The sequence below is a fragment of the Castor canadensis genome, chromosome 6, assembly GCF_047511655.1.
Source record: "Castor canadensis chromosome 6, mCasCan1.hap1v2, whole genome shotgun sequence".
NCBI lineage: Eukaryota > Metazoa > Chordata > Mammalia > Rodentia > Castoridae > Castor > Castor canadensis.
The window spans coordinates 32553200-32625288 of record NC_133391.1 but is presented as its reverse complement, the minus strand read 5'-3'; the positions used below and the strand labels follow the sequence as shown (position 1 = coordinate 32625288).

The following is a 72089-nucleotide window of genomic DNA, read 5'->3' as shown; positions in this document are numbered from 1 at the left end:
CCATAGTAGTTCAAGGAAAAAAATCACTATAGTTCATACATCCCATACATCCCATTTATTTAGTCATAAAAAACATATATAAGTAGGTTTTCTTTCTCCTTTACAAGAGGTCCTAATAAAATTTATAGTGGTGTTTCCCCACATCTGTGTTCTTCAGTTGGTTTGAGCATTATTGTTCTGTTTCTGATGGATATAAAATAGTTTTCTTTGGATGGGAGAAGACTGACTATAAGATGTTATCATTACAAAGAAGCTCTCCTTTAATTAATTCAATATAACTAATTAAAATAGCAGGTCAAAGTACAGAGAACAGCTCTCAGAAGAGGACGGGCTAAAAAGCTGCAGCCTGAGATTTAAGACCCTGTTGATTTCTAAACCACAAATCACAAAGGCTTCCTATTTTATGTGTTGATGTCAATTTTAAACCATCTTCTTTTGCAGCATCAAACATTCTTTGTTTAGTGCAATGCCAGATGTGAGTAAAGACTTCATAGTTATAGTAATAATAAATTCTATTCACCCCATTGTGCTCCTTGTATAAGTCATTTCTACTTATCAGAAATCTGCTTGAATTTTCAGTACAGTGAATCATCTTTTCTGTGTGACGAGTGGCCCATTGAAAGTGCTAACTACTAGTGGTAGATGTTAGACATATATTTGTATATATATACTAAAAAGTGAAGAGAGTCAGAGGTCAAGAGACCAAGTACTCTTTCATTTACTCAACATCATCAATACCATTGGCTGTAATCTTTCTAATCTTTTGTCCTTCTGCCTGTTGATAACCTTGTGGCCACAACACATCTATCATAGCCCAGGCCAATATTCAAGGCAACAAAAATATCCATTGAGACAACACAAGGCATTAGAAAGTTTCTAACCAACTCTCGCTTAAGTTTCCATGAGAGGAGGTGCATTAAGTGGTCACTACAACTGCAGAGAACTAGGAAATTGAGTAGCTTGTGGGACTGCCAGGAGAAAAGATCATTTGGATGACTCATGGACTAGTCAATAGGTTCTATCAACTTAGGGTGAGGGGGAGATAAGATTTAACCAGACATTAACAAACTTTTGAGGTCTTACTAGTTTACCTCAGAAAGTTAGGGATCCAAGATGATTTTTTCTTTCCATGGGCAATGGTCTGTGGATGTGATGACATTTTTGTTGCCTTGGGTCACCTAGCCACAATCTCTGTAACTAGAGCACTGTCCCTCAAGTGGGAAAAATAAATTAGCATGCAAAGAGGAACACAGTAGAGGAAGAGGGTCTTATTAAATGATCATGGTTTTCCTCTGTAGAGCACAGAAGGACTGTTGTAAGAGTGATACAGACTAGACCTGAGGGAAAGTTCAGGATTTTAAAAACTGTACAGCCTGTTTTACACTCCTCAGTCCCTCCTTTCTTAACTATTTATTTTGAGTGCTGAGAGTGCTTTTCCAATTGTAAATTCTTTGTTGGGTTAGAGAGAGTGGAAATTTCATCCCTCATGAATTTAGAGTAACTGAGAATTAGCCTAAGTGTATGCATGAGTCTGCCCATATCTTCCCATTCATCCAGGGCCATTGGCGATGGGGATTGATGCAGGTTTTCTCTCCTCTTCCAAGTTAAGAATTATGTAAAAATGACCTAAAATAAAGGTTCTCTCCTCTCTACCCTTCTTCCTGCACCACCTGGCAGAGATCACACATATAATCCTCTTCTAGTTTTCCTATAATAAAACTCTGTTATTTCCCTTACTACATATACATGTCCTGCCTGAATGCTTCCATGTGGGACACAAAGAATTTGGGAATTTACTAATCAGAGACTGTACGAGTCTACAACAAGAGGATACCACTGTCCTAAGATGCCACACTGGGGGTCTTTTTCTTAAGTAAATGTGAAGTATGTTCATTTCTTTCTTTCTTTCTTTCTTTTTGGCAGTACTGGGTTTTGAACTCAAGGCCTCAAGCTTTCTAGGAAGATGCTCTACCACTTAAGCCAGTCGGTCAGCTTAAGTAGGGGTGAGTAACAGGAAAATGTGCTAGTGTGAAGTTTTAGGTCCACCCTTACTCCACGAACATGGGCCAGAGCATGTGCAAAAGTCATGTGGAAGGAAGGCAGATGCCTGGGCAGCAGCAAATATTGAGACTGGGCAGATTCATGGTGGATCCTTTTTACCCTTCTAGGTTGGGTGTTACTTGTAGAAGGTAATATACTGGGCACTTGTGGCTTTAAATGGTAGGTACATAAATTAAGACACTCATTAATTGCAAGTCCTGCATGTTAGTGACATTTAAAATATCCCTGATGTGGGGATCGTTTGTAGGTCTGACCACTTTGCTGCTCACTTTGGCTATCTCCTAACTTTAACATTTTGACTTATTGGACAGGAAAATATATAAACACTACATTGCATAGTACATAATTGATAAAGAAAAACTTAAACTGTGTTACTTCTGCAGCATTCTTATCCCTGATAGTTTATCTTCAGCAACTCTCTGTTTAAAAAAATCAAACAAAGAAACCACAAATTTGCCTTTGAGTATAAACAAACAATAGAAGTAGGTAAGTTCCACTGGAGGAGTCTCAGAGTTAGCAATGATTCTAAGAAATTCCATAGGAAATAGCAATTTCAAGTAGAGTGAAAGAGGCATGAGCTTCATGGATATGTGTCAAGGAAGAAAAACATAATCTGGACATAAGCAGGAATCTTTGGATACTTTTTATCTCTCTATGTGTTCATTCTTACATAGACTGTTTATGTGCTCCCCTACTCAAGCTGAATACAATGCTGGTTGTTCCTACTAAGGAAAAGGTTTCTGATTTACTTACCTACATACTTTCAGTACCAAGTATAATATCTTGTATATAGTAATAGTTAAATAGCATTTGTTGAACAAAGAAAGAAATAAATGGATTTTTTTTAAAGGAGACAGGTATGGATAAGGGAAGCCAAAATAAAAGAGTAATTCTCTCTGTCTATCTGAGAAATAATAATTTGATTTCAATGAATACTTTCTTCCCAGATGAAAATATAAAGTGTCTTTTAAAAGTTTTTAACTTGTAAACAAAAAACTCATATAAAGAATTTTTTAAAACTCATGGTTTATGTTATTATAGTTTATGAACTAAGATTATTGCTGGAGCAATAAGACAAGAACAAGGAATAAAAGGATTTGAACTGGAAACAAAGAAGTTAGACTATCCCTATTTGCAGATGACATGATTCTATACTAATAGGACCCAAAAGATTCCACCAAAAAGCTCTTACAAATCATAAAATCTTTTGGCAAAGTAGCAGTGTACAAAATTAATTACAGAAATTAGTAGCTTTCCTATATTCCAACAAAGAACAGACTAAGAAAGAAAGCACAGAAGAATCTTATTTCTGATAGCCCTGAAAACAATAAAGTATCTTAGAACAAATTTAATGAAGGAAACCAAAGACATTTTTTATTGTTTTATTATTCATATGTGCATAGAAGGTTTGGGCCATTTCTCCCCCCTGCTCCCATCCCCTCCCTTACCACCCACTCCACCCCCTCCCTCTCCCCCACCCCCTCAATACCCAGCAGAAACTATTTTGCCCTTATCTCTAATTTTGTTGAAGAGAGAGTATAAACAATGATAGGAAGGAACAAGTGTTTTTTGCTGGTTGAGATAAGGATAGCTATACAAAGAGTTGACTTTTTCAATGACAACTGTAAACAACTGAAGAGGGAAATTGAAAAAGAGGTCAGAAGATGGGAAGATCTCCCATGCTCATGGATTGTCAGAATCAACATTATGAAAATGGCCATACTACCAAAAGCAATCTACATGTTCAATGCAATCCCTATCACTATCCCAATGACAATCTTCCTGAAATATAAAAAAAATCCTAAAATATGTATGGAAACACAAAAGACCTAGAACAGTCAAAGCAATTCCAAGCAAATTATATGACAGAGCCATATATTAAAAACATAGTATTGCTACAAAAACAGACATGAAGACCAATGGACTAGAATAGAAGACCCAGAAATAAACCCACACAGATACAGCCAACTGATCTTCAACAAAGGAGCCCAAAACACAGGATGGACTTAAGAAGCCTCTTCAACAAATGCTGCTGGGAAAACTGAATATCCACATATAGAAGACTGAAACTAGATCCTTGTCTCTCACCCTGTACCATAATCACCACAAAGTAGATCAAAGACTGTAATATAAGAACTAAAACTTTCAAACTACAGGAAGTATAAGGAATACACTGGAGCTCATAGCATTAGGGAATGACTTCCTAAGTAGAAAACAAAAAGCTAAGCATCTAAGAGAAAGAATGAACAAATGGGAACACATCAAACTGAAAAGCTTCTGCACAGTGAAAGAAATAGTCACTAGACTCGAGACTTCCAAAAGAACAAGAGAAAACCTTTGCTAACTATTCATCTAATAAGGGATTAATACCCAGAATCTTCACTGAACTATAATAACTCAACCCCTAAAGAATCAACATCGCAATGAAGAAATGGGCACATAAATTGAACAGGGAATTCTCAAAGGAAGAGGTACTAATGACCACTAAATACATGAAGAAGTGTTCAACTTCTCTGGCTGTAAATGAAATGCAAATCAAAATTATACTAAGATTTCATCTTGCTCCAACTAGAATGATCATATTGAAGGGCATGCAGCAAAACAGGAGCCCATATACACTATTGGTGAGAATGCAAATTACTATAGCCATTATGGAAAGCTGTATGGAGATACCTCAGAAACTAAAGATAAAACCACCATATGATCCAGTGATACCACTCCTGGACATATATCCAAAGGAATGTAAGTCAAGGTACAACAGAGACATCTGTACACTGATGCTCATCGCACCACTATTTACAATAGTCAAGCTGTGGAAACAACCCCGATGCTCTACAACTAATGAATGAATCAAGAACATGTGGTATATATACATAATGGAATTTTATTCAACCATAGAAATAATGACATGTGACTTGAAAGTAAATGGTTACAATTGGAGGGTATGATGTTAGGTGAAGTAAGCCAGGCTCAGAAAGACAAAGATCGCATGTCTTCTCTCATACATGGAAAGTAGGTCCAAAAGAGAAACATATACACAAAAACAAGCATGTTCATATACAAACTGATATGTAGAACATGGTTGTAATAGTGGAAATATCTTATGGAACTTGGAGAAGGAGGTAAAAGAAAAGAGAATGATAGAGCATCAACAATGTCATAAAACATAGTAACTGTGAAGGTAAAGAATATAAGGATATGTGTTGAAAACTGTTTAAAACTGGAAGAACAATGGAAGAAGATGAAGGGAACAAAATAAAGTACACTCACAGCAGGGATACATTGAGAAATCCCTGTGAATTTCGGCTTAACTATTAATAGCAGAAGACTGGACTGTAAAATAGGGACAGTGTGTGTGGGGGGGGGAGGTTCTTGTGTTAGGAAGGAGGTAAATGAAGGAAATTAAGATGAGGGTATATGGTTGATGGACTCCAAATACTTATCTGAAATAGAACAAGGAAACCTCTTACAATTGCTTTAAGTGGAGCGGGAGGGGGTTGAGGGGGAGAGAAGATGGGGTGATCTAACCAATGTACAATATAAGCTTATTTGGAATTAGATCATCCCTGTGCAACAAAGATATCCTATAAAAATTTATTAAAAAGAAAAGAATACAAGCAAGATTACAATGGGGCATCTAAACAACTAAAAGAAAACAACTGTCAATCTAGAGTGCTGTCACCTAGAAACCTGTATCTTCAAAAATAAATGAGAAGCACACTTTCAGAAAAATGAAATCTGAGAGAAATAAAAGAAATTATTAGGGTAAGAGGAAAACATGACAACAAATAGAAATATGAGTCAACTCCCTCCCAAAAAGGAATAAATAAAAAATCATTGTGAATGTTATTATGGTTTATGATCTAAGATTGAAGGCTGACTTAAAAGAACAATACAAAACATTCAGCAAAATACTATTATTTTAAGAGAATGGGAAATGTAAAACCACATCTCTGCTTTTCTCTTCTCATTATACATAATTCACCTTATTCATTTCTAAAAAAAGAAAGAAATATTGGAGAACCATGCAGTGTAAGCAGAGGAGCAATTCTTCCAGTAATGACCTGCTTTTAATTTAATTCACTTCAACTCAAAAATATTATAAACCAGGAGATTTGCTACCCTTCCCAAAAGTTTTAATATTCTGAGTTTACTCTACTTTCCTTGAATTTCAAATCAATACCATCAGATATAATTAAGGGAGGGGGTGGGGGCAGGGGGGAGAAATGACCCAAGCCTTGTATGCACATATGAATAATAAAATAAAGTAAAATAAAAAAGATCTGAAACCTGCAAGCAGGAAAAAAAAGGATGCTGACTGAGTCTCTACAGTGGCAGAGAACACATTTGTCCTTACTTGAAAATTCCAGTGATGATTTAGTCAGAAACAGAGATGAGAGTGGTTCATGTTCCCTGATACATACTATGCAGAAAGAACATATCTGATGTCCACAACAGCAGCAAATATTCTCAGCAGTAGAATGGATCTTGACATTTCTGAGGCATTCTGACAGCTGCTTTTCCAGTCAGAATTTCTATAGCTGGTTACTTTTTTTTTCATGGACTTTGATACTCTTTACCTAGAGAATGGAACCACAAAATGAGTGCTTCTGAAAGAATTACCTTTGATGAACAGAGTTTAAAATAATACTATAAATGACTAGAAGGTGAAAGGAAGGAGAAATAGAAAAGGAAGAGAAGAAGGAAGAAGAGGAAAAGGGAGGGAAATGAGATACAATCTAGTCAAAACTGCAAATGAGTTAGCTAAGAATCTCTGTAATCACCTTATATGTGGTTACCAATAAAGATCTCACCTTTCCTTCATGTTTCCATTATGATAGGAAACCAAGCGAGAACTGGGACAAGTGTCCTGGGACCACCTCCCATGGAATAGCAGAGGTAAAGGAAAAATGTAGAGAAAGCTCTTGTTAGAAACCATTACAAATTCAAACAGTGGACAGAAGAAAATTCATCTCCCAACCAGTCAGAGGAAAGGTTATAAATACTGACAACTGTGATTTTGTAGGAGCCGTTGCTATTGGTCTTTCTTTTGCTCAATTTTTGGGAAGAAAGCAATGAAAGAACAAAAAGAAAATGGTTCAAGTTATTTATATGATGTTACAGAGTGTATATGATATTATATATACAGCATAACCACCAAGTTTGGAAACATGACAAATTTATATAATAACAGTTTCTTGCTATCATTTTCCATACTATAATATTGCATGGTTTGTTCAGTGTGTTATTCTTCATTATGAAGATAACAAGATCAGCAACAGTAAGTGCAGTATATTAATGCTGCTTTTCCATCCATCCCTGCACATCCTTTTGTACTAAGTTGCCTTTCACGATTTTTTTGTCTCTAAATTGCACTAGCACATTCCAGAAGAAAGAAACAAGGACATTAATCTGTTAAAGAAAATGAAAATGTTATCTATATTTTCCAATTTTATAACTATTCTGTATTTAATATATAATGGGTAATCTAAACATTTTCCTAATTAGAATATTCATTCTTCATTGATAACTTATTTGTTCTGGTGGATATTTGTTTTTTGTTCGATGATCTATTTGCCTAATAACTAGCATATTAGGCAGTGATTTTTTTCTATACTCAAATTAAGTGTCTAGTCCTTACCACAGCTCACAATACACACCAAATCCTTAACATATATTTCTTAAATAAAAATAAACACTGAGTGTTTGTGTTTTTATCTTTGAAATGTGTTTTGAATATTTAACAATTAAAGCACATTCTACCCAGAACTTTGTTTCCTGAGTTTTATACTAATCACTCTGAGACATTTTTCAAAGGAAGCCTTAATACGTCTAAATCCCCTTTTTATATATTTTTTTTACCAGTGCAAGATAGTTTTCTCCATATCCTACCAAAGAAATATTTTGTTCTTTTTATTTTAAATGTTCACTTCTCTTCTAATTTATCTTTGGTACAATTTTGGTTTGCATTGCTTTATTTACTTTTTAGGAAGGAAGTAAACTTCTTTAAAATGTATACAAATAATGAAAGCATTTCAAAAATATTTTTCAGTACAGTTCAAATAAGGAACATTTACTTAGTGCATTGTAATGCATTACAATATAAGATGAAGAATTCTACACAATAAAATCCTGAGCATGGACGGTTGAACATGGTGCAAATACTATGTATACATGTATGTAAATGGAAAGATAATTACCGGTGGAAACTGTTCCAGGAATGGGAAAGGGGTTTATAAAGGAGAATAAGGAGGGGATGATTTCAGGTACGATAAATTTGACATTTTGCAAGAACTTTTGTAAATGCCACAATGTTTCCCCAGGACAAAAATAAAATTTTTTGAAAACATAAAATAAGATAAAATCCTGAGCAGTTAATTCCAATAAGGCTGAAATGTGTCCATATGCACAGTGATGTGGCAATTGAACTGACTGTTGAAAGAAAAATAATTTGAGCTGTAGAAATATAAGTTGGAAAGCCACATTACTGGCAGCTAGGCAGGAAATTTTAGGGGCACCTAACTTATTATTTATTGGGGGAAAGAAAGCAGTTGTCCCATTAAAAGAGTCTCAGTGCTCCATGAAGGTTTTTTTTTTTTTTTTGTATTTCAGATAAGAAGCTCAATAGAAACCTACAAGGAACCAGCTAAAATCTGAATCCCTCAAACTGACTCTTTTAAGTGACCTAGAATAACTTTGCTCACTAATACTAAATTCTCTGCCATTAGGCACTCATGTACAACATTTTTCAATATATGGTGTATGAAGATGCATGACCTCCAACTGAGCTTGGTCAAGAATGTGCCTCCCTCTACCTCTGGTGAAGCATCTTTCCAGTTTGAATATGTGTGAGTTTACCCAATAAGAGAACCTTTACTGTCTTTGCTTGGAGAGAGACACACTAATTTGGGAGTTATAGCCAGTGCCCTCCTTACATGAATAAGTGATAGACCTCTCTCTACTCCTTTAGCTCCTGGTTGTACTTACTGGCTTTGTACTCATCAGGGGGGTGCACCCATTGTGTGCAGTTACATTAGACCAAAGGAAACTCATGTTAGAGAAATTAACAGGTGAAACCAAAAGCATTTAAATTATAGAATTCAAAATATGCAATATTTGTGTGGCTGTGAGAAAATACCCGACATAAACAACTTAAGAGGAGATAGATTTATTTTAACTTATGCTTTCAGAGGTTAGTTCCATTAAACTTGGCTTCTTTGATTCTTGGACTGTGGTGAAGCAGAACATTATAGCAGCAAGAGTTACTCAACTAATTGTGGAAAGAAAGCAGAGAGAGACAGAAAAACAGAAGGGACCAGAGATTAGATACAATCTGCAAAGTCATGCCCCACTGACTCAAGTTCTCCAGTGAGGCCCTACCATCTAAAATCTTCATTGTCTCCCAAAAATAGCATCACCAGCTGGAGATCAAGTGCTAAACCCATGATCCTACAAAGGACATCTCATTTTCAATCCTTAAAATCACTTCTAAAATTGAAAATTTTCAATGATAGTTCATTGTGTCATTGTGTAAAATATCAGGATTCTGTCTACCTATTCTAAGAAGGAAATTATATGTTAAATCAAAGGAGGAAAACCTAAAAACAAGTCTATTTCACATTATTGATGCCACATATTCTTCTGTTGATACTAAAGTCAGAACTTACTCCCTTAGGATAAATTCAGGATCAGGAATTTTTCTTGTTTGCTATGTTGTCTGCCCCATCAGGTCTAGTTTGGTAATCTGCAGTGATATGATAAATTCCATTAGTGAAATCACAATGGAAAATGAAGAAGAAAAAAACCCACAGAATTACTTTTCCTACAGGTACTATAAAAATATTCTCATCTACCAATATTCTTACTTCTGTACTAACTCATGTAGCAGTAATGGATATTAATTACTTCCCATTCCCACCACCCATTCCTTTTCCTCAGCTCAACTGACATATGAATGGAAACAACAAATTTCTCACTATTAAAAGCTTAAGTGTAAAAAAAAAGATATCTGAACTAGATTATTTTGATAACACCTCACGTTTCAGTTAGTTCACTTTTAACACTACTTCATTTATGAATAAAAAGGAAAGTGCAAATCAGTCAGTCCACACTTATGAATATGAAAATTTGAATTCAGAAACATGAAAATATGTCAATCATTATTATTGGAGAAGGTGAAATAACAAAGACAGTATTGTCCAGATATAATTTTATATGAATGCAGCATATAAGGGGTTATCTGAAGGTGTGAAGGAATTCAAATAAAAGGTAAAGCTTAATGTAAGATCAAGTAACATTCATGTACAAATCAGCCTTTTTCAGATCCATTCTTTAGTAAATGTTTTGTCATTACATACAAAGTAAAAAAGGTAAAGATCCATAATTTCTTTAGAAATGCTATTTCTCCAAATTTTTATATAAATTAACATTGACTTTCAGTCAGATGGCAGAATTTGACTAAGACCTCTGTTATCTGAAAGAATATGGCATCTCTTTGACAGAGCAAAACAGCTAAACACAGTCCTAGAATAATGTAAATGGTAAATAAAAGAAATTCATACTGTCTTATGTCCAAAGGAAAAATAACTTTCAAACAAATCTAGAGCCACCTGGCTCATCCCCTGATTACAGACAGGATAACAGATGGAGCACATGAATATCTGTACAATTAATGTGCAATGCTTTAATCAGACAAGAATGCTTTACTTCAATTGCTTACCTTTTATCAACAACAGTACAATTATTACCAACAACAGTAAACATCGAAGCCAAAGAGTCACTATAATGAGATGCAATGGAAATGAAAAGTCTTAAAAAGAAAAGGAAGAAAACAATCATCAGAGAAAGAGTCCAGCCCATTACCAGCCTTAACCAGGACACCATCTGAAATGATGGGACAATTGTCTGTAAACACTTGAAAAAAATATATCATAAATGAGGATTTATATTCATAGTTTAGAATTATTGTTTTCAAAATTTTAAATTTCTGGCTGACAATTGCCCATTGTAAAAATCCTTCACATAGGAACAGTTCTATAGAATTTGAAACTCTTTCTCTCTATTTCCTTCCTTCCTTTCTTCTTTCCTTCCTTCCTTCCTTCCTGCTTTCTTTCTTAAAAGAGAAAGAAGAAAAAAGTACAAGGTCTCACTATGTATTCCAGGCCTGCCTCAAATTCTTCATCCTCATGTGTCAGCCTCACAGGTAACTGGGGTTACAGGGTGAACCAGCTCATTCAGTTTTATAGGAGCTGAAAAGTATGCATTTCAAGAATGAAATTATGTTATTTACAGGTAAATTGATGGAACTGTAGCACTTCATGTTAAGCAAAGTAAGTCAACCACAAAAAGTCAAGGATTGAATGTTTTCTCTCATACATGGAAGCAAGACCTCTTAGTTGAACATATAAATGCATACATGTATAATTATATATATACATGTATACACACATACATATGTATAATGAAAGAGAGGACAACATTCTGTTGGGTTCTATCAGAGGGAATTGCAGAAGACAGGAGAAGGAAATAAAATGTTAGACTGAAAAATGATGAAACAGCCCATCTATATATGAATATAATATAATGCATTGTACAATCAGCTGATGAATATTTGGAGAACATGGTGAAAAAGAAAGAATAATAATGGGGATGATTAATATGATTGAAGCACTATACATATTATAATATAATGTATATACATGCCTGAAGTAGCAAGGCAAAATCCCCTTGATCTTTCATTAAAAAATGAAGGACAGCAAGGTAAAATAAGTCTGTTATGGGGATGGATACCAATGGTAGGGTGGTGAGTATAAGGAAAGGGTGAATGATGTTGAGCATAGTGAATATATTTTGTCTTCATACCTAACGATAGAAGAATGAAACCTGTTGAAATTGTTCTAAAAGGGGGGAGAGGAAAGAGTAACAATGATGGAGAGAGTAAACCTAACTAGGATATATTATAAACACATATGTAAATATCAGAATGTATCACCCAGTACAGCTATTATATGCTAATAAAATAAAATTTAAGAAGCTAAATCTTTTACAAAAGCACTAAAGGCAAAAGATGCAAAACATGCAGGAGTCTCCAAGCTGGCATGTGTACCTTCCATGATCAAAAAACTAATCATGAAGAAGAAGGAAAGATGAGCCAATATTCTTGAGAAACTGGCAGCGAATAGTAGATATCCTAAAGCTGCCTATGTCATAGTGGTCCATCCTTAAGTGAGTTTCTAGAAATCAACTTTCTTCTCTTTATCATCGGCTCTACTCTTCTATGGAGAATACTACGTGTATCTTTGGGAGATGTGGTACTTGGGAGCTGAAAGTCATATCTTGATTATCTCTACATCAAAGAAGAAATGTCTTCAATTTACAGTTTAATTATAAAGATAGTTGAAGGATGAACAGATATAAATAGCACAAAGTTAGAAATCCCTTTTTTATCTTTGTTGACTTTCAGTTTTGTCCATAAGGAAAAATCATGTTCACATTTATCATGGAAAAAAATGTAAAAAGGCATAATTAAAAGGATATGAATCCTTCACCAAGAATTCCCCTTGTGAATTAAACATTTTTGCTGTTTCATTGCCATTACATTTGGCAAACATTTGAGACACCTAATTTATCTTTTGCATGAATGAAAGCATTGCTTTTAGCATATAATTTTCATTTCTCTAAGACTCATTTCTCTAGCAAATTCAAAGTTTCATCCCACTCTATCTTGTTGTCTACTTTTATAGGTCTCACAAGTCCTTCCTGGACAGATTTCAATAAAAGTATCTTACTATTTTCTCAAATTAAAAAAAATTGATTCATTTCTCCATTATCAAAAACATTTTAAAAGACTTCCATTCCACTACTTTACCCTGTTGTGATTTTGGTATTACCAGCTGAAAATCACAAGTACATAGAAGATATTGTTTCATATTTCAAAAGTTTAGGAATTCATAAAAACAGGAGACTTTAGATGCTTAAAACACATACTTTTTCCATCAGCTTTTCTAGACTTTTGAGTAGCATCCACCCTTAATGTATTCTGGGACTCTGGAGAAGACTGAAGAATTCTCTGGGGAGAAAAAGTCACCTCCTCCTCGCTCATATTTAGAGAAAGAAGAGAAGTGTGTTTTGCATTAAAATCTTACTTTGGGATGATTTCTGTGTAATGGAAAAATTAAAGTGTTCACCTATAAGAACATACCAGGACTTAAAAAGTATGTGTGTGTGTATGTGTGTCTGGGAGTGTGTGTCTTTTAATTCCTTAAATCGAAACCTCAACATTTCTGTTCAAGTTGTTTATACTTCTAGAGATCTTTGCCACTGTTATTAGGAAATATAAAACAAAATTTAAAACTAACAGTACATTATTGACATATTCACAGCACCAATGTGATCAAAATGTTCAACATGCATTTATATATAAAAATGAATATATATATGGTTAGGTGAAACTAGTACCAGCTCAAATAAATGAAACACATTTAAACTATCAATTCAAATAGAAAAATTCAAAACTTCTGAAAAATGTAAATATCTTTGTTTTATAAAAATCTTACACATGTACTGAGGTATGGATGGGTATTCGTGCATTCTTTTCACTTATACATAACTCTACCAGTGTTTTCAAAGCGTATGCCAGACATCATTTACAAAAACTTATTTGGAGGTTTATTGCAGATTGCCTGACCTTTCAGATTCTATTGCCCCGTGCAAAGTGTGAAAAATAAAAGTATGTTTTGTTGTAGTCCAAACAGTTATAGTTTTAATGCCACGTGATTCCATGTACATAAAAATATGGTAAATAATCTTGTACATTAAGATTTGGTCACATGCTGGGCTCCAGTGGCTCACCCCTGTAATCCTAGCTACTCAGGAGGCAAAGATCAGGAGGATCAGGCAAATAGTTCATGAGGCCATGTCTTGAAAAGCCCTTTACAAAAAAAATAAAGACTAATGGAGTAGCTCAAGATGTTGAGCCTGAACTCAAGTTCCAGTACTAAAAAAAAAAAACCAATGTAGCCACAGATAAAAATAAAATTTGTCACTATGTATACTTAGTTAATGTCTATAAAGGATTCAACCTACTTATGCATATCAAATAAAAGAAATTATTAATTTGTAAATATTTATAATTTGCATTGCTTCTTACATTAATCACTGTGAGAAAATGAGAGAAACAGAAAATATGAGAACAAGTGCACATGGAACTGTATGCTTTCCTAATTTTTTAACTTACATATTTAATTTTCTACATTCTCACTAATTTCTCAGGAAAAGAACTTTTTCCTATTATACAGTCCTTCAAATTGGATAGATAATATATAAGCCATTTGACACAGGTAAAATTAATTAACTCTCTAACACCTTGCTCTTGCTTCTGATTATACAAAAGCCAAAGCACACTAAGAAAGAATAATAATTTTCATGGTGCTGTACTACACTTTTCACATATTTCAGAACTAATGCAAGAAGTAATAATGCTGTCATATCAAAATCATTCACAGGACAAGTTATTTGTCATTAAATACCACATATCTAGATTAAGTAGGATAATGAAGTACAAAGGTCTCAGAGAATAAAAGATATTATCTGAATCTGAGCCATGCAGTGACACAGGAGAAGGAACTGATGCACAAATGAGGGGTAAGTTGGCTTTTCCAGTCCTGGATCCCTTAGAGGCTGTAAGGAAGAAGGCAGAATTGAATTGTCTATGAAGGATACTCCAACTCAAAATTTTCTCTCTTTTCTTGACCAAAGTGAAGAGAAGAAGCTGTAAGACAAAAGCTGATGTTGATGAGAAAGGAAAAATTGTCATGATGATATATTTCCTCAATTGAGCTAAAAGATTAACTGTTAGTCTTTTAAAAATATTGTCCAATATCAATATTCAAATATCAGTCCTCTCATTCTAAAGGAGAGTTCTCTTGTGCTAAAATTCCTGTAGGAGAATGTGGATAAGGAAATATTAAAAAGGAAATAGGTTTTAAAGGATCAAATCTTGTTAGAATCTTGTAACAAGATTCTAAATCTTGTTACAAATCTTGTAACCATGACTCAAAAAATTGTAATTCATTTTCAGCAGCAGGTGTTAAAGTCCAAGGGCTGTCCAGGGCAGTGTCACCTTCTAAGATAGAAAACACATTAGTAAGTTTATAATTTGGTATACCTAAAGAAAGACAAAGCCAATTAATGTCTCCTAGTAACTTTTGAAAGTCATTTAGAGTTGTTAATGAGTCTCTTTGTATGGAAGATTTTTGAGGACAAACGGTGAATCGCTCAACTGCATGTGGTGAATCGCTCAACTGCATGACCTAAATATTGAAAAGGAGTAGTAGTTTGTATTTTTTCAGGAGCTATTACCAATCCTCCTATTTGTAAAATTTTTTGTGTAGTTTCAAAAATTTTTTGTGATTGCTTAGAACATGCATGAGAAATTAAAATGTCATCCAAATAGTGGATGATATATGCATCCGGAAATATTACTCTAATAGGTTGTAATATTTTTCCTACAAAATACTGAGACATAGTAGGAGAATTAGCCATACCTATGGCAGCACTGTCCATTGATATCTTTGTAAAGGTTCTTGCTGATTTAAGCTAGAAACAGAAAATGCAAACCTTTCCCTATCTTTGGGATGTATCAATATAGTATAAAAGCAATCTTGTAAATCTAAAACAATTAAAAGCCATTCTTTAGGAATACATACAGGAGTAGGCAATCCAGGTTGTAAAGCCTCCATAGTTACCACAGATGCATTTATATTTCTTAAATCTATAAGAAGTCTCCATTTTCCAGATTTTCTCTTAATAACAAACACTGGGGAATTCTAAGGAGAAAAGGAAGGTTCTGTATGTTTGTGCTCTAATTGTTTTTGAACTAATTATTTTAAAGTCTGTAATTTTTCATTATTCAGGGGCACAGTATGAAAATCATAGGGCATCTATCCAGCATCATTGCTACATCCTGCTAAATATTCTCTACAAAAAGGAGAAGCAAGACCATAAGTTGCAAAAGCCTTTTAAAGTCTTTTATAAGATTCATATCCAATCCATTATAAGTGTTATTGCTATTCCTATTAAACATAACAGGAAACAGCAGTCGCAATTCATGCGGCCATGGCGGGATAGGAATGCAAGCTGCTAATGAAGGGTCATTCTTCCTTCCCAGGCCCTTGTTGGGGTGAATATGTAAGTAATGCATTTCCTCTTCAATGTTTCCCCTTTTAGAATGTTCATTCCAATCCTCCTTTTCTGGGGGAGGAGGAAAAAGACCAATAGTTTCTCCTGGAGGAGACTTTGCAATTGCCAGCACTGCAAGCAGTGGTGTACTTTCAGTTTTCTCTGGCACAATAAACACTAAAGCAAATTTTACTTTCCTTAGTAATTTTTTTTCTCGTAACTCCTGTATCTAATTCATACTCATGAAGGGAGGCCACAATATCTTTTTCTAAATTTTCTTCCCTTCTCTCTCCTCAGATTTCTGTTGCAATAATTAAATACCTGAGGTGGGCAGTGTATAAATAAAAAGAGCTTTCTTTAGGTCATAGGATATGATTGGGTCACCCCATCTGCACAACAACTAGTGATGCACCCTAGCTGCATCACACCTTCAGGGCAGGTGGCAAAATGTTGGAAAGATGTAGCAAAGGTTGAGATCACATGGTGAGACAGGAAGCTAGAAAATGAAGAAGGGCAGTCTTGCTCTTTTATTACAATCCACTCTCTGGACAACTAAATCACCCCTCAGGAACAAAATTAATCCCTGCCAAGGGCAGCATATCCTAGTAACCCAGCACTAGGCCTTATCTCTTAAAAATTTCAACACCTCAAACAATGCTGCCCTCACAACGAAGCCTCCAGCTTTGAGGAACAAACCACATACAAACCATAGCAGAAAGCAATTGCAATGAATTTCAATTCCTATTCCTAGGAAAACTCAAAATGAACTAAGAATAGGTGAGAACTTCCTCAACTTGGTCAGCAGCATCTGTGAGAAAAAAATAAAACTACAGCTGACTTCAGGACAAAGACTTAATGATTATCTTTGTCACATTTAGAACTAGGAAAGAAAGTGTACTACATTCAAATTCATTTAACATTATACTGGAAGTCTCAGCCACTATAATAAAACAAACAAAAAGAAAAAAAACAGAAAAATGTGAAAGTGTCTATACTTTAGAGGACAAAATTGCAAAAACAGAAAAGAAAATCATTAGGAATTCACCAAAAAATGAAAAATACACTACTGGAAATAATGAATAAATTTTGCAAGGTGTTAGGAGATGAGGTAAATTTACAATAATTTTTTTCTATAACCTAACAACAGATAGAGAAAATTGTAAATGTCATTCAAAGGTGAATCAAAAATCATAGGTTGAACAAAATATTATAAATTAAAGACAGACAATTAGAGTAACATTTAAATGTCATTCAAGGTAGCATCAAATTATCATAAATTCAGCAAAATATGTATAATATGTATATCCTGAAATGTAGCATACTGCAGAAATTAATACTTAATTAAATGGAAAGATATATCATGGTCATGAATTCTAACAATTAATATTAGTGGGATAGCAGTTCTTCCAGGTTAAACTACAGATTTAATGCAATCCCACCAGGCACCATTGAAGACACATTGAGAAAGTGCAGGAATATGGAATAAATGATATTTGGGAGAATTACTGCATTTCATTCAAAGGGTTAAGTATAGAGCCAAAGTAACAGATATAACATGTTACGCCAAGAATGAATATACAGATCACTGAGGTAGATTATAATCTACAAATTGAACCACACACATATCATCAATTAATTTTTTACAAAGAGACACAAGTAATTAAATGGAGGCAAAGAAATTCTTTAAACAAATAGTACAAAAAGACACCTTGATGTCCACATGGAATAATTGTGAACCTCAAAGCTACCTTAGAACATAAAACTCGTGGAAAACATAATGAATTAGATTTCATTCAAAATTTAAAACTTCTGCTTCATAAAAGAAGAAAATAAAGATACAAGACAGACTAGGAGAAAATACCCACAGTACATACATCTAACAAGTGATTTGCATCCAAATCATACAAAGAACACATAATTCCATAATTAGAAGACAGACAAATCCAAATTAAAATAAAGTGAACAAATATGTAAAGAGACTTGCAAAAGTAAATAAAAATGTCAGTAATATTATCAGGCTTTAAGGAAAATATAAATTAAAAATCACAATGAGGTACCACTACACACTCATTGTGAACGAAATTTAAAAACTGACAAAAGCCAGTGCTGGGAAAGATGAGGAGAAACTGGAACCCTCATATGTTGCTGCAGGGAAAGTAAATGATGCAATTCCACTGGAAAATAGACCGGAAGATTCTTAAAAAGTTAAACATGCACGCACCATAAGACCCACTAACCAGGGTGTAGGTCTAGGTATTTATTAAACAGAAATAATAACACATGTCCACACAGAATTTTATTCACAGATTTACGTGGAAAGTTTATGCATAATAGTGAAAATTTGGAAATACTTCAAATGCTCACTTGTGAATGAATAAAAACTTGTAGTATATTTGTGTAATATACTACAACAAAATATACTATAACAAAAGAATGAACTTTTGGTACATGAAAAAAGTGTTAATTTTTAAAACATGCTCAGTAAAAGAAAGCTAGATACAAAATTATACACACTGCATGAAATTTTAGAATAGGCAAAACTAATTTGTAGTGAATGAAAGTTTATCACTACTTTCCTGTAGACAGGGGGTGTTGAGGGGCAGAAAGAAACATTTAGAGGAGATGAAAATGTCCACTGTCTAGAATAAAAAGTGTGTAATAAGTGTCTTCATGTAACATATACATGCATGCATACATGTGCATGTACATTACATGTTCTTTACACTTTAAGTAAATGATTTTGTTACTTATACAGTTAACAAAACAGTACACTTTTAAAATATCAAGGCTGAGAAAAACAAAGAAAACCTCAAGAACTATTCCAGTCGAAAAGACATCAAAACCAAATACATTGCACATAAGAGGAAAATATCATTAAATGACATGGCCATAGGGCTTAGGCAGGGAGTTAGGGAACCTGATGCCTAAGAACAATGGATTGGATGGTAACTTTTAAAAAATCACATCCCGGTATTCTGATGTTAACAGAACACTTCCTGACACACAGCAGGGTCTTACTGCCCTATGGCCCCTGTAGCCCATGGGAAAGGACAGTCCCAATCTGACCATCCAGGCCATAAACTCCCTCACTTGATGCATGAGAGGAGTTAATGATGCATAGCCCAGCCTCCAGGAGTTAATGATACAAAATACAGTTTTCCATAAATAACTTTCCTTGTCCATAAACACCAAAAAACTTAGGGTTAAAGCACTTTAGGGATGGCCACTCATTCATCATTGAGAGTGTACTTACTTTGCTTTATATTAATAAACTTAAAATTGTTTAAGTCATCTCTGTGTCCATCCTTCAATTCTTCCTCAACAAAACCAAGAACCTCCTGGCTCATGAATTAATAAACCAGATCTGGTGACAAATTTTTGGGTTATTGATAAAATATGAACAAAAATTGTACATTAAATCATAGTGCTGTATCAAGATGAAATTTCCTTATTTTGATTATGTAGCATGTTTTTTTTTTGAGACAACGTGCTTCTACTTGGAAAATATCTAAATACAGTTTTGGCTTGTATTATTATCATCATATCTGTTTGGTAACAATTTTTAATCAAACAGATCAGGAAGGAGATGAGGAAGAGAGTGAAGAAAAGAGAGAGAAAGAGAAAAGGAGAGAAGAAGAAGAAAAAAGGGGAGAAAGGGAAGGGGAGGGTAAAAGTGGGCAGGAGGGAAGAACAGAAAAGGAACAGACAGAGTAGTGAGAACCACAAAGCAGACAGGTCAAAATATAAGTAACTGATGACTATGGTTAAGGGTTATATGGATGTTCTTTGTATTACCTTCACAATTTTTCAATAAGCTTGTAATTACATTTTATGCAAAATAAATGTTTTTAAAGATGAGGTTAGCTTCTAGATAGTCCCTGGAGAAAGCACTATGTAACATCTAAGTTTTTAACTATGGTATCAAAGTCAAAATATATTGAAATGATTTATCCTACTGAAAAGGAAACACTAGGATATTTATCACAATTTCTTGACTGGTTCTTTGCGTAGTTCAGAAAATGGTAAGAGAGAGTAATTCCTCAGGACCATTAAAGGAAAATCACTCTCCAATAACAAACTCTTCCTCTCTTCGTAAGGAAGAATGATGCCATCTGATGTACTTAGTCGAATTCCATAAGAACATCTTCATCTTTCAGTCCATCTCTCAATATTTCCACAGTAGACTAAGTCCTGTAGTCAAAAATATTTATTTGTAAGTAATCACAAAATACTACAGGATACACTCAAAAATGACAACATTCTGTTTTTACCTTTTCTTAATCTCTCACAGTTGAGTAGACTATCCTGTCAATACTCATTTCACAGATACAATAGTTGGTTTTATGGCAATTACTATTTGTTAGTCTTGAAGTAGCTAAATATGCACATTCTCCATGGGCAGAAACCATATTCATGACTTTACCATCACTGCAGACCAGAAAACAATGGGCAACTGTTTAATTTTGAAACTTAAAATTATATCTATCATTATTTAAAAAAATTATTGACTAAATATCACAATGTACCCCAGTACAAAATTAATACATTAATAAAAATTAAAATAAAATAATTTAAAATAAAAATTTATTGCCTAAAATATATCACATAACAAGATATTAGCCATAAATTCATCACTAAAATATTTACTTTTTTTTTTAACTCATTGACAAGAATCATGGCCTCTCAATTTCCCATTTTATTCCACACTAGCAATTTGGGATCATAGGAGAAATTAATTTGCAGTATTACCATGGGATTATGATATGAAAATCTTTATTATTTATGTAAATTTTTCAGTCAAACTAAGGGATTAAAAAGAAGAAATAAATATCTGTGACACAGATAACAAGGTCTCATATGCCTATATTTTTACGGCAAAAAAGAGAATTGAAGTGTAATCCAAGATGAAGTTTCTTGACTGACATATTGGTTTGTTTTCTTTCCTCCCCACCCATAGGTGATAGTAATTTGCTAAAACATGATAATTCATTGAATTTCCACTGAAAGTAGGACTTCCTAATGGAAATAATTTAGCATGCTGAAGGAAAATATAAAACTGTCACATGTTGTGGAACACACTTAGGTCAATAAGGAAGACCCTATCTCATAAATATGCATATATACACAGATAAATTATATAAGTAAACAAATAACAAAACCTTCTTGAGAAACTTCACAAACTTGCCAGAACATAATTCCAATTAAGGGCAAGGGTTAAGTAAATGTGGGAACCCCAATGATATGTAAATCAATACTATAGGATGAATAATGAATCCATCAGAAGGGTATTCTAAATAGAGAATGCCATACAAGCTACATAAGGCTAAGGCATCAAAGTGACACATCTTTAGTAAAAATCACCCTGAAACTCAATTGAACCTTGGATTTAGGCAGGAGAGAAAAAGAATAATCTCAACTAAGAATTCAAAAATCAAAAGCATCACTTATGTAATTTTCATTTGCTATATTATTTAAAATATTCAAAATGGCAATGTGGGAGAGGAAGAAATGAAGAAGATAAATGAAATCAAGGGGTTGTGAAGGAAGCACAGGGTACACAAGATATGTTTATTTAGATCAGTAGGTCAGTAACCTATGAGACTTGTTAGGTGCAGGTACACTAAGGAAAGCCCATGTACATAAAGCATGCACAAAAAATAAGAAAGGGCCAAGTTGACACTAACTTCACACAAAATACACAAGAGCACATACTTCACATTCATGAAGTTTTAAGTTCACCTCCCATTGGTGAGACCCCTGTGGCCTCTGCCTACAACACAAATTGAACACATTGTTGCTCATCAGGTTAATTGGAAAGCTGAAGTTGTAGCAGGCATACCAACTTCTGCATTCCCAAGTACAGAAAATATGTGACCTGACTAAAAAACCTTCAGTTACTGGGCTTTTTCACTCAAACCTCAATTCTGGCACACAAACCACACCGTCATCAGGGAAGTGTTATGCAGTTGGTTGAGTCAAGGTGCAGGAAGATTGATTAACCTGGGATTCCCATGATCCTTTCACTCTCATGCACCTTACCATAAGTGCAACAACATGTCACACCTCTTTCATTTTGCATTGCACTTTGGGTTTTAGATGGATTCAATTAACTGTCTGATATGAGCATCTTAATTTGGCCTATAAGCCCTTTTATTCTCTGACCTCTGGGACAGTTTGCCTGTGAGTGTATCTGGAGAATAAAATTACAAAAAAATATTTTTTTACAGGACTACTACCATGGATTTGCAACCCAGAACATCAACATTTACAGGGCCCAAGTTTAGAATTAAAAGTTATCAGAGGCTACTCTGACAGCTACTCAGGATGCAGAGGTAGAATTGTGGTCAGAGGTCAGCTCTTCCTTGCAAAACCCTATCTGTTAAACAAACTAAAAGCAAAAGTGCTGGCAGACTGACTCAATTCCTAAAGTGCTTGAGCAAAGACCCTGAATTCAAAACCCATTATTGAGGAAAAAAAATAAAAAGACAGAAAAGAAGGTGCCAAGACCCATAGTGTCCCAAGGCATCAAACAAAAAGTCTTTCTTGAGGAAGCCATGACCTTCAATCAGACCTTAAATTTCCACAGCAGCTCAAACTGAAAAAAAAAAAAATCCCTACACACCACAAAGAAAATGACATCAGGAACAAACATGAGCAAAACAATAGATTCAATACACTAAATTTCAAATACTAAGATTATCAGTTACCAAGCATAAAATAAGTATTTTTATAACTTTCAAGGTATAAAAGATAGCTTGAACATATAAGTAACTAGCAAGGTTATTTGAGACCACAAAACAGAATTCCTAAAAATAAAAACAGAGTAGTTGATATTACCAAAGAATAGTTTTACAATAGATTACAATTAAATGCAAGGCTGGAGGAGTGGCTTGAGCAATAGAGCACCTGTCTAGCAAGTGTGATGCCCAGAGTTCAAACCCAAGTATGATGAAAAAAAATTGAGTTAAATAGAAACCTAAGTATTTATATAACACTGCACTTGATGTGGAAGGTATAAATGTATATAGGTATGAATAATATTCCATTTATAGTAATAAAAAATACATAAATAAAGGAAAAAATACATTACAGAGGAGTTTCAAATGTATCAGGATATCTGCCAATTGTTGATAAGTCAGGCTGAACTATTCACTTCACATTACCTAAAAGTTTATGATTTTAGGCTGGAGGCCTGGCTCAGACAGCAGTGTCAATGCCTAGCAGTTGAGAAATCATGAGTTCAAACACCAATACCATGACAATATAGAATTATGATTTTTTTTCATTTTATGCACCTTATAAAACATGCATCATGCTTTTATTAGTACTAGTAACTTTGTATGACACATGTTTTTTATGCATTATTCTTCAAACAATTCCTTATTTATTCATCTTGTTCTTACCAATGACCTCCATTTGAAAATGAGCAAAGCTGGGTGAAATGAGGCCTTCTTTCTACACACAATATTTCCAACTCTCACACCAATGTCAATGAGTGAATTCCAGAAACTCACATTTCAGATGTGCCACCATCAGTCCATTTCCATTTTCCTTCCCCACTGTCATATGATAATCCAATCCAGTAATAATCTGGATAGATCTGGGATTGAAGGAAATTCTATGAAAAGAACAAAATATATATTGTGAGAAAATTCTCACCTGATAGACAAAGATAATTACAGGTAAAAGGGCTTAGCTGCTCTATGATCAGTACATTCATTGTGAAAAAACTGAGATTGGTTTAATAAATTATTGAAGGCAAGGAAAAATATAAAGATTAAGTATCTACCAATAGACTCATTAAAATATTTTTCACAGTTTATGAAACTATTAAAGTTCATTCTCCAGAAGAATTTTGAAGGATGTGGGAAAATGATGATCACATAATCTTTAGTAAAGGAGGAATCATCAAAAGAAATATACTAAAAAAAAGTGAGTGTGAAGAGGTGTACTATGAAGATTTATGCTGCATAGAGGAAGTCTTCCTGTGTTCAGTCCTTGAAGTAGTGAAGAAGAGGGGAAGATATTTGGAAGTATTACTGTGTGTAAAAGATAACATCAGATTAAGCACACAATGACTGCTTAATGACTGTATATATTTTAGAATATAGTTTTCAATTTAACTTTGTTTACTGCATCAAACAGAAAATTATTTCATGTATTGATGCAAAGAACTCATATATATTGTAAATTTGAATAAGAGGTGTCTCTAAACACCATGCTGTGTATATTTGGAAAACTTTTCTTAGTAAAAAATTAAAAAAACAATTTTCAATTTCAATTTGCTACTGTTTTGTTTTTAACATTCACTTTCAAAGAGATATCTTCATATAATGTGCAAAAATGTTGATCAAGTAAATGTTATTTACAGATGAAATTAATATCACCATAAAATTAATTAATAAAAGTGTTAGCATCTTTACAGCGCTTTTATCTGTTTTGCAGATAAACCCTGAGAGGCTAAGTAATTTAGCTAATGTCACCAAGTTAATGGGCACTGTCAGAGGATTTGATCCAGAAAGTCTGGCTTTGGGCTCCTTCTAACAGGCAGGAGTCTCCCAGGAGACTCATACACACATCGTGCACATAGCTGACAAAAACACACACACAAAAAACTTGATAGTTTCTTTCTGGAACTGTGTCCAAGAGTGAAAGACAGAATCCAAGAATAAAAATGAATGTAAGATCCCATGATACCAGTTCATTGTAGTCATCTATCTTCAAAAGGGATAGTCTATGACTTTGGCACATCTGCTTACATTCCTTCCAGTCTTTAAATTCCATGACAAAATAGTAACATTTTACTCCATGACAAGACCAGTGGCCACAGAGTTTGCCTGCAACATATGAGGAGAATCATTAGACTTATTGTTTTCTTGTATTATGTTAGTCAAACAATATATATGTCAATACTCCATAGCTAAAGAAACTCTCACAGCTCTCAATAATGGTAATAGATTGAGACTCTAGCATGCTTAGGCACCTGCATCCCTATGTTCAATGGAGCATTACTCACAATAGCCAAGATATGGAAACAACCATAGTGTCCATTGATGGATGAGTGGATACAGAAAATGAGGCAACTATGTAAGAAGTAATATTATTCAACCTTGAAAAAAAAACAGACAGCCTCTTCAAGGAATGTTGCTGTGAAAAGTGGTTATCCAACTGCAAAAAACTGAAACTAGATCTATGCTTATCCCCCTGTACTAGCATCAACTCAAAATGGATTAAGGACCTTAAAATCAGACCCAAAACTCTACAGTTAGTACAGGAAAGAGCAGGGAATATTGTGGAAGCTTGGGTGTAGGCAAGGACTTCCTCAACAGAACACCAGCAGCTCAGCAACTAAGAGAAAGTATGAACAAATGGGACTTCATAAAATTAAAAAGTCTCTGCACAACAAAACAAATGGTCTTTAAATTGAAGAGACCATCCACTGAGCTGGATAAAATATTTGCCAGCTATATATCAGAAAAAGGACTGATAACTAGAATATACAAGGAGCTCAAAAAACTAAACCCTCCCAAAATCAATGAACCAAAAAAGAATTGGGCAACTGAACTAAATAGAAAAAAGAAGATATCCAAATGGCCAAAAAACACATGAAAAAATGCTCACCATCTCTACTCATAAAGGAAATGCAAATTAAAACCACACTTATATTCCACCACCACCAACATGTGCCGGCTACAATGTGGGGAAAAAGGAACCCTTGTACACTTTTGGCAGGAATGCAATCTGGTGCAACCACTCTGGAAAACAATATGGAGGCTTTTTAAAAATATAAACATACATCTGCCATATGATCCAGCAATCCCATTTGTAGGGATATACCCAAAGGAATGCAACACAGGTTACTCCAGAGGCACCTGCACACCCATGTTTATTGCAGTGCTATTCACAATAGTCAAGTTTTATGGAAATAGCCAAGATGCCTCACTACTGACAAATGGATGAAGAAAATGTGGTGTTTATACACAATGGAATTTTACTCAACTATGAAGAAGAATGAAATCTTGTCATTTGCAAGTAAATAGATGGAACTGGAGAACATCATCCTGAGCGATGTTGGCCATGCTCAGAAGACCAAAAATCCTATGTTCTCCCTCATATGGAAACTTTAGATCTATAGCAAATGTAGTAATGTTGTTGGACTTGGGTCACATGCTAGGGGAAGAGCACATACGGGGGGAATGGGGGTAAATAGGAAACCCAAAACTTGAAAGTGTTCATATCCCCACAGCAGAGGAGTGAATACAGTAACCTTAAAATGACAGAGGTCAATATGGGAATAGACCAGGAAATAGTGAAGAGGTCAGGTAGAGGTGAATCAATTTGGGTTGTAATACACATTTGCATGGAAGCAATGCTAGGAATCTCTCTGTATAGCTATCCTCATCTCAACTAGCAAAAATTTATGTCTTTCCTATTATTGCCTATGTCTTCTCTTCAACAAAACTGGAGGAAAGGACAGAACAGGTTCTACCTAGAAGCGAGGGGTGGTGGAGAGGATAGTGAGAGGGTGGGGGACAGGGGGGAGAAATGGCCCAAACAATGTATGAACATATGAATAAATGAATAAAGAAAACAAAGAACTGAATGAGCTGAGTGCTGATAGCTCACACCTGTAATTGAAGTCATCCCAGAAAAAAAGTTTGCAAGACTATCAAAAAAACACACAACACAAAGAACTGATAGAGTAAGTTGTAGATGGCCTGCCTGGAGAGCATGATGCCCTGAGTTCAAACATGAGCACTGCCAAAAAAACCTAAATGCTTACATATGCAGCAGCATGGATGAACACTGAGAATGTTAACACTAAATGACATAAATTTGTCATATATTTTATGATTCCATTTAGATGTGGTATCTAACAGAACGAAACTTATAGAAGCATAGATGAGAATGGTAGCTGTTGGGGGCTTAAGTATGTGGAATAAGCAATTATTGCTATAAAGAAATAACAATCTTTTAGTCAAGATACCATACCTATTGCATTTTCCAGAGATTTTGAAGCAGCATTATTTTTGTCACAACTCTTCTTTTTTATAGAGAATGAGCCCAGCTCCTTTTTAGGCTGAAATGTTGTAATTTTGGAGTTATCACATTCTAAAGACTTATTTGTTAAAAGTTGTTCCAATAAGCTGTTGTTCTTTTTCAGAATGTGGTACCTTTGATGGACATTTTCTAGACTTTCCTGCTCATGTTTATCTTGAAAATAATGAAAAGTTAAAATCAGTAGCATACTTGTAAAAGTGCTCATAATGAATAAATGTAGGAATTTAAGATAATAGAAAAGGCCTTCCTTTGACAAACAACTAACATCATTACTCTAATTAGTAATTTGACATTTAGAAAGTAACACATCAATGAACTGAACATAGAAATGGAAACAACAAATTTCTCACTATTAAAAGCTTAAGTGTATACTGAAGAATGGATTAAGAAAATGTGGTATCTATACGCAATGGAATTTTATGCAGCCATGAAGAAGAATGAAATGTTATCATTTGCTGGTAAATGGATGGAATTGGAGAACATCATTCTGAGTGAGGTTAGCCTGGCCCAGAAGACCAAAAATCATATGTTCTCCCTCATATGCAGACATTAGATCAAGGGCAAACACAACAAGGGGATTGAACTTTGATCACAAGATAAAAGCTAGAGCACACAAAGGAGATATGAGGATAGGTAAGACACCTAAAAAATTAGCTAGCATTTGTTGCCCTCAATACAGATAAACTAAAGCAGATACCTTAAAAGCAACTGAGGCCAATAGGAGAAGGGGACCAGGAACTAGAGAAAAGGTTAGATCAAAAAGAATTAACATAGAAGGTAACACTCATGCACAGGAAATTAATGTGAGTCAATGCCCTGTATAGCTATCCTTATGTCATCTAGCAAAAACCCTTGTTCCTTCCTATTATTGCTTATACTCTCTCTTCAACAAAATTAGAGATAAGGGCAAAACAGTTTCTGCCAGGCATTGAGGGGGTGGGGGCAGAGAGGGAGGGAGTGGAGTGGGTGGTAAGGGAGGGGGTGGGGGCAGGGGGGAGAAATCACCCAAGCATTGTATGCACATATGAATAATAAAAAAAATTAACAAAAAATAAAAATTGCATATATTAGAACAAAAAAAATCTTAAGTATAAAAAAAAGATATCTGAAGTAGATTATTTTGATAACACCTCACCTTTCAGTTAGTTCACTTTTAACACTACTTCATTTATGAATAAAAAGCAAAGTGTAAATCAGTCAGTCAACACTTCTGAATATGAAAATTTGAATTCAGAAACATAAGATATGGCAATCATTATTATTGGAGAAAGTGATAACAAAGACAGTATTATCCAGGTATAATTTTATATAAGTGTAGCATATAAGGGGGTTATCAGAAAATGTGAAGGAATTCAAATAAAAGGTAAAGGTTAATGTAAGGTCAGTTAACATTCATGTACAAAATGAGCTCTTTTCAGATCCATTCTTTAGCAAATGTTTTGTTGTTATATACAAAGTAAAACAACTAAAGATCCATAATTTCTTTACAACTGCTATTTCTCCAAATTTTTAAATAAATTCACGTTGACTTTCAGTCAGATGGCAGAATATGACTAAGACCTTTGTTATCTGAAAGAATATGGCATCTCTAAGAAGAGAGAGACAGCTCATAACAGTCCTAGAATAATGTAAATGGTAAATAAAAGAAATTGTCATATGTCCAAAGTAAAAAAACCTTCAAACAAATCTAGAGCCACCTGGGTCATTCCCTGATTATAGACAGAAGAACGGATAGAGTACATGAATATCTGCACAATTAGTGTGCAATGTTATTAGTCAGACAAGAGTGATGTATTTCAATTACTTACCTTTTATCAACAACAATCCAATTACTACCAACAACAGTAAACACCGAAACCAAAGAGTCACTGTAATGAGATGCCATGGAACTGAAAATTCTTAAAAAGAAAAGGAAGAAAACAATCATCAGAGAAAGAGTCCAGCCCATTACCAGCCTAAACCAGGACACCATCTGAAATGATGGGACAATTGTTGTAAACACTTGAAAAAATATATCATAAAAGAGGATTTATATTCATAGTTTAGAATTATTGTTTTCAAAATTTTAAATTTCTGGCTGACAAGTGCCAATTGTAAAAATCCTTCATATAGGAACAGTTCTATAGAACTTCAAACTCACTTCCTTCCTTCCTTCCTTTCTTCCTTAATTCCTTCCTTCCTCCTTTCTTTCTGAGAAGAGAAAAAAGAAAAAAGTACAAGGTCTCATTCCGTATCCCAGGCCTCCCTCAAATTCTTCATCCTCATGTGTCAGCCTCACAGGTAACTGGAGTTACAGGGTGAACTAGCTCATTCAGTTTCATAGGAGCTGAAAAGTATGTATTTCAAGAATGAAATTATGTTATTTACAGGTAAATTGATGGAACTGTAGCACTTCATGTTAAGCAAAGTAAGTCAAGCACAAAAAGTCAAGGATTGAATGTTTTCCCTCATACATGGAAGCAAGACCTCTAGTTGAACATATAAATGCATACATGTATATTTATATATATATATATGTATACACACGTACATATGGATGATGAGAGAGAGGACAACATTCTCTTTGGGGTTCTATAGGAGGGATTACAGAAGGAAGGAGAGGGACACAAAATGTTAGACTGAAAAATAACGAAACAGCCCATCTATAAATGAATATAATATAATGCATTGTACTATCTGCTGTTGAATATTAGGAAAACAAGGTGAAAAAGAAAAAATAATAATGGGATGATTAATATGATTAAAGCAATATACATATTATAACAAAATGTATATACATGCCTGAAGTAGCAAGGCAAAATCCCCTTGGATTTTTATTAAAAAATGAAGGACAGCAAGGTAAAATAAGTCTCCTATGGGGATGGATACCAATGGGAGGGTGGTGGGCTTAAGGAAAGGGTGAATGAGGGTGATCATAGTGAATCTATTTTGTCTTCATACCTAATGATAGAAGAATGAAACCTGCTGAAATTGTTCTAAAAAGGGGGAGGGGAATGAGTAACAATGATGGAGAGAGTAAATCTAACTAAGATATATGATAAGCACATACATAAGCATTAGTAAATATCACAATACATCATCCTGTACAACTATTATATGCTCATAAAATAAAATTTAAAAACTAAGTCTTTTACAAAAGCACTGAAGGCAAAAGACGCAACACATGCAAGAATTCCAAGCTGGCATGTGTACCTTCCATGATCACAAGACTAATCATGAAGAGAAAGGAAAGATGAGCCAATATTCTTGAGAAACTGGTAGCCAATAGTAGATATCCTAAAGCCACCTGTGACATAGGGGGTCCATCCTTAAGTGAGTTTCTAAAAATCAACTTTCTTCTCTTTATCATCGGTTCTACACCTCTATGGAAAATACTACGTGTATCCTTGAGAGATGTGGTCCTTGGTAACTGAAAGTCATATCTTTGATTATTTCTACATCAAAGAGGAAATGTAGAGAAATGTACAATTAGACTTTAATTGTAACTATAGTTGAAGGATGAACAGATACAAATGGCATGAAGTTAGAAGTCCCTTTTTTATCTGTGTTGACTTTCAGTTTTGTCCATAAAAATCATGCTCACATTCATCATGGAAAAAAAAACATAAAAAGGCATGACTAAAAGGACATGAATCCTTCACCAAGAATGCCCCTTGTAAATTAAACATTTTTGTTGTTTCATTGTCATTAAATTTGGCAAACATGTGAGACACCTAATTTTTCCTTTGTAGGAATAAAAGCATTGATTTTGGCATATAATTTTCATTTATCTAAGACTCATTTCTCTAGCAAATTCAGGGTTTCATCCCATTCTATCTTGTTGTCTACTTTTACAGGTCTCACAAGTCCTTCCTGGGCAGATTTCAATAAAAGCATCTTATTATTTCCTCCAACTTAAAAGAATTGATTCATTTCTGAATTATCAAAAACATTTTAAAAGACTTCTATTCCACTACTTTACCCTGTTTTGATTTTGGTATTCCAGCTGAAAATCAGAAGTACATAGAGGATATTGTTTCATATCTCAAAAGTTTAGGAATTCATAGGCAACAGGTGACTTTAGATGCTTAAAACACATACCTTTTCCATCAGCTTTTCTAGGCTTTTGAGTAGCATCCACCCTTAATATATTCTGGGACTCTGGAGAAGATTGAAGAACTCTCTGGGGAGAAAAAGTCACCTCCTCCTCGCTCATATTTAGAGAAAGAAGAGAAGTGTGCTTTGCATTAAAATCTTGCTTTGGGATGATTTCTGTGAAATGGAAAAATTAAAGTGTTCACCTATAAGAACATACCAGGACTTAAAAGGGTTGTGTGTGTGTGTATGTGTGTCTGAGAGTGGGTGTCTTTTAATTCCTTAAATGGAAACCTCAACATTTCTGTTCAAGTTGTTTATACTTCTAGAGATCATTGTCACTGTTATTTGGAAATATAAAGCAAAATTTAAAACTAACAGTAGATTATTGACATATTCACAGCACCAATGTGATCAAAATGGTCAATATGCATTTATATATAAATATATACACATACATACATTCTTAGGCAAACCAATACCAGCTCAAAAACTGAAACACATTTAAACTATCAATTCAAATAGAAAAATTCAAAACTTTCTGAAAAATGTAAATATCTTTGTTTTATAAAAATCTTACACATGTACTGGGGTATAGATGGACATTCTTGCACTTTTTTCACATATACATAACTGTACCACTGTTTTCAAAGTGTATCCCAGACATCATTTACAAAAAAGTATTTGGCGATTTATTACAGATTGACCTTTCAGATTCTATTGCCCTGTGCAAAGTGTGATTAATAAAAGTGTATTTTGTTGTAGTCTAAAGAGTTATATTTTTAATGCAATGTGATTCCATGTACACAAAAGTATTATAAATAATCTAGTACATTAAGATGTGGTCATATGCTGGGTACCAGTGGCTCACCCCTGTAATCATAGCTACTCAGGAGGCAAAAATTCATATCTACTCAGGAGACAAAAAGCAGGAGGACCAGGCAAATATTTCATGAGACTATGTCTTGAATAAACCCTTTATAAAAAGGGCTAGTGGAGTAGCTCAAGGTGTAGACCCTGAGTTCAAGCTCCAGTATGCCAAAAAACAAAAAAAGATGTGGTTACGTGTAAAATCAAAATTTTTCACTATGTAGTACTTAGTTAATGTCTACAAATGATGCAACTTACTTATGCATATCAATATAAAAGTAATTATTAATTTGTAAATATTTAAAATTTACATTGCTTCTTACATTAATCACTATGAGAAGATGAAAGAAACAGAAAATATGAGAACAAATGCACATGGAACTGTATGCGTTCCTAATTTTTTAACTTACATATTTAATTGTTAACATTCTCACTAATTTCTCAGAAAAAGAATTTTCTTTCTATTATACACAATCCTTCAAATTGGACAGACAATATATAAGTCATTTGACACAGGTAAAAAGTAATTAACTCTCGACACTTTGCTCTTGCTTCTTATTTCACAAAAGCCAAAGCACATTAAGAAAGAAAAAGTAATTTTCATGGTGCTGAACTACAGTGTTCACATTTTTCAGAACTAATGAAATAAGTAAGAATGCTTTCATATCACAATCATTCACAGGACAAGTTGTTTGTAATTAAATACCCCACCTCTAGATTAAGTAGGATAATGAAATAGAAAGGTCTCAAAGAATAAAATATGTTACCTGAATCTGAGCCATGCAGTGACACAAGAGAAGGAACTGATGCGCAAATGAGGGGTAAGCTGGCTTTTCAAGTCCTGGATCCCTTAGAGGCTGTAAGGAAGAAGGCAGGATTGAATTCTCTATGAATGATACTCCATCTCAAAGTTTTCTGTCTTCTCTTGACCAAACAGATGGGAGGAAACTTTAAGACAAAAGCTGATGTTGTTAAAGAGAAAGGAAAAGTTGTGATGATGATACATTTCCTCATTTAAGCTAAAAAATCAACTGTTACTCTTTACAAAATATTGTCCAATATCAATATTCAAAAATCCATTCCTGAAAAGATAAAAGAACACATCTTTGAAGAAAACAAGGTGGGTATCTGAAAAGTTACATAAATGTATATGATTTTTAAAGTATAATTATTGCCCACATAGATATACCATAGTTTATTTAGGCATTCCTCTACTCTTAGACATTTAAGATGCTTAGGTTTATTTATATTTAGTTATTTGCTGCAATTTAAACAAAAAGCTTTGGATCTGCACTTTTGGGAATTTTCTTAGGAAAACATTTTAAACATGAAATTATGGAATCAAAGGTCATATACATTTAAAGAATTCTGATATATATTATCAAAACCCTCTCATCCACTTATATTCAACCAGTTAAATATGAAAATATTTACCTTGGATTTTTTTAAGCTGAGATAACAAAGGAACTGACTATAAAACTAGATTTTCCATAGTTTAACAAAGGGAAGAATGAAATTTATAAATGACAAGTCACAGTGTAGCTGCTCCCTGTAAACTCTAATTTCTGTTTATTATCAAGCTCTGAATTTCTGGAAGAAGCAAGCTTTTTAAATGAACAATTAGTATTAGAGGATGACGTTGGTTCCAGATGGAGTTGATTGAAACTTGCAATATGTTCCTGCATCAAAATGCAGAACAACATTGGAAGTACTAAACTTTACCACAATCAGCTAATAAAACAGAAAGAGAAAGGTGAAGAATGTCTTCAATGTTCTTTAACATTGTGTTACAAATTCACTTTTGTATAAAACCCAGACATTTACATGTCTACACATGGATCTATAAAGTATTCATTTATTTTCTGGCTACTTTGCTGCAAAAGCCTCTTCTGTTTGGGAAACCACATATTATACCCACTCTGTTCTGATGATGCAGTTAGCTAGAAGCTCTTCACACAGTACTAGTCACACCTTCAAACCTTCTGGTCACAAGTTTAGAGCACAAGGACCTTATTTTCCACAGCAGAGAGCTGTTCTTCCTGTCTCAGGCTGAGTTCAGGGATGTCTGGAGAAATCCCCACCTCACAGGGAATGATGATATGAATCACTTTAGCCGTTGAAGTGAGCACTTCTGGCCAAGTTTCCAACTCCTTTCTTATTTGTCTTAGAGCCTAACTTTTACAGCACTGTAAGATACCAAGCTTCAGGAAAACTGGTTAGCAGTCTGCAAAAACCTGAAACTAGATCCATGTATATCACCCTATACCAATATTAACTCAAAATGGATCAAGGATCTTAATATCAGACCACAAACTCTAAAGTTGATACAGGAAAGAGTAGGAAATACTCTGGAATTAGAAGGTATAGGTAAGAACTTTCTCAACAAAACCCCAGCAGCACAGCAACTAAGAGATAGCATAGATAAATGGGACCTCACAAAACTAAAAAGCTTCTGTTCATCAAAAGAAATGGTCTCTAAACTGAAGAGAACACCCACAGATTGGGAGAAAATATTTACCAGCTACACATCAGACAAAGGACTGACAACCAGAATATACAGGGAACTTAAAAAACTAAATTCTCCCAAAACTAATGAACCAATAAAGAAATGGGCAAGTGAACTAAACAGAACTTTCTCAAAAGAAGAAATTCAAATGGCCGAAAAACACATGAAAAAATGCTCACCATCTCTAGCAATAAAGGAAATGCAAATTAAAACCACGCTAAGATTCCACCTCACCCCTGTTAGAATAGCCATCATTAGCAACACCACGAACAACAGGTGTTGGTGAGGATTTGGGGAAAAAGGAACCCTCTTACACTGTTGGTGGGAATGTAAACTAGTACAACCACACTGGAAAAAAATTTGTAGGCTACTTAAAAAGCTAAACATTGATCTACCATTTGATCCAGCAATAACACTCTTGGGGCTATACCCAAAAGACTGTGACACAGGTTACTCCAGAGGCACCTGCACACCCATGTTTATTGTGGCACTATTCACAATAGCCAAGTTATGGAAACAGCCACGATGCCCCACCACTGACTAATGGATTAAGAAAATATGGTATTTATACACAATGGAATTTTATGCAGCCATGAAGAACAACAAAATGTTATCATTCTCTGGTAAATGGATGGAATTGGAGAACATCATTCTGAGTGAGGTTACCCTGGCCCAAAAGACCAAAAATCACATGTTCTCCCTCATATGCAGACATTAGATCAAGGGCAAACACAACAAGGGTACGGAACTTTGATTACAAGATAAAAGCAAGAGCACACAAGGGAGATATGAAGATAGGTAAGACACCTGAAAAATTAGCTAGCATTTGTTGCCCTTAATGCAGAGAAACTAAAACAGATACTTTAAAAGCAACTGAGGCCAATAGGAAAAGGGGACCAGGAACTAGAGAAAAGGTTAGATCAAAAAGAGTTAACCCAGAAGGTAACACACACACACAGGAAATTAATGTGAGTCAACTCCCTGTATAGCTATCCTTATCACAACCAGCAAAATCCCTTGTTCCTTCCTATTATTGCTTATACTCTCTTTACAACAAAATTAGAAATAAGGGCAAAATAGTTTCTGCTGGGTATTGAGGGGGTGGGGGGTAGAGGGAGGGGGCAGAGTGGGTGGTAAGGGTAGGGGTGGGGGAAGGGGGGAGAAATCACCCAAGCCTTGTATGCACATATGAATAATAAAATAAAAAAATAAGACACCAAGCTTAAGGACACTTACGGAAAACAAAAAACGAACAAGAACTAAAACCCTCTATCTTGAGATTTCCTGTTCCTTTAGCCACCCAGTTGGTCCTTCTGCCCTTCACAATGAAATAATGCTGTGACATAAAATGCCCCATGTTGTCCTAAGAGGGCTAAGCAGTAAAAGTAAGCAAAGGATAGAAACAACTTTGCTGACCATCCATCTGGTTTAGTTACAGTGTTCTACATCATAATCTTACTTAATAATACCCTCAATATATATACCATTTCTTGCAAGTAGACAATATCCTTTCTAAAAGAAATAGTTGTAAGTGCTGGTTAGGTAATGCAAGTATTTTTACTTCTATATAATCTTTGGTTTAGAAATATTTAAACAATGAAAACTATGTACAAAGTTAAGTGTGCCAGTGCCATGAATCAAATATTCCAATTGAGAGTTGGGACACTATCTGGGATGAGGAAAATTTTTTATATCAGTGTTCATTGGTGGCATTTATAGGATTGCATTTGTTATATTACATTTTTGGCAACAATGAACTTGAATTCGGAGGCTCCTAGGGTAGGTACTCTATTACTTAATCCTACCCCAGCCCATATTTTGCTATGTTTGCTATATGATCTTAAAATATCTCCTTATCATCTTTCTAAGTTGACCACAGAGTAAGTAAAGAAATTGTGTCTTACATATGAATTACCAACAATAAGACAATGTCTGACACCGGATGAGAGAACAATTGAAAGAATGAAATTTATGGTTAAATATACTAGAGAATGTGACATTTAATTTATAATAAAGACTAGAGAAACCTTTTTATCCCTTTGCAAGGTTGTTTCATTTTAGAAATAATATATTCTGTTATTTCCACTGAGTCATTACTTTCATACATATGTAGAGAGAAATCCTCAAATCTTGTTATAAAATTACATAATTGTGCTTTCCTTCTATATTTTGAAATGCACATCACAGATTCTCTCACTATATTATAGTCTAGTTTTAATTGTCATTAAATTTGAATAATTTCTCATGACTGGATTTTTATTGATTTTAAAGTTTTTCATATTTTTCTTTTGCTTCATGACATATGCTTAGCTTTTCCTTATTGTTGGACACAAAATTTTATCCATTCAAGTAATGTTAAGATAAAAAACTAAGTTTCTAGCTTTTCATGTAGATATATTACTTTCTAAAGATAGTGTTGTAAAAGTGGAACCATTGTTTTGAAATTAATTATCATTTTTAAGCTACCCATATTTTTTTAATTATGTGTAGTGATGGTCTTCTAAAATTCCCCATAGCACTTTATCAGAAGATATTTAAATTATTTTGAATAGAAACACTTCTTATTTTCAAGATTGTGCCATGTTTCAGAGCTTGGTTTTTGTGGTTATGCCATCCGGTGGCCATAGCACAAAATTATGAAGTCACAATTGAGATCTTATAGAAATGTGAGATGAAAGTGACAACAAGCACACAGATCTTACATGCTTAAAAGCACACCTCCTATTTGAATTTCAACAACTTCTCAGAAGGCATATAAAATAAGGTATGCACACTCTTGGGGATATACCCAAAAGACTGTGACACAGGTTACTCCAGAGGCACCTGCACACCCATGTTTATTATGGCACTATTCACAATAGCCAAGTTATGGAAACAGCCAAGATGCCCCACCACTGACGAATGGATTAAGAAAATATGGTATCTATACACAATGGAATTTTATGCAGCCATGAAGAACGAAATGTTATCATTCGCTGGTAAATGGATGGAATTGGAGAACATCATTCTGAGTGAGGTTAGACTGGCCCAAAAGACCAAAAATCATATATTCTCCCTCATATGTGGACATTAGATCAAGGGCAAATACAACAATGGGATTGGACTTTGAGCACATGATAAAAGCAAGAGCACACAAGGGAGGGGTGAGGATAGGTAAGACACCTAAAAAACTAGCTAGCATTTATTGCCCTTAACGCAGAGAGCAACTTAAATGCAACTGAGGCCAATAGGAAAAGGGGACCAGGAACTAGAGAAAAGGTTAGATCAAAAAGAATTAACCTAGAAGGTAACACACATGCACAGGAAATCAATGTGAGTCAATGCCCTGTATAGCTATCCTTATCTCAACCAGCAAAAACCCTTGTTCCTTCCTATTATTTCTTATACTCTCTCTACAACAAAATTAGAAATAAGGGCAAAATAGTTTCTGCTGGGTATTGAGGGGGTGGGGGGTGAGGGAGGGGGCAGAGTGGGTGGTAAGGGAGGGGGTGGGGGCAGGGGAGAGAAATCACCCAAGCCTTGTATGCACATATGAGTAATAAAAGAAAAAAAACAAAATAAAATAAAATAAGGTATGCAAACTGTTTGTATGATACTCATTATTTCATCTATTCAAACAAAATTTCAGGAGAACTTTCAGGTTGTAGCAATTCCATTCAGTGATGAAGTCAGAGACCAGAGAGGCAGTAGCAGTGCATAACCCTGAGCGCACTATAGTTTAATGAGGATATATAGAAAAGAACTTATCCATGCAAAATTAAGCAGAGGGTGTTGCAAATGGAGAAAAATATTTACTGAGACATGTAAACTGGAATCATCCTGCTTTTTTAATATGTATAGTATCAAATTGTAATTGGCACCCTCTAATAGGCCTGGTCATCCTCACAACTTTTGCTATTCATGATAATGTGTAACTGTCTGATTTTGTTTCTCAGATGTGTGAAAGCTGATCTTTCCCTCCCCTTTCAACCAAGACCCCCTTAATTTTTAAACCACAAATCACAAAGGTTTTGTCTGGTGTGTTCTCTTGTTAATCTTAAACCATTTTTTTACAGTGTACAGCATTCTATGTATACTGTGATGCCAGATGTATTGATAATAAATGCAGAATTATTTTGTTGACCCCATTGTACTTTTTGTATAAGTCCATTTATACTTTCAGAAATGTGCTTGACATCTAAATTAAAAAAATAGTCTCTACCATGCTAGGATACGAGTTAGATAAGCTATAGACTGATATTTGAGATCCTACTATATTTACCCAAAATATATGCAAATGTCAGGGATCCAAGATGACTCTTTTATTGCCCATGGGCAATAGTCTAAGTGTGTGATAGCATTGTCATGACATTGGGTCACCTGGCCACAGTATCTGTAATTAGAATACTGTACTGTCATCAGGGAAAATAAATTAAAAGGAAAAAAGGAACACAGTAGGAAAAGAGGGTCTTATTAAATGATGATGTGTGCCTAGTAGAGCACTGAAGGACTGTTGTGAGAGTGAGACAGAGTACACCTTATGGAAAAATCAGGACTTTTCAAACTTGTACAGCCTTATTTGGCACTTCTCTGTCACCCTCTTTAACCCATTTCCTCTGAGCCCAGAGAGCTCTATTCCAACTGCAAATCCTTTGTTACATTAGAAGAGTGGAAATTTTCTCCACCATGGATATAGGGTACCTGAAAATTAGCATAGGTTTATGCATGAGTCCACCTGAATACTTTCCTGCATTTCTGCATTGTGTTGGCTGAATCTTTCAGGTGGCCCTCTGACCACAGAGGGATCTGGTCACTGTGGCCACGGGAAACATAATGATGCCCATTTAGGTAGGCCTACTGGAGTACATACCATGGTCTGATCCTTGAAGAGGCAATGATAACCTAGTTTCACACCCATGTGTGCAGAAACAGGCATTGATAGAGATACTCTAAATATGAACAGATGGACATGAGCCGATGTGATAATCAGGTAGTCTACATGCAATACAGTCTCCAGTAGTGGAGGCTCCCCTCCATTGTACTTTACTTTGATCCTGTTCTGGAGTGATAATGGCATTTACATGCCCTTTATTCAATAACATCCTCTCCACAATGCTGGCAATATACTACAAAACAGACGATAGAATTTTAGAGGTAACATAACGTAAGTTCTGATGAGCCCCTGACTCTGACCATGACAAAGTCTTGGCCTTTTCTCTTGTTTGCCCAGCTGCACAACCTGAACTAGCATCAGCAACCAAGCCAACTCCACACTCTTTTCTTCCATACTGCTGAGTAGTTTTTCAGTCATTTTTGTGGCATGAACTTTACCTGGATCATACTGAGGTAAGAGATTATCACTGTATGCTCTTTCATCTATGCAAACAAGAAAAACAAATCTTGAGTTACAAGTGTATAAAACTGCTTTAGTAATTATAGAATATCACTATGTGGACACTTAATATCCTAATAAAAAAGAAGCTTGAGAATTGTTTCACCTCTTCCTCTAGGACAGGACACAGGGAAAACATATCCATCTATGAATCAGGAAGCCAGCCGTTATCAAATACCAAATTTGTTGATATTTGATGTCTGAATTTACATTCTCCAGAACCATTAGGAATAAATTTTATACTTTGTAAACACCTAGTCTATTGTACTTTGTTACAGCAGCTCAAAGAAACAAAAACAACTGCATACAAGAAAGTATTTTAGCACCCAGGACCATCCCATAGTGTAAATCATTCATTCACACATTCCTCAAATATATATTCATTCATTTAGTATGTAATAGGGGAAAGATCTTTTATGGCACTAGGGATACACCTAAAGAAAATAAAGAAATATTTTAAAGTCAAACAGAACATATAATGTAGTGGGTAATACAGAATAAGAATTTTGAATACATGAGGCAAAAATAAGCACAGACAACTCTCAATCACATGTGGACATTTGAATAAAATATTTCTAAATAACTGATGATATACTTTAAGACATGGGTCAAAAAGTTACAAAATTTGTAAGATAAAAGATTATAGTTCTTGGAGGACATTTCTAACTTTAAATAGTTAGATATCAAAAGGACAGAGATGAAATATAAGATTTCTCTTAAGAAGCCAGAAAAATAAGAGGAAATAATAAAGATAAAAGTTAAGATAAAAAGATAGGCAATGGATAAGCAATAGGAAAAATTAGTGAAACAAAAAGATCTATTGATCTATTAATATAAATCCCTAACTGGTCCAGTGAAGGAAGAAGCTACAACTATATCAATACTAGAAAAAAAAAAGACATACCATAAATGTATATTTTTGTTATGAGTTGAACTACAAAGACATATTTGAGTCCTAATATCCATACCTGTGAATGTGACATTATTTGAAAATTGGGTCTTTGCAGATGTAATCAGGTTAAAGTAAGTCAATTGTGTATGCCCTAATCCAATATGAGTAGTGTCCTTATAAGGAAAATACACCACATATAACACAGAGATGCAATGGAGAGAGCCCAGTGATGACAGAGGCAGACATTGAGAGAAACAGCTGAAATCCAAGGGATGCAGATGAAATCCAAGGGATATAAAGGATTTGTGGTCAAGGCTAGAAGCTGGCCAGAGGTAAGAAAGATTTCACCAAGGTTCCCAATTGACACCATATTTGTTGTCTTCTGTCCTCCACAATAGTGTATTTGGTCAGAAAAAACATGTCACATATTACTTGTCAAGGTTACATTAGCACAGGGAAGCACAGTTAAAATTAACTCTTTGTTATGTCTCCTTTAAAATGGGAACAGAGAAGCAGGAGAAGCACGTGGTCAACATAACTTTCTTATTTACATCTGAAGGACGCAAAGCCATCTGGGAACCTTGAATATTGTTTTCCTGGACGTCTGGCTTTCTCACAAGGCCAGACACCAACTCACACAGGCAAGTTCCCATTTCTGGCTCAAACAGATACATGAATTAAAGAAGAAAACACAAAATATAAAAGAAGAGTTGATCAAAGATATGGAAAAACCTAATAAAAAATGAATCACAGAGTAGGATAAAGTATTTGCTAGCTATACTTAAGACAAAGGAGTGATAACCAGAATATACAGGGAGTTCAAAAAACTAAACTCTCCCCAAATTAATGAACCAATAGAGAATAGGGCAACTTACCTAAACAGAACTTTTTTCAAAGGAAGAAGTCCAAATGGCTAAAAAACAAATGAAAAAGTGCTCATCATCCCTGGCCATAAAGGAAAGACAAATCAAAACCACACTAAAATTCCACCCTTCCTGTTAGAATGGCTTTCATTAAGAACACCACCAACAAGAAATGCTGGTGAGGATGCAGTAAAAAAGGAACCTCATACACTGCTGATTGAAATGTAAGCTAGTACAACCACTTTAGAGAACAATATAAGGCTTTTAAAAAAAACTAACATAGATATGCCATATGATCCAGCAATATGACCCCTAGGGATATACACAAAGGAATGTGGCTGTGGTTATTAAAAGAGAACCTGCACCCCCATTTTTTAATGCAGGCCTATTTACATTGGCCAAGCTATGGAAACAGCTAAGATGCCCCACAACTGACAAAAGGATCATGAAATGGGTTATTAATCCACAATGGAATTTTACTCAGCCAGAAGAAGAATGAAATTTTTTCATTCAAAATAAACAAATAGAACTGGAGAACATCATCTTAAGCAAAATTAGTAAGACTCTGATGGTCAAAAATCACACATTCTCCCTCATATGCAGATTGTAGACCAAAAACAAGTAATATTATTGGACATGGGTCACACACTAAGAAGAGAACATGCATGGGAGAAATAGTGAAAGGAAAGGAAAACTAGAACTTGAATATGGTTGATGTTCAATGTAGTGAAGTGGTCTGGTGGAAACAAACCAATATGGGTTGCAAAACACAAGTGCATGGAAGAAACACAAGGAATCTCTCTGTATAGCTATCTTTATCCCAAATTTGCAAAAACTAAAAACAATTTGTCTTTCTTATTATCATTTATGGTCTCTTCAACAAGTCAGAGAAAAGAGGGCAGAGCAAGTCTGATGGGAAATAGGGAGGGATGGGGGAAAGGTAGGGAGGATCTGGCACAAATTATATGTACACATGTAAGTAAATGTAAAAATGATAAAATTAAAGAAGAAAAGAAATGAATAATAACTTTACCCATGAAATTCAAACAATATATATATATATAAACGGATAATGCATGTAATATGAATGAGTACAATTTATGCAAGAATCATAAGCTTTACCTAACATTCAAAAATTAATGCAATTCACAAATTAAGTGACTATATTAGTCTGATATCTGTTGCAGTAACAAAATATCTGAGGTGGGTAGTGTATAAATAAAAAGAAATTTCTTTAGGTCATAGGATATGATTGGGCCACCCCATCTACACAACCACTAGTAATGGCCCCGTAGCTGCCTCACACCTTCAGGGAAGGTGGCAACATGTTGGAAGGATGTAGCAAATGTTGAGACCACATGGTGAGACAGGAAGCCAGAACATAAAGAGGGCAGTCTTGCTCTTTTATAACAATCCACACTCTGGACAATTAACTCACCCCTCAGAAGCATCATTAATACCTGCTAAGGGCAGCATACCCTAGTAACTTAGCACTAGGTCCTATGTCTTAAAAATTTCAACACCACAAACAATGCTGCCCTCACAAGGAAGCCTCCAGCTTTGAGAAACAAACCACATATAAACCATAGCAGAAGGCAATTGGAATGAAATCCGATTCCCATTCCTAGGAAAACTCAAAATGAACTAAGAATAGATGAGAACTTCCTCAACTTGGTCAGCAGCATCTGTGAGAAAAAAAAAAAAAACTACAGCTGACCTCATAACAAAGACTTAATGATTTTCTTTGTCACATTTAGAACAAGGAAAGAAAGTGTACTACATTCAAATCTATTTAACATTATCCTGGAAGTCTCAGCCACTATAATAAAACAAACAAAAAGGAAAAAAAACAGAAAAATGTGAAAGTTTCTATATTTTAGAGGACATGATTGCAAAGACAGAAAAGAAAAATCATTAGGAATTCAACAAAAAATGAAAAATACACTACTGGAAATAATAAATAAATTTTGCAAGGTGTTAGGAGATGAGGTAAATTTACAATAATAAAATTTATTTCTATAACCTAACAACAGATAATAAAAATTGTAAATGTCATTCAAAGGTCAATCAAAAACTACAGGTTTAATAAAATATTATAAACTAAAGACATTTAGAGAAACATATAAATGTCATTCAAGGTAGCATCAAATTATCATAAATTCAGAAAATATGTGGGTAATATGTATATCCTAAAATGTAGCATACTGCAGAAATTAATACCTAATTAAATGGAAAGATGTATCATGGTCATGAAGTCTAATATTAAATACCACTTAATATTAATATTAATATTATTGGGATATCAGTTCTTTCAGGTTAAAGTACACATTTAATGCAATCCCACCAGGCATTGTTGAAGACATATTGAGAAAATGCAGGAACATAGAATAAATGATATTTGGGAGGATTACTGCATTTCATTCCAAGGGTTAAGTATAGAGACAAAGTAATAGATGTAACGTTACTCCAAGAATGAATATATAGTTCACTGAGGTAGATTGCAGTCTACAAATTGAACCACACACATATCACCAATATATTTTTTACAAAGGGTCACAAGTAATCCAATGGAAGCAAAGAAATTCTTTAAAACAAATAGTACAGCTGGGTTTTGAGGGTGTGGGGGAGTGAGGAAGGGGACAGAGTGGGTGGTAAGGGAGGGGGTGGAGGCAGGGGGGGAGAAATGACCCAAGCCTTGTAAGCACATAAGAATAATAATAAAAAAGAATAGTACATAAAGACATCTTGATATCCACATGGAATAATTGTCAACCTCAAAGCTACCTTACAAAATAAAATCATGAAAAACATAATGAATTAGATTTCATCAAAATTTATGATTTCTGCTTCTTGAAAGATATTACAAAGAAACTAGAGATACAAGACAGACTAGGAGAAAATACCCACAGTACATACATCTAACAAGTGATTTGCATCCAAATTACAAAGAACTCATAATTCTATAATTGAAGACAGACAAATCCAAATTAAATTGAAGTGAACAAATATGTACAGAGACTTGCAAAAGTAAATAAAAATGTCAGTAATATTATTAGGCTTTAAGGGAAATACAAATTAAAAATCACAACGAGATACCACTACACATTCACCGTGAACAAAATTTTAAAAATGACAAAAGCAAGTGCTGTGAAAGATAAGGAGAAACTGAAACTCTCACATGTTCCTGCTGGGAAAGTAAGTGATGCAATTCCACTGGAAAAGAGGCTGGAGTATCCTTAAAAAGTCATAATGCACTTACCATAAGTCCTAGTAACCAGGGTGTCGATCTAGGTATTTACTAAAAAGAAATAATAACACATGTCCCCACAGAATTTTACTCATGTTTTACTTGGAAAGTTTATTCATAATAGTGAAAAGTTGGGACTATATCAAATGCTCACTTGTGAATGAATAACAACTTTGTGGTATATTTGTATAATATTATTTTATAACAAAGAATGAACTACTGGTACATGAAAAAACGTGTTAATGTTAAAAACATGCTCAGTGAAAGAAAATTAGATACAAAATTATACACAATGCATGAAATTTTAGAACAGTGAAACTAATTTGTAGTAAAAAAAGCTCATCACTACTTTCATGGGAACAGGGTTGGTGAGGGGCAGAAAGAAACATTTAAAGGAGATAAAAATGTCCACCGTGTAGATTAAAAAGTGTATAATAAGTGTCTGCATGTGACATATACATGCATGCATACATATACGTATACATTACATGTTCTTTAGACTTAAAATAGGTGATTTTGTTACTTGTAGAGTTAACAAAACAGTTCACTTTTAAAATATCAAGGCCAAGAAAAATTAAAAACTTCAAGAACTATTTCAGACTAAAAGACATTCCAACCAAATACATTGCACATAAGGGGAAAACATCATTAAATGACATGACCATAGAGCTTAGGCAGGGAGTTAGGGAACCTGATGCCTAAGAACAATGGATTGGATGGTAATTTTTAAAAAGTCACATCCCGGTGTCCTGATGTTAACAGAACACCTCCTGACACACAGCAGGGTCTTGCTGCCCTATGGCCCCTGCAGCCCATGGGAAAGGACAGTCCCAATCTGACCATTCAGGCCATAAACACCCACACTTGAAACATGAGAGGTGAATGATATGTAGCCCAGCCTCAAGGAGTTAATGACCAAAATGTAGTTTTCCATAAATAACTTTCCTTGTCCATAAACACCAAAAACTAAAGCACTTAAGGGGCAGCCACTCATTCCAGAGCCTGCCCACTATTCATAATTGAGAGTATACTTACTTTGCTTTGTATTAATAAACCTATAACTTCTTAAGCCATCTCTGTGTCTATCCTTGAATTCTTCCTCAATAAAACCAAGCACATCCTGGCTCGTGAATTAGTAAGCCTGATCTAGTGACAAATTACTGGATTATTGATAAAGTATGAACAGAAATTGTAGATTAGATCATAGTGCTGTATCAATATGAAATTTTCTGATTTTGATTATGTAGCATGGTTTTTCTTTGAGACAATGTGGAAAATATTTAAGTAGAGTTTTAGCTTGTATTATTATCATCATATCCTTTAGGCAACAATTTATAATCTAAAAGATCAGCAAGGAGAGAGGGAGGAACAGAGTAGAGAAAAGAGAGAGAGAGAAAAAGGGAGAGAAGGGGAAGAAAAAAAGGGGAGAAAAAGAAGGGGAGGGGAAAAGAGGGTAGGAGGGGAGAACAGACTATGGTTAAGGGTTATATGGGTTTTCTTTGTATTATCTTCAAACTTTTCAATAAGCTTATAATTACATTTTATGCAAAATAAATGTTTTTAAAGATGAGATTAGCGTCTAGATAGTCTCTGGATAAAACACTGTGTAACATCTTAGTTCTTAACTGTGGTATCAAAGCCAAAAGATATTGAAATGATTTATCCTACTGACAAGGAAACACTAAGATATTTATCAGTATTTCTTAACTGCTTCTATGGGTAGTTCAGAAAATAGTAAGAGAGACTAATTCCTCAGGGCCATTACAGAAAAGGAAAATCATTCTCCAATAACAAACTCTTCCTTCCTCTCTTCAAAAGTAAGAATGACGCCATCCGATGTAGTCAAATTCCATAAGAACATCTTCATCTTTCAGTCCATCTCTTTTATTTCCATGGTAGACTAAGCCCTGTAGTCAAAAACATTTATTTGTAAGTAATCACAAAATATTACAGGAAACACACAAAAATGACAACATTCTGTTTTTACCTTTCCTTAATCTCTCATAGTTGAGCAGACTATCCTGTCAATACTCATTTCACAGACACAGAAGTTGGTTTTCTGGCAATTACTATTTGTTAGTCTTGTAGCAGCTAAAAATGTACATTTTCCACAGGCAAAAGCCATATCCATGACTTTAGCATCACTGTAGACCAGAAAACATAATGGGCAACTGTTAAATTTTGAAACTTAAAATTGTATCCATTATTACTTTTTAAAAAAAAATTATTGACTAAATATCACAATAGACCCCAGTACAAAATTAATACACTAATAAAAATTAAAATAAAATTATTTGAAATAAAAATTTATTGCCTAAAATATATCACATAACAAGATATTAACCATAAATTCATCACTAAAATATTTACTTTTTTCCTTAGCTCCTGATGAGAATCATGGCCTCTCCATTTCCCATTTTATTCCATACTAGCAGTTTGGAGTCATAAGGGAAATTAATTTGCAATATTACCATCGATTATGGCATGCAAATTCTTATTATTTATGTAAATTTTTCAGTCAAACTGAGGGATTAAAAGGAAGAAATAAATGTTTGTGACACAGATAACAAGGTCTCATATGCCTATATTTTAATGGCAAAAAAGAGAATTAAAGTGTAATCCAAGATGAGGTTTCTTGATTGACATTTTTGTTTGTTTTTTTCCTCCCCACCCATAGGTGATTATAATTAGCTAAAACATGATAATTCATTGAATTGCCTGTCAAAGTAGGACTTCCTAATGAAAATAATTTAGCATGCTGAATGAAAATATAAAACTGTCAGGTGTTGTGGCACACACTTAGGTCATTTAGGAAAACCCTATCTCATATATATGCATATATAAACAGGTATATTATATAAGTAAATAAATAAAAAACCTTCTTGAGAAACTTCACAAACTTGCCAGAACATAATTCAGATTAAGCCAAGGCTTAAGTAAATGTGGAAACCCCAATGGTATGTAAATAAATATAGTAGGATGAATAATGAATCCATCAAGAAGGGTATTCTAAGTAGTGAACTCCAACAAGCTATACAAGTCTCAGACCTCAATGTGACATAACTTCATTAAAAATCACCCTGAAACTGTATTGAACGTTGGATTTAGGCAGGAGAGAAAAAGAATAATCTCAACTAAGAATTCAAAAATCAAAAGTGTCACTTATGTGATATTCATTTACTATATTATTTAAAATATTCAAATTGGCAATGTGGGAGAGGAAGAAATGAAGAAGATAAATGAAATCAAGGACTTGTGAAGCAAGCACAGAATACACAAGATATGTTTATTTAGATCAGTAAGTCAGTAACCTATGAGACTTGGTAGGTGCAGGTACACTAAGGAAAGCCCACAAACATAAAGCATGGACAAAACGTAAGAAATGGACAAGTCGACACTAACTTCACACAAAATACACAAGAGCACATATTTGACATTCATGAGGTTTTAAGTTCACCTCCCACTGGTGAGACCCCTGTGGACTCTGACCACAACACAAATTGAACCTATAGTTGCTCATCAGGTTAATTAGAAAGATGAAGTTGTGGCCAGACATACTGGCTTCTGCATTCACAAGTACAGAAAATGTGTGACCTGACTACAAAAAACTTCAGTTACTGGCTTTTTCACTCAAACCTCAATTCTGGAACACAAACCACACCATCATCAGGGAAGTGTTATGCAGTTCAGAGAGTCAAGGTGCAGGAAGATTGATTAACCCAGGATTCCCATGATCCTTTCACTCTCTTGCATCTTAGCCTAAGTGCAACAGCATGTCACATCTTTTTCATTTTGCATTGCACTTTGGGTTCTAGATGGATTCAATTTACTGTGTGATATCAGCATCTTAATTTGGCCTATAAGCCCTTTTATTCTCTGACCTCTGGGATAGTTTGCCTGTGAGTGTATCTGGAGTATAAAATTAGAAAAAGTTAGTTCTTTCACAGAACTACTTCAATGGGTTTGTAACACAGAGCATCAACATTTACAGGGCCCAAGTTTAGAATTAAAAGTTACAAGAGTCTACTCTGACAGCTACTCAGGATGCAGAGATAGAATTGTGGTCAGAGGTCATTGATAGAACAATAATGCCATCATTATATAAACCAGCGGCCATTTTATCCTCAGGCCTCACCTCTTGGAAAATGAAGCCATTCCCAATAGCAGCCCCACCCTTTAGCAAAACATCCTGCGCTCCAAGACAAGCTCCACCCAAGCTCCACCACCATCAGGGACACCTGCACATGCACCAACTTCTTACCCTCCTCTTCTACAAAAAGCCATACCTGGCCCAGACTCGCTCCTTTCCTGAGCCATCTTTCCCAGATAAGCCAGATGGCTCGTGCCTGTCATTAAACCTTGCCCTTGGACGTGAGATTTTCTCATGAACTTTTCTTGCGAGCAGCATTTTTCCTAACATTTGGTGCTATGACTTGGATATAGGTGCACTCCCAGCATTGACCTTGCTCTCCCTGCCTCCCCCACCCCATCACACTCTCTCTCTCTCTTTACTTCCATTCCCTTCTTTTTGGACCAGATCTGCTTTGTCGGAATCCCCAGTCCTAGAAAGCACCACTCCCTCACTAGCTCACAGGGAAGCTCCTCCACCCCAGTGCACCTCCAAATGCCATCCACCACTGGCCAATCTTCCCTCAAGGTCCTCTCTCTCAGTAAGTCCTCCTTGCATGCAGAGCTGTGATCTTTCTCTCTCTCATTTCCTTGAAATCCTAGTGCTAGATCTCAGCTCACTCTCATCCCAGGGAACCAGGTTCCCCACTAGGGACTGTGGACTCCCTGTGGTGAAGACATTCCCTCTGGGTGCTTCACATCCCTCTCTCTCTCTCTCCCGAGGAACTGATATTTCAGGGACCCCTACCATATCTCTCCTCAGGTCAGGCCTCACCATGGGAGTTGGGCCATCCCAAATTCCCTCAGTCTCCCCATTGGGATGTCTCCTGGCCAATCTTGGGCCCCTTCGCCTCATGCCTGATCTTAAGCCCTGAAAGCTCATTTTTCTCTGTAATCAGGCCTGGCCCCAATATCCATTAGACAATGACTCCAAATGGCCACTTAATGGCACTTTTGATCCCAATATTTTAAGGGATTTATACAATTTCTGTGAGCATACTGTTAAATGGAAAGAACTTCCCTACATCCAATACTTTTCTTATCTCCACACCAAACCCTTCCTCTGTATTTCCTGTTCCTCTGTGCAGATTCTATTAGCCTCTAAACCAGTTTCAAAACCAGCCAAATCCTCTTCCAAACCTCCTCCTGACTCTGAAACTTTCCCTTCTTTCAACACTGTTAATGAGCCTCCACCTTATCAGAGACAGTCTTCCATTGTTCAACCATCAGCCCCTGCCCCTCCTTCTGCCCTTGCCCCCACCCCTTCTTTCACCCCTCTTCTCACCCTTCCTTCTGCCCACCCAGAACCACAGGAACCCATGAAACTCTCCACATACTTGCTCTCATGGACCCCCCAGACAGCTAGTTTCCATCTACCCTCTCCAGGAAGTGACTGGAGCAGAAGGCATTATGAGGGTCCATGTCCCTTTCTCCCTTGCTGACTTCTCAGACAGAAAAGCACCTTGGCTCTTTCACCACTAACCCAGATTCTTATGTTAAAGAATCCTATGACCTTACTTGGCATGACATTATCTCATTCTTTCCTCCACCCTCCTTCCAGAGGAGAGACAAAGGGTCTGGGATGTGGCTAGGGCACACGCAGATGAGGTCCATATCACCATCCCTGCCCATCCTGTAGGGCTACAGTGATCCCTACTGAGGAGCCTAATTGGAATTATCACACCAGTGGTAGAACGCTTAGGGATCAGATGGTTACTTGTTTGGTGCTAGGACTAAAAAAGGCAGACCAAAAGTTTGTTAATTTTGATAAACTCAGAGAAATTCAACAAGAAAAAGAGGAAAATCCAGCTAGTTTCTTGTCCAAACTCACAGAGGCACTAGGACACCATACAAAATTTGACCCTGAAACTCAGGATGGGACAATCATTCTTATGACCCACCTTATCTCCCAGTCATCCCCAGATATAAGAAGGAAACTTGAGAGGCTGGAAAATGGCCCTCAGACTCCACAGACTGAAATTTTAAATTTGGTCTTCAAGGTCTATAATTACAAGAAGAACAACAAAGGGTTGATAAGGAGAGGCAAGATAAGGCTAAATTCCAGATGTTGGCACAAGTCCTTCAACAGAGGCCTCCAACCTCTAACTCCCAAGGCCAGGAAAAATCCTGAACACCTCCCAGCCCATGTTTTCAGTGTGGCCTTGAGGGATACTGGGCCCATGCATGTCCTAAACCTTGCCACCCACCGGGGCCATGTCTTAAATGAAAACAGGAGGGTCACTGGGTGATGGACTGCCCCTCCACTCCTCAAGGCAGAGGGTCTAAGCCCCCCCCTCACCATCCCTCCTCCCTAACTGATCTTCTAGGACTGGTGACTATGGCTGATGACTGATGTAGCTCAGGACTCCCAGGACTGACAACCATAACTTCATGGGAGCCAAGGGTAACTGCCCTCATCGAAGGTAGGCCTATCTCTTTCCTCATAGACAAAAGCATCACATTTTCTGCCTTGCTGGAGTTCTGGAGACCTACCAAGTCTTCTTTAACCTCCATAGTTGGGGTGGAGGGAAATCTTACCCAGTCCATTGTGTGGGACCTGCAGTCACTACACATCATGAGCCAATTACTACTGTCAAGTATCCCTCTGTTTTCCCAAACCAACCTCAATATCACATTTCTCTAATCCACTTACAAAGATTAAAGCTTATCATCTCAGAGCTTCTCACTAATGGCCTGCTTCACTCAACCCACTCCCCCTATAACACTCCTATTCTGCCTGTAAGAAAACCCAATGGGTCTTACTGGTTGGTAAAGGACCTTTGTTTAGTCAACATGGCAGTGACTTGTATACACCCGGTGGTGCCCAACCCCTACACTCTCCTGTCTCTCATCCGCAGTACCACCACCCATGACAGTCCTGGACCTGAAAGATGCTTTCTTCATTATCCCTGTCCACCCATGGTCCCAAAACCTCTTTGCCTTTACCTGGACTGATGAAGATACCCATACTTCCAAACAAGTGGCCAGGACTGTGTTGCCTCAGGGGTTCTGGGATAGTCCCCACCTCTTTGGCCAGGCTCTGGCTAGGGACCTCCTTACCTTCCATCTCTCCCCAAGTGAACTCCTCCAGTATGTAGATGATATCCTGCTCTGCAGTGCCTCACTCGAGGATAGCCTAAAACACACTGCCCTTCTGCTTAATTTTCTGGGAAAAAAGGGATACCATGTGTCCACTAACAAAGCTCAACTGTCTCTCACCCAGGTGACTTAGCTGGGCCTATCTATCTCCCCTACTCATAAGGCTATCACCACAGATCATAAGGCCTTGTTAGCCTCTCTCCCTGCCCCTACCACAAAGGCTGAAGTTCTCTCCTTCCTTAGCCTGGCTGGCTATCTCAGAGCCTGGCAGCCCTACTTCAGTCTAATGGTTAAGCCTCTATATGAGGCATCCAAGGGTTCCATTCAAGAGCCCCTGGACCCCTCTCGGCCTGTGTCAGGTCATTTTAAAACCCTCTTACAAGCCCCATTACAAGCCCCGGCACTTCACTTGCCGGACCTCACTCGTCCCTTTTTCCTTTATGTTTCTGAGAGCCAGGGGCTTGCCCTAGGAGTTCTGGGACACAACATAGGGCCCTCCAATGTTCCAGTAGCATACCTCCCCAAACAGTTAGACCCCACAACAAGGTGATGGACCCCTTAGGGCCATGCCTTAGGGCCATGGCAGCTGCCTCTCTCTTGATTCAGGAAAGCAAAAAGCTTACCTTTGGGTCCCCCCTTACTGTTTACTCTCCCCATAGCCTTTCAAAACTCCTCACATATAAGGGACTTTACTCTATCCCCACCTCTCATATCCCATCCCTCCAGGTGGCCTTGGTTGAGGATCCCACTCTAACTTTTGTCTCATGTCCCCTACTTAACCCAGCCACTCTTCTTCCTCTCTCTTCAACACCTGTTGTTCACTCATGCCCGAAAATCTTTGAGGAGCTCCTCCCCTGCCCAGACCACATTGAGGAGGGTACCCTTTCTCAGGCTAACTACACTTGATCATTGATGACAGCTTCTTCATTCACAATGGACACCAAAGAGCTGGATACGCTATTGTGTCTTGAGGAGGGTACCCTTTCTCAGGCTAACTACACTTGGTCATTGATGACAGCTTCTTCATTCACAATGGACACCAAAGAGCTGGATACGCTATTGTGTCTTATTCCACCATCATTGAGGCATGCCCTCTCCCTTTGGGTACTACTTCCCAAAGGGCAGAATTGACTGCCCTAACCAGAGCTCTAACATTGGCAAAAGACAAAACTGTCAACATTTACACTGACTCTAAATATGAGTTTCAAGAAACGCATCTGCTATTTGCTATCTGGAAGAAAAGGGATTCCTAACTACAAGTGGAACTCCCATTACCAATGCTGCCTCAATAACCCAGGTCTTAGAGACTTCACACCTTCCTTCACAGGGAGGCATTACTCATTGCAAAGTCCACAAAACTGACTATTCCATAATTGCCAGAGGAAATAACTGAGCAGATACAGAGGCCAAGCAAGCAGCCCTCCAAACTGCACCCCCATTGATCATGTACCCCCTTTACTCCAGCTTCCTCTCCCCCTCACTAAACTCTCTCTTCCCCCTTCTGAAGTTAAAACTCTTCTTTCCTATTTACATATGCTTTTTCATCCTAACCTTTATGCTCTTTACACCTTTCTCTGCCAATCCCTTTCCCTATCTCCAGGAGACATACAATACCTTAAACAGGTTACCCAATCCTACTCAATTTGTCAGCACACAAACCACAACTCCAATATCAGACCCCCTCCCTTTCCTATCCACCAAGCCAGGGGATGCCACCCTGCCATGGATTGACAGGTGGACTTCACACATATGACTCCAATAAAGAGGATTTAGTACCTCCTAGTATTGGTAGACACCTTCACAGGATGGGTGGAAGCCTTCCCTATGACCAATAAAAAGGCCTCCACACTAACAACGATTTTGGTCACAGACATCATCCCATGGTTTGGTCTCCTGGCCTCCATCCAGTCAGACAACGGGCCTGAGTTTGTTTCCTCTATTTCCCAAAAACTGGCACAAACCTTAAATATTCACTGGAGATTTCACATTCCCTATCATCCCCAATCTTCAGGTAAATTTGAACGTGCCAATTGCACACTAAAAAATACTCTCTCCAAACTCTCCCTTGAGCTCTACCTAGATTGGACAAAGCTCCTACCCCTAGTCCTTCTCAGCCTCTGGGCCCTTCCAAAAAGACCACTCATGCTCAGCCCCTTCGAGCTCCTCTATGGCCGTCCACTCCTCCCTATCACAGTTCAACCAAGACCCCCTAACATTTCTCCCACTCTCCTCACTTTTCTTCTCTCTTTCCTTTGGTCTCATGCTCATGATCAGTTACCACAGTCCTCTGACACCACCAAAATAACTCCCTCCCTCCAAATGGGAGATCTGCTTTATTGAAAAAGTACAGCCACACCGGGCCACCTACAAGAAAAGTGGAGAGGCCCACTGAAGGTCATCCTCACCACCCCTATAGCTGCTAAGCTAGCAGGATTTCCCTCATTGGTACATGTTCAAAATCTAAAACTGGCAGCCCCACAAAAGACCTACCAATCTCATCTTACAGGACCAACAAAAATAACGATCTCCTGCCTCCTCAAGATCCTAGAAGATGAAGACACATCCAGGGAGACTCCTGGGGCATAGGCAGGAGCCCTATGCCTAGGGACCTTGCATCTCACCTATTCACTCTTTATACTTCCCTCACATTCTTTGCTGTCAGTGCCTGCCCACACTTTTACTCTTTCCTATATACACTCTACTCTGAGATTTTACTCTTCCCACCTCCCAACACAATCAGCCTCCCTCCTTTCTCAGACCTTCTTTATCCCTACTTCATAGATTGGATAGCCAACCTTCACCTTCAAGGTACTCTCTCAAACTTTACTCCTGAAGAAATTTATTCATTTTCCAACATTCTCTTTGCCTTATTGTAAACTGCACCCCCTATGCTTTCATTCCATCCCTTTCTGTGGGTAATTCTTGTCCTCGTCCCTTCTCTCCTAAGTGTTGGCCTGTGGGCAACTTCTCCCCCTGACTGGAGATGGCCCCATCAGGCAGCTCTCTGTTTTGGATACCTCACCCTGTGTACCTTACTCCTTGTACACTCTTCCTTCTTATGACTTGGACCTTTGCAAGCTCCCCCCAAACCATGCTGGCCATTTACAGCATATACCATCATGCAAAAGGCATGCCGTAGCATTACCACTTTATGCCAACATCTTAATCAAAAATATTGGGCAGGTATCAGCAAAGGTGACCATGCTAGCTGCTGCTGCCACAGGAGGAGGGGGCAACAGGTATGCTAGACTTACCTCTCACAGCTTGGTACATCTGATGGAGGCGGAGTCCAGGATGAGGCCCTCCAGAAGGTCCTCCACACCCAGGTACCTCAAAGATTAAACAATTTATTCTTTCCCACCAGAAAGCTTCTTAAAATTCCTTTACATATGCTGTCCCTTTCTGAAACACTTCTCATGCAGGTCATAAATACCACTCATCAACTACTCAACCACACCAATCCTACTCTAGCCCATGGTTGTTGGATATGTCAGTGGACTGACCCTTCTCAGGTCATTGCCAGCACCATAAACATTTCCACACCATTTACCTTAAATTGTTCCTTCACCAAAAGGCCCACTGCCTCTACACTTTCCCCAGTTCCCCTTTCCCAGCCAGCCCTTTCTGCCTGCAGAGTTCCTCAGGGATAGTTGAGGTGGGCTCCCCAGTGGCCAAAAAATGTCACACCACTAGGGTGGCCAACAAAACCAAAAACAATATCTGCTTCCCTCCCCCCATTTCCAGGGCTCTCTTTCTATGCAGTCAGAGTGTATACTCCTGTTTACTGCAAGCCTGGAAAGGTATTTACACTCTGGTATTTTTGGTTCCTGGCATGGATATAATTACAGAAGATCAGGACCTACCCATCCCCCTCACTGCTCTCCTTCGATATAAAAGGGCAATTCAGGCTATTCCCTTGTTAGCTACCCTGGGAATAACAGCTGCTATGGGGACAGGGGCTGCAGGAATAGGAACCTCTGTCCACTACTGTGCAAAAGTCTCTAGTCAATTGATAAGTGATCTTTAAATGTTGACGGAGTCTATCCTAACGTTCAAAACAACTTGACTCCTTAGCCTCAGTTGTACTCCAAATCTGACGAGGCCTTAACCTGCTCACTGCAGAGAAGGGTGGTCTCTACCTATTTTTACAAGAAGAGTGCTGCTTCTATGTTAACCAGTCAGGGGCAGTAAAAAATAAAATTAGGCAACCCCAGGATCAATCAGAAAAATAGAGAAGGGAGTTGGAGGACTCTTGGAATCCTCTAGGCAACATTTCACAGTGGTGCTCCTGGCTGATGGCCATCATGATGCTTATGTTTCTTGCTCTCATATTCTTAAACTTTCTCCCTTGTATCATAAGAATGGTACAAAGATTTCTTTTACACTATATGTCTGCTATTGGTAATAAAAAATTTAACCAGTTGTACCTCCAGGAATGTCAACCTCTCCAAAAGTGCCCAGAAAAACTGCTTAAAAGGCCCCATCCAGGATGCCACAGGAGCCTGAGGATCCTGCCCCATACAATGCCCCCTGCCAGCAGGAAGCCACTAAAGAGACCCAAGTTTCACCCCAACTCCTGATCCTCAGCCCCTTCCATCATCATTATTTAAAAAAAATGGAGGAACAATAAAACAATAATGCCACAATTTTATAAATCAGTGACCATTTTATCCTCAGGCCTTACCTCTTGGAAAATGGAGGCATTCCCAATAACAGCCACCCTCCTTTAGCAAAACTTCCCACTCTCCAAGACAAGCTCCACCCCCATCAGAGATGCCTGTGCATGTGCCAACCTCTTACCCTCCTCTTCTATAAAAAGCCATGCCTGGCTCAGACTCACCCTCTTTCTGTGCCATCTTCCCCAGGTCAGCCATATGGCTGGTGTCTGTCATTAAACCCTGCCCTTGGACGTGAGATTTTCTTGTGAGTTTTCTTCAAAGCAGCCTTTTTCCTACCAGTTAGCACTTGTAAAACCCTATCTGTTAAACAAACTAAAAGCAAAAGGGCTGGCAGACTGATTCAGTTGCTGAAGTGCTTGAGCAAAGGCCCTGAATTGAAAACCCATTAGTGAGGAAAAAAAAAATAAAAAGAAAGAAAAGAAGGTGCCAAGACTTACAGTGTCTCAAGGCATCAAACAAAAAGTCTTTCTTGAGGAAGCCACCACCTTCAATTCAGACCTTAAATTTCCACAGTAGCTCAAACAGAAAAAAAAAATCTCTAAGCACCACAAAGAAAATGACATCAGGAACAAACATGAGCAAAACAATAGATTTGATACACCAAATTTCAAATACTAGGGTTAGCAGTTACCAGGGATAAAACAAGTATTTTAATAACCTTCAAGGTATAAAAGATAGCTTGAACATATAAGTAACTAGCATAGTTATCCTACACCAAAAAACAGAATTCCTAAAAATATAAACAGAGTAGTCAATATTACCAAATAGTAGTTTTACAACAGATTAGAATTAAATGCAAGGCTGGAGGAGTGGCTTGAGAAGTAGAGCACCTGTCAAGCAAGTGTGATGCCCTGAGTTCAAACCCCAGTATAATGAAAAAAAATTGACTTAAATAGAAACCTAAGCATTTATATAATACTGCACTTGATGTGGAAGGTATAAATGTACATAGGTATGACTATTATTCATACCATTTATAGTAATAAGTAATATATAAATAAAGTAAAAAATACATTAACTATACAAAGGAGTTTCAAATGTATCAGGATATCTGCCAATTATGGTTAAGTCAGGCTGATCTAATTACTTCACATTACCTAAAAGTTTATGATTTGGGGCTGGAGGCCTGGATCAGACAATAGAGTCAATGCCTAGCAGTTGAGAAATCATGAGTTCAAACCCCAACACCACGACAATACAGAATTATGATTTTTGTTACATTTTGTGCACCTTACAAAACATGCTTCTGAGCATCATGCTTTCTTTAGTACTAATAACTTTGTATGACACTTCTCTTCCTTTTTAAGTATAATTCTTCAAACACTTTCTTACTTATTCATCTTGTTCTTACCAATGACCTCCATTTGAAAATGAAAAAAGCTGGGTGAAATGAGACATTCTTTCTACATACAATATTTCCAATTCTCACACCAATGTCAATGAATGAATTCCATAAACTCACATTACAGATGTGCCATAGTCAGTCCATTTCCATTTTCCTTCCCCTCTGTCATATGATAACCCAATCCAGTAATAATCTGGGTTGATCTGGGATTGAAGGAAATTCTTTGAACAAAACAAAATATATATTGTGAGAAAATTCTCACCTGATAGACCAAGAGAATTACAGGTAAAAGGCTCAGCTGTTCTATGATCATTACATTAATTGTGAAAAAAATGAGTTTGGTTTCATAAGTTATTGAAAGCATGGAAAAATATAAAGATTAACTATCTATCATTAGATTCATTAAAATACTTTTCACAGTTTATGAAACTATTAAATTTCATACTCCAGAAGAATTTTGAAGGATGTGGGAAAATGATGATCACATAATCTTAAGCAAAAGGAGGAATCATCAAAAGAAAATATACTAAAATAAAAAGTGTGTGTTAAGAGGTGCATGTTGAAGATTTATGCTGCTAAAAGAAAGTCTTCCTATGTTCTGTCTGTGAAGGAGTGAAGAGGAGGGGGTGTATTTGCTGTGTGTAAAAGATAAAATCAAATTATGTAGCACACAATGCCTGCTTAATGACTGTACATATTTTAAAATATAGATTTCAATTTAACTTTGTTTTTTGTATCAAACAGAAAATTATTTCATGTATTGATGCCAAGAACTCATATATATTTTAAATTTGAATACAAATTTTGTGATATTTACTAAAGGAAAATGAGAGGTGCCTCTGAAAACCACATGTTTATATTTTAAAAATTTTCCTCAGTAAAAAATTAAAAACACAATATCAATTTCAATTTCCTACTGTTTTATTTTTAAAATTAATTTTCAAAGATAGATATCTTTATATAATGTGCAAGAATATTGATCAAGTAAATGTTATTTACAGATGAAATTAATATCACCATAAAGCTAACTAATACAAATGTTAGCATGTTTACAGCTCTTGTATCTGTTTTGCAGATAGACCCAAAGAGGCTAAATAATTTAGCTAATGTCACTGAGCTAACAGGCACTCTCAGAGAAGGATTTGATCCAGAAAGTCTGGCTTTGGGCTCCTTCTAACAGGCAGGAGTCTCCCAGGAGACTCATAAACACATTGTTCACATAGCTGACAAAAACACACAAACACAAAAAGTTGATCATTTCTTTCTTTAATACTGTATGTATGTCTTCAGTTATCTTGTTGTCCCAGAGTGAAAGACAGAATCCAAGAATAAAAGTGAATGTAAGAGACCATGATACCTTTTCGTCATAGTCATCTATCTTCAAAAGGGATAAACTATAACTTTGGCACATCTTTTTACATCCCTTCCAGTCTTTAAATTCCATGACAAAATAATAACATTTTACTCCATGACAAGACCAGTGGCCACAGAGTTTGCCTGCAACATATGAGGAGAATCATTAGGCTTATTGTTTTCTGGTATTATGTTAGTCAGAGAAATATGTATGTCACCAATCCACAGCTAAAGAAACTCTCACAGCTCTCAATAATGGTGATACATTGATATTGTAGCATGCCCAGGCACCTGCATCTTTATCTTCAATGGAGCATTATTCACAATAGCAAAGACATTGAAAAAACCATAGTGTCCATTGATGGATGAGTGGATACAGAAAATGAGGCAAATACATAGGATGTACTATTATTAAACCTTGAAAAAGAACTAAATGAGCTGATTGCTGGTAGCTCACACCTGTAACTGAAGTCATCCCAGACAAAAAGTTTGCAAGACTATCAAAAAAATACACAACAAAATGCAGAGCTGGTGGAGTAAGTCATAGATAGCCTGTCTAGTGAGCATGAGGCCTTCATTTCAAACACCAATACTGCCAAAGAAAATCAAATGCTAACATATGCAGCAACACAGATGAACACTGAGAATGTGAACACTAACTGAGATAAGGTTGTCATACACTTTATGATTCCATTTAGATGTGCTTTCTAACAAAATGAAACTTACAGAAGTATAGACTAGATTGGTAGTTATTGGGTGCTTTAATTTGTGGAATAAGCAATTGCTCAGTGGGTATAAACTTTCAGTTATGCAAGATGTTTAAGTTCTGGGTATACTTACTGTACACTATGATGCCTACATTATTAAAATGGCACACTAAAAATCTGTTAGGAGGGTAAACCTATGTTAAATGTTATTATCACAAAGAAATAAATACACTCAAGGAAGTCTTTGAAGATGATTGATGGTCTATTATTTCCCTGCATGTAGTGATGGTTTCAAAGTGCAGAATGAAAAATACTGTTTCAAATCTTTTTGAAGTGCAAACATAAGAATGGTCATTGAGTTTATGATTTGTAGGGCTTTACTAATCCAAGCATGACTCTTTTAGGGTTCTAGTGCCATGTCTGAAATAAGCAAATCCAAATACCCACTTATATCTAAGAGGTACAATTTAAAATTTGTGAGTTAACTCATATATCACTAGGATCTTAAGTCTGTTTATTAAACTTCAAAGCTCTGGAGAAGGTGAATATGGATGATGTAATTCCTATATGAGAAAGAATATAGAATTTTTAAAGCTGTTGAGGCCACCATAAAAAGGAGACTAAGGTAGAAAGAAGAAAAATAGAGAAGATGATCCAATTCAGGTTATATTACATATATACATGGAAATGTTACAAGGAAACCCTCGGTGTAGCTATCTTATACAAACAAAATTGTCATTTTTCTTTCATTTAAAAATCAGAGAACAGGAGGGTAGAACAGCTCCTGCCTTGGGGTGGGAGTGGGTACCAGTGGAGGGAGGAAGTGGGGAAAGGGTGTAAGAGGATGAAAATAGTGAAAATACTGTGCACACATTTATATAATTGGAAAAATGAGACCTATCAAAACTATTCTAGGAATGGGGAAGGGGGTAAAAGGAGAATGATAGAGGGATAAATTCATATATGATATGTTGTAAGAACTTTTGTAAATGCCACAATGTACCCCCAGTCAGCATAGCAAAAAAAAAAAGCAATCTTTTAGTTGAGGCACCCATACCTATTGCATTTTCCAGAGATTTTGAAGCAGCTTTATTTTTGTCAAAACAACTCTTCTTTTTTACAGAGAATAAGCACAGCTCCTTTTTAGGCTGAAATGTTGTATTTTTGGAACTATCACATTCTAAAGACTTATTTGTCAAAAGTTGTTCCAATAAGCTGTTCTTTTTCAGAATGTGGTACCTTTGATGGATGTTTTCTAGACTTTCTTGTTCATGTTTATCTTGAAAATAATGAAAAGTTAAAATCAATAGCATAGATATAATTGTAAAAGCATTCTTGAATTAACACACGAATTTAAGACAAAAGAAGCCTTATTTTGATAAACAACTCACATAATTAGTTTAATTAGTAATTTTATTTTTAGAAAGTAACACCTTAATGACCTGACCATAGAAATGGAAACATCAAATTTCTCATTACTAGCAACTTCAGTGTAAAATCAATAAAATATCTGATTAAGATTATGATAACAGCTCACCTTTCGATTCATTTTTATCAATATATCATTTATAAATAAAAAAGTAGAGATTAGTTTTCAACACTTTCAACATCACATCTTCTAAGCATGAAAATTTGAAATAAGAACCATGAATATATCACGTAATGATTATTTTAACAGATAAAATATCCATGGGAGAAAAGACAGTATGAACTAAATATGTAATTTTATATGAATATAGCATATCAGTGGTATTTTCCAAAGATGTGTAGGAATTAAAATAAGAGGTAAAGCTTAATTTAAACATTATCTAACATCCATGAACAGATTGAGTCTGTTTTATTCAGATTCATTCCTTTACTAAACCATTTCTCATTACATACATGGAAAAAATCAAAAGAAAGCCAAAATTTCTTTTGAACAAGTTTTTCTCAAGGAATGTTTTCCTCAAAATCACAGTGACTTTAACTCAGATGGCAGAATATCAATAAATCCTCTGTTGTCAGAAAGAATCTGACCATGTTTAAGGCCAAGCAAGACAGGTCATCTTAGCCCCAGAATCAATGGAAAAGATAAGTGAAAGAAAATGATATTGTCATATGCCCAGGAAAATAAAAGCCTCCTACAAATGCCAGAGCCACCTAAGATAGCCCCTGATTATAGACAGGAAAATGGATGGAGCATGTGAATATATGCACAATTAGTGTCTAACACTATTACTCAGACAAGAGCGATGTATTTCAATTACTCACTTTTTATCATCAACACTGCTATTGTTGTGAAAAGAAGTAAACACAGGATCCCAAGAGTTACTGTAATGAGTTGCCAGGGCACTGAAAATTCTTAAATACAAAATGAAGAAAATAATCATCAAGGAAAGAACCTGCCCATTACTAACCTTAACTAGAGTATCATTTGAAAGAAGGGGTCATTATCGCTAAAAACTTGTAAAGAGTGTCAAAAATAGATTCATAGTTGTAATCTAGGATATACAGATTAAAGATTTTAGACTTCTGGTTAACACTTGCTCATTGTATAATCCTACATAAAGGAATAGTTCTATAGGATTTCAAACTTTCGTTTCCTTTTTTTCTGTAATTAAACAAGATCTCACTACATGATCCAGGCTGACTTCAAATTCTTGATCTTCCACTCTTATTCTCACAAGTATTTGAGGTTATAGGGTGTGCCAGGTCACCGAATTTTATAGGACTTCAAAACTACATCTTTTAGCAAAGCATGGAAGGCAATAAGCATGACACACATAGGAGGATCCAAGCTGGCATGTGTATACCTCCATGAACACAAAACCAATAATGTAAAGGAAGAAAAGATAAGTCAATATTCTTGAGAAACTGATAGCCAGTAGTGGATATTTTGAAGCTGCATGTGTCATGGGGATCCATCCTTACAAGAGTTTCTAGAAACGAACTTTCATTTCTTTTTCATTAATTCTGTTTTTCTACGGAGAGTACCAATTATCCTTGTACATATGAATAATAAAAGAAAAATGAAAAAAAAAGGGAATACTACCTAAAAATCATTTAAAAAAAGAAATCTGAAAGTCATATCTTTATCTCTACATCTGAAGCAAAAGTTTTCAATTTAGAGTTTTATTGAAACAATATTTGAAGACTGAAAAGTAATAAAGAAATAGAAAATTTAGAATTTCCATTTTTTGACTGAGTTTTAGTTTTTGCCTACAAAGAAAAATCATTTATTAAAAAAGATATGAGGCATGGGTCAAGGGGTAGAGCACTGGTCTAATAAGTGCAAAGTCCTTAGTTCAAACCCCAGTAAATAAATTTTTAAAAAAAGGAAAAAGAAAAGTTATATTCATATTCATCATGATCAAAACCTTAAAAAGGCAGAACTAAAAAGACACAAGTCCTTCACTAAGAATTCCCATTGTGATTTGAACCTTTTTGCAGCTTCACTGCCATTAGTGTTTGGTAAATATTTGAGATCCCTGACATATCTTTCATTTGAATAAGAGCCTTCTTTTTAACACATACTTTTCATTTTTCTAAGATTTACTTCTATAGAAAATTCAGTGTTTCTTCAGACTCTATTTTGTTGTCTACTTTTAACGGCCACACAAATCCCTCTTGACAAGATTTCAATAAAAACTCCTAATGTTTCTCACATTTAAAAGAATTTATTAATTCATTTTGTCATTCTCAAAAACATAAAGTATTCTAATATTCTACTAGAGTAGAAAGAACTCTACTCTAGTTTTTTCATATTAACAGCTGACAACCAGAAGTGCATATAATACATTTTTGTCATATTTAAAAGTTTAGCAATGCATAAGAAACAGATGACTTTACATCCTTAAAACTTTTACCTTTTCCTTCAGATTTTCTACAATTTTGAGTATCATCAGTTCTTAATCTATTCTGTGACTCTGGAGAAGACTAAAGAAATCTCAGGGTAAAATATGTCACCTCCTGATCGCTCATCTTTAGAGTAAGAAGAGAAGCATGTTTTGCATTGAAATCTTGCCTTGAAATGATTTTGGTGCAAAAAAAAAAACCCTAAACTGTCCAACTATAACAACTTACAAAATTTGAAAGATGGTGTGTGTGTGTGCTGGTGGTTATGTGTCTATGAACGCCTTCAAGTTCCTAAACATGTAGACTGTGCCTGATTTATGTAATACATGGAAAATTTTCAACATTTCTGTTCAAGTCATTTGTACTTCTAGTGATCACTGCCACCATTATTAGAAAATATGAAAACATTCTTTTAAACAACCAGGAGATTATTACCTACCCACATAGTCAATTTTAATCAAAGTGTTCAATATATACTTATATATAAAAACAAATATATATATATATATATATATATAATTTTAGGCAAAATTGGTATCATCTCAAATCACTAGAAAAGTTTCTTAGACTATTATTTCAAATAAAAAAATTCAAAACTTTCTGATGTATATATCTTTGCTCTTTAAAACCTCATACATGTTCTGAGATATATTTACACATATGTATGAAGGTTGTTGCATTCTTTCAATTACACATAACTCTACTAGTGTTTCCCAAAGTGTATTCCCAACACCACTTGCATATTTGGAGGTTAATTTTGAGATTGGTTAACATTTAGGATTCCAGTTCCCAATACAAAATATGATAAATAACTCTTTTCAATTGGAGCCAAAATGCCTATATTTTAATTCCAAATGATTTCTATACATGAAAATTTGATAAATAATCTTCTAATGTATAATGATATCAGAGGAGCCTGTGTGAAAACAAAATTTGTCAATATGTATTCATTAGTTTGAGTCCATAAAGGATTCAACCTAGTGATGTCTATCAATATAGAATGAAATTATTAAACAGTAAATACTTAAAATTTACCTTGCTTCTTACATTAAACAATATGAAAAAATGATAGAAACAGAAAATCTGGGAAAATTGCACATGTAATTGCATTCTTTCTACTTTATTATCTTTCAAATGTTTAAAACAAGTGTTCATTTTCACTAATTTCCTAAGAAAAAGTATTCTTTCCTATTATACAGTCCTTCAAGTCGAATAAGAAAGTATGTAAAACATTTGACCCAACTAAAAAGTAATTAACTCCCACAAATACTATTTCTTTTTCTTCTGATAACACAAAGCAAAAATCATAGCATGTTAAGAAAAAGAAAAGACCTTTTCATGGATGCTGGACTATAATTTTCACACCATTCAGAATTAATGCAATCCTAATACAGTCAATAAAGAACGCTTTCCCTTCAGTGCCTTCCTCATGAACGATCTTATGAACTGCCACATCTCTGCATTAAGTACGATAACATGGTACAAAGATCCGAGGGAATAAATGCAGGTGTTACCTGTATCTGAGCCATGCAATGATGCAGGGGGAGGAACTTATCCACAGATGAGGGATATGCTGGCTTTTCCAGTCCTGGATCCCTTAGAGACTGTAAGACAGAAGACAGAAGTGAATTGCCTCTGAAAGATACCCCAACTCAAAATTTCTGTCCCTCGTCTTGACCAAAGTGAAAAGAGGAAACTGTGTAATGAAAGCTGATGTCAACCAGAAAGGAAAAATTGTCATGAACGATGTATTTCTCCATTTGAACTAACCACTTGTTACTCTTTGCAAAATGTCATTCTATATCAATGTTCAAAGTCAGTTCCTGAAAAGATAAAAGCATGCATCTTGAGAAAAGATGAGTATGTGAAAACTTGTAAGTATAAATATATAAATATATAAAAGAAGTTATCACTAAATTCTTTAGCTCTAAAATCAAATAATAGTTTTCACAAAGGAAATGTCTCATTAGTTTTTAAAAAATATTTTTTGATTTATTACTTCAAAGCTTTCATATTTCCACCATGAAGATTTTGATATATACTTTTCCAGTTTTTTATCTGTACATTTTATTTACTATCAAATTTGATATCAAGGTGGGTTGCATGGCAGGTTTTACTTTTCTGTATGGTGCTAGACATCAAACCAGTGCCTTGGACATAATGAGGCAAGCACTCTAACACCAAGCTACATCCCCAGTACTTGTTTTATGGGACATATTCTTGCTAAGTGGCTTCAGACGGTCTTGAACTCACTGTGTAATGTGGAATGGCCTGGATCCATCAGCCTCCATATCTAATTACTACGATTATAGCTATGTCCCACCAACCTTGGTTTGCACAGTGTATTTTTGTTATTTTCTAATAAATAATAAGTATTTCTTCATTTAAAAAAATCATCTACAAAAGAACTTTTAAACTACATATAATTCCTACCCACACTTATATCGTAATTAGGCAATCCCCTACTCTTAGACAATTAAACTTCTTAGGGTTTATTTATTTATTTATTTATTCATTGTTAATTTAAAAACAATTTGATATGCACTTTTGAATATTTCCTTAGGACAAACTTTTTGAACATGAAATTATGGAGTCAAAGAGCAGACATATTTAAAGAACTCTGATGTATATTACCAAATACCTCTCTTCCATTTATATTGTATCACTTAAGTATGAAAACATTCACATTTGATTTTTTAAACTGAGATAAGAAGGAATAGACTATATAACTAGATTTCCCATAGATTTGGAAAGGACAGAATGAAATTTATACCCAAAAGCTACATGGTGTAGATACTCTGTCTAAAAATATATATTCATACACACTTTAATCTATAAACTATTCATTGATTTTCTGGCTGCTTTGCTGTAAGAAACTTTTTTATTTGTGAAACTATATATTTTCCACAATTTTTTCTGCTGATGCAGATAGCTAGAGCTCTGCACACACTTCCAGACACACCTTCAAACCTTCTGGTCACAAGTTCAAAATTCAATAACCTTATCTTTCCACAGCAGCAAATTGTACTTCCTGTCCCAGATAGAGGTGAAGAATGTCTGGAAAACCATCTGTTCACAGTGATGGATGGTCTGAATGACTTCAGCAGGTGGACTCATTCCTGGCCAGGATCCCATGCCTGGCCAGGCAGTGAGAGGAGGGAAAAGGAGAGGATGACATGGGGTGAATGTTACAAGCATATTATAGACAAATGTATGAAAATAGAAAAATGAAACCAACCATAAAACTGTTTAAAAAGTAAGGGGGATGCCAGGAAGGGTAGTAAAGAAAGAATACTAAAGAAGGGGTGAATTTGATCAAAGCACATTGTATATATGCAGTAAGTAACACAGTGAGACCCACTTATAGAATTACTTTATGCTAAAAAAAATTGAAATGAAAAAGTCCTTTCTTGAATTCCATGGGGGAAAGATGAGCTGCATTTCCTGAATGTATTGAAACATGGTACATAAGTGCTTGACAGGGAAGTTATAAAGTGAAATTCACAAATTCATTAGTTTTTGGACACATAAGGTCATTTTCAAAGCTTATTATTCTGTGAGAATGAGTGCTTGTCATAGTCATATTTATTCTCAGAAGCTCTGAATTGCATTATTCTCTTCCTTTTACCATGAAATTTCACCATTATGCAAGTAGCTCCTTGTCATTTCTGGAAAGAAGAGAAACATAATAAGATACAGGGATGAAAAACTTCCTCCATAATACTTCAAGGAAAAAAACTCACTACAGTATACACATCCCATACAACACATCACATTTAGTTGGTAGTAAAGCCTTGTATAAGTAGATTTTCTTACTCATTTTCAAAAAATCCTCAATAAAATTTAAAATGGAGTTTTCCATTATCTGCTATCTTCAGTAGGTTTCAGTAATACTACTGTGTTCATGATGGATAAGAAACAGTTTGCTTTGGAGGGGTGAAGACTATAAGGTATAATCATTACAAAGAAGTTCTCCTACTATGATACAAAAAAATAAATTAAAGTGGCAGATCAGAGTAAAAAAGAGGTTTCAGGAAGAGGACAGACTGAAGAGCTGCTGCTGAGAGATTTAAGCTCTTGTTGACTTTTAACCACAAATCACGAAGATTTCCTGTTTTGTGTGTTGTTGCTAATCTTGAACCACCTTTTTTGTAGCAAAGAACATTCTATGTATAGTGTGATAACAGATGTAAGAACAGAATTCATAACTATAGTGACAATAAATCCAGAGTTATTCATTTGACTCCAAGGTGCCTTTCATATGTGTCCATTTCTACCTATCAGAAATCTGCTTGTGATTTTAGTACACTGTGAGTCATCTCTTCCATATGATGGGGGTCCATTAAAAGTACTAACTTCTACTGGTAGGTCTTAGACATATATATTTGTACATATATTAAAAAAGTGCAGAGGTACTGATGTCCAGAGACCAAGTGCTCTTCCACTTGCTCAATATCATCAATGCCATTGTCTCTAAATCTTTCTAACCTTCTGCCCTTTGGCCTGTAGACAACCTTGTGACCACAACACATCTACCATAGCCCCACACCGGTATTCAAGACAACAAAAAGATCCACTAAGATAATGCAAGACATCCAGAAAGCCTCTAGCCAATGAGAAGAAGTACATCAAGTGGCCATCAAGCTGCCAGTGGAACTGGGAATTGAGTAGCTTGTGGGAATGTCAGGATAAGAGGTCATTTGGGTGATGCATGGACTGGTCAATATTCTTTCCATCTTTTTGCTGAATGTTAGATAAGATTTAGCCAGACATCACAAGTCTTTGAGTCCTGCTATGTATACCACAGGAATATATGCAAAAGCAAGAGGTCCAAGATGGTTCTTTTGTTACCCGGACAATGTTCTTTTGGTGTGATGGCATTGTAGTAGCCTTGAGTCAGCTGTCCGCAGTCTCTGCAATTAAAACACTGTCCCTTCAGTGGGTAAAAGAAATTAGAAGGCAAAGAGGAATGCAGTTGAAAAAAGAAGGTCATGGAATGGTGAGGGCATGCCTCTGTATAGCACAGAGGACTGGTGTGAGAGTGAGGCAGACTAGACATTTGGGAAAGTTCAGGACTTTTAAAAACTGTAGAACCCGATTTAGAGTTCCTCAGTCACCCCTCTCCTACCCATAACCTCTGAGCACAGAGAGCTCCATTCCAGTTGCAGACCTTTTGTTAGATTAGAGAGAGTAGAAATTTCCTCCAGCATGGAGTTAGGGCACCTGTGCATAGGTATAGGCATGAATCCACCCAGATCTTCCCCTGGCTTGAAGGCCATTGGGTATGGGGAATGAAGCGGTCTTCTCAGTTCCAAGTTAAGGATAAAATTAAAACTGTCCTAAAATAAAATCTCCCTGACCCCACCCCATTACATCTGGCAAAGTTCATATACATAATTCCCTTCTCTCTCTCCTACAATGAAACTCCATTATTTCCTTTATACATCCATATGTCCTGCCTGGGTGCTCCCATGTGGACACAAAGAATCTGAGAATTTTCTAATCAGAGACTGCAGGAGTCTATAAGCAAATCCCACAGCTATGAGATGCCACATGGTGGGGTCTTTATCTTAAGTATGTTCATTTGTTTTAGGGGTATATTTTTTGCCAGTACTGGGTTTGAACTTAGGTCCTTACACATGCTAAGAAAGCCACACCATCACCTTTAGTAGGAATGAGAAACAGGGATGGAAATGTGCTGGTGTGAACTTTTAGGTCCACAATGAACTCCGTGCACATTAGTAAGAGCAGATGTACAATTTATGTGGTAAGAAGGCAGATGCCTGGCCAGTAGCAAATAATGAAGACAGGCAAACTCGGGGTGGATACTTTTTGCCCTTCTTGATTGGTGTTGCTGGTAGATGGTCATACAGAGGTCGTATGTGGCTTTTATAAACAGTTGGCCAAGAAATGAAGATGCTCATTAATCATGAGTTCTAGACTATTGCTACATTAAAAATATTCCAGCTGTGGGGGTAGTTTGTGGGTCTGACCACTTTCCTGCTCATGTCTAGATTTGGCCTATGCTACCACTTTGATCTCTTGGAAAGGGAATATGTATGTGCTACACATTGACTACATATATTAGATTAAGAAAAGCCTTATAATGTATTATTTCTGCAGCATTCTTATCCCTTCTAGTTTACCTGTGCCAATTATCAGTTAAAAAACTTAAACAAAGACACCCCAAACAATTGTCTGTGAGTAAAGATAAACAGTATAATTAGAAAAGTCCACTAGAGGTGTGTCTGGGTAGCAGTGATTCTAATGGGTTGCATAGGAAATTAAAATTTCAAATACAATGAAAGAGGAATGAGCTTCTGGGGTCTATGTCAAGGGAGAAAAACATAATCTGGGCCTAAGCCTTGGATATTATTCATCACTCTATATGTTCAATCTTACATCTTCTCTTTATGTCTCTGTCTACTCAGCTGAATACAGGCTGGTTGATCCTATTCATAGCTCCTCCCACAGCGCCCAATATTCTGCCATCCAGCAGTGCTGATCATCCAAGGTAAGTTCTACTTCTGTGCAATAATGAAATTCCACTCTCTGTTTTGTCCATCTGACCAAATGCATTCTGGAACACCAAATATGATAGGATGGACTTCATAGAAATCCTTCCCTGATAACATCCTATGTCTCAGCTATGCTAACTCCATCACTCCTGTGAATTCCCTAAGCACTTTATTATGGCCTTACTACTTATGCTTCCACATTGAATTTCAATTATTTGCAGATATTTCTGCATCTGAAGTTTAAGCTTCCTAAAGAAAAGATATCTGATTTACCTACTTATGAAATTTCAGTATCAAGTGTAATTATCTAGTAGTAGTTAAATAAAGATTTGTTGAACATAGAAAGGAAGATATGGATGTTATTTTAGGGGAAACAATTATAAACAAGGAAAGCTAGAATAAAAGATCAATTAAAATGTTTAAGGCACCTGAATAGTAATAATTGGATTTCTTTGAATGCTTTGCTCCTAGACTGAAATATAATATAAATTACCTTTGAAAAAGTTTTACCTTATAAAGGTAAAAAACTCACATAATAATTTATCTGTATACCTACTGAGAATTTTTTAAATCCCTGTCTAGATTATTATAGTTTATAAACTAAGATTAAATACTGACTTAAAAGGATAATACAAAACACTCAGCAAAATAGTGTTGTTTTTATAGAAAAGGAAATGAATAGTCACATCTCCATGTTTCTCCTCTCACTATATGTAATTCCCTTTATTCAGTTACAAAAAAGAAATGTTGGAGAATGATGCACTGTAACCAGAAAAGCAATTTTTCTAGTAATTTTTCCAGCATTTAATTTAACTCACTTCTACTCAAAAATATTTTAACCCAGGGAATTTGTTCCCTTTCTTGAAAATTTTAATGTCTGATTTGACTCCACTCTCCCTGAGTTTCAAATCAATACCATCAGACAGAATCAAGGATGTTAACTGAAGGATGTTATCCATACCTGAACATTCCAGTGCAAACTTGTCAGAAAAATTGTTGAGAGTGGTTCACTTTCCCTGACACATACTGAAGTGGAAAAAACATCTGATTTCCACAACAGCAGAAAATGTTAACAGTAGAATGAATCTTGACATTTCAGAGACATTCTGACAGGTAAGAGTTCCTACATATAGTACCTTCTTTTGAAAGACTTTGATTTTCTCTTTTCCTAGAGAATGGAAGCACAAAACAGTGTCTTTGAAATGATTATTTTTTAACAAACAATGGTAAAGTAATACTATTAATCTCAAGAAGGTAAAAGGAAGGAAAAATAGAAGAATGAAGAAGGGGAAAATGGAGGAAA

General features: G+C 35.8%; 1 protein-coding gene and 1 pseudogene across 1 annotated transcript; both read right to left on the bottom strand.

Annotated features, from left to right (window-relative positions):
- Positions 1–18688: 18688 nt before the first annotated feature.
- Positions 18689–33146, bottom strand: LOC141423866 (killer cell lectin-like receptor 6). Its single transcript, XM_074075310.1, has 8 exons — positions 33012–33146; positions 31381–31551; positions 29109–29198; positions 27232–27453; positions 24937–25076; positions 23754–23857; positions 20511–20667; positions 18689–20430 (listed from the first exon to the last, which is right to left on the bottom strand). Exons 2-7 carry the CDS (start codon positions 31493–31495, stop codon positions 20517–20519), a joined length of 822 nt encoding a protein of 273 aa, XP_073931411.1. The 5' UTR covers positions 31496–31551; positions 33012–33146; the 3' UTR covers positions 18689–20430; positions 20511–20516.
- A 23478-nt stretch (positions 33147–56624) lies between these two features.
- On the bottom strand, positions 56625–64394 carry LOC109684838 (killer cell lectin-like receptor 2; annotated as a pseudogene).
- Between the last annotated feature and the right edge of the window lie 7695 nt (positions 64395–72089).

What these genes read in the sequence shown, in the direction of transcription:
- LOC141423866 (XM_074075310.1), bottom strand. Translation starts at nt 31,495, where the DNA reads ATGAGCGAGGAGGAGGTGACTTTTTCTCCCCAGAGAGTTCTTCAATCT. An exon ending in TGGATTGTTGTTGATAAAAG is followed by an intron (nt 27,454 to 29,108) that starts GTAAGTAATTGA and finishes ATTATTTTCAAG; the next exon opens with ATAAACATGAGCAGGAAAGT. An exon ending in ATCTCTGGAAAATGCAATAG is followed by an intron (nt 25,077 to 27,231) that starts GTATGGTATCTT and finishes CATATGTTGCAG; the next exon opens with GCAAACTCTGTGGCCACTGG.